Raw genomic sequence first — 71,252 nt, forward strand, 5'->3', positions numbered from 1 at the left:
CCATTTTGATAAGTTTTTGTGTGTGGTTTGTTTATTTCTCATACATTCCTGAGTAAGTATAAATAATAACAAAGTGGTTGGATCACAACATATAATTTAATAAAGTCCTAAATAATTAATTTTGGTTGACACTCATGGCAGAGACTATTAGTGATCACCACTATCCCTGTGTCTCTGTAAAACGATGAGTTTCCTTTGTGATTGAAACAACCAGGTAACTAGTTCTGGTCAATGTAACCTGATCATCTTGAGGTTTGTCACCTCTAGACCAAAGTAGTTAAAAATGCAATGTGCCTGACCCACCCAGTCTTCTCCCCATCTTCCCCCTCCTTCTCACTCGTGCCCCCAACGCTTTTCCCCTTGTGCCAATGGATGACACCAAGGCAGCTATGATATGAAGGACCCACAAGCCTCCTGGGTCCCTGAGTCACCATTTGGGGGAGAGCAGTTTGGAACAGGCAACCAACTGCATCAGACAGTGGCCTGAGACAGAAAGAGACTTTTATTTTATTAAGCCACTGGCAGCCCGGGCATGTTTGTTATGGCAGATAACCTTACTTATCCTGACATGAAATTTTCTCTCCTAAGAGCAGTACATGAAGGAAAGGATCAAAGGCCAATAGGGGTGTACTAAAATCTTCAGTGCTTCAATAATGGATCACTTTTCATAAATGAGGAAAATGTTCACTCTTCCACACTGGTAAAAATTATTCGAGTGACCAGCGTATTCTGTCTTTGGTCATCTTTTTCTGTGGTCAGTGCAGATAACTCTTTTGCTCTCATCTCATCCTCTTTCTCTACTTTTCATTTGCTCATTCTGCCATACAGTCTTCTTAGAGATGTCAGCATACCAACCCGGCACTACCACTAGGTATCAGCCTCAAAAGCTCCACAAAACCCACCTTGTGACCAGTGGCCACAGAAGGACTTTAGTACAACTCTAGTCATGTTACCATGTTAATGAGTCATACTGAACCATGTTATGAAGTTGTTCCCTCAAAGAAATAACAGCGGAAATATCACTGGCAAGAGTTTGCTTGTAAAAGACATTCAAGATTGTTTCCAAAGGCCAACTATATACCCAGCAACTGTTTTGACTGCATTTAATTAAATACAAATGAAATGATCAACGTAAGTTGCCATTAGGCAATTATTTTGCTGGTATTCTGTCTCTTTTGAGACATAATTGCCTACTGCATTGATCATCTAGAAAATTCTTTAACTCAATTGGTTGTAACAGATGAAGAGTTAATATCAGTTTAGAGCAATCAAGAACTTTTATGTGAATAACACATTTATATTAATACTACACACTTTAGATCACAGAATATTGCTATTTTTATCTTTCTCTATCCCTGGGCCATCACTGTAGAGATGTGAGATGTTAATTATATTTTTCTGATTAACCATTTTAAATAAATGAATAAATTAACAATAAAAATGATGTTTATCTGAAAGTTTACCAACTTAAAGGTTTTTTCTCATTTTCAGAATAATCGGAATTTTTATTCTCTTTCCCAAAATGTACATAAATGCAACAAGAGTGCATCTGGTTCGTTCGCAAAAGACATTAAGATGTTTTTCCATCCCTAAAGTAATCAGACAAGGTTATCATGGAACCTCACAAGTTTCTTCGTTTTTTTTCACAGGACAGAGTCAATATTGAATTTCCATCTTATATAAGCATTTAAAATATTAAGCTAACTTAGATCCACTGTTAAATATATCACAGTCACTATGCACATTTGTTGGCATTCAAATAATTTCTCAAGGTATACAGTAAATGTTCAAGATGAGAAGTCCATTTGGGTCTAAGGAGACCAGCTGTTCCGGACTCTTCCTTGGAGTGTAGCCAAAGGTCTTGCAAGTGTCCCACTGGCTTGTAGGAAGGGCCGACACATTGCTGTGTGCACCCTAAAACTGAGCCCTTCTCCCAGGGGGCCCAAGAGGGCTTGTCTGTATATATTTGTATAGAGATGTAACAGGAAAGTTTCTCTGACTTAGAGAAAAGTTTTGTGGTCATTAGCCAAAGTGAATTAAATTCTTATTCAGAAGCTCCAGGACTGCCAGTTACAAGGGCCAATGTGAGTGTAGTCTGAAATGACTAAGAAGGTATTGTGACAAGGGGACCCAGTACCCAAAGAGACAACTATCTACTAGTTCAACCATTGTAATAGTTGGTCTAATAATCAGATCAAAAGGCAGCTTTAAAAACTTCGTATTTCTAGCTTGATAAATTATCTTGATGAACTACCTGATTGGTCCAAGTTCAAATTACTTAGAAGAAAGAAATGGCTTAGGGTCCTGGCCCAAATATTCAGAACAAAACCAAACTGCTTGTCAGCTTCCCAAATTATTGCTATCAAAACCAGACAAAAGAGGGAGAAGATACCTCCTGGAACCTGCCCACGTTTTAACCAACGCAATTCTTTTGCGGAGCGCACACCCCAGCCAGAAGTCGGAATGCCGGTCCAAGTGCACACGCTCTGGCTTCGCCATCGTGCTGCCTCTTCAGATGACGGTCGTTTTTTCCTCTCCTGCTGCCAACTGCGCCCGAAGCTCACCAGCCTGTGTTCTGAAGCCAAGAGTTCATAGGAAACCTTGCAACATCTCATGCAATTGTAATGCAGTTAGTGAGGCGCCCTCCTGCTGGGCCCCTCCCCTCCACGCTCTGAGCCTCCAAAGAAGTCAATCACCACGCCAAGTTCAAGGGGCTCCAGGCCGGGGGCGGAGGCTCAGGCTGCCCCTGCACTTCGTCATTTCTGCTGCCTGCCCTGGGATCCTCCTTTCAGCAGCAGAGAGGGTGGGTCCAGTGTGATGCCTTTCCAAGCACCGCGGAGCGGAAGCTCCCTGGTCAAGCTCTCTCCGAGTCATCTCATGATAGAAACAGGGCACAACCAACTTTTCCAGATTGTGTGCACTTGCAAATGAAGCTCTGAAGGGAATGAATTTGCATTAGGCAATTCATCAAGCAAATTCAAGAGATAACTAACTTCCAGAATGCCTCCCCTCCCTCGTTCATCGAATCTTATATTTTCTTTCTGATGATTTATATTAGAGTCATCCCCAAGTTCTTGCTTGAGTATACTTTAAATTACCAGTTACCACACCAAACACCCAGATGGGGAGATTTAAACATTCTCCCCACTGAAAGAAACCAGGGCTCTTTGAAGAAGTGGATGATTCCAGGCCTGGAGCAAGGAAAGATGAGCTTAGAACACATTTTTTAAAACATTGTTTAGAAAACGATGGAGGTGTGTTGATATAATCCAGAGGCAGCTTGGTGGGGGCTGGGGGGGGCGAATCCCACTGGCCAAACCCAGGACGATTTGAGCCACAGAATAGTGACGGGAACAGATTAAAATCCATTGCATAAAATAAGAATTTTTAAGTCTGTACTGATATAAATGAATGAATAAATAAATGGAGAGAAAGAACAGCTTTTCCTCACTGCCAATTGCCCAGTAGAAGTGTCATAAAATCTCCGTTTTGCCACTGTCATTGTAACAGTGCCACTATCATTGTAACAGTGCCACTATCATTGTAATAGTTGGTTAAGGCATGAATCCTCAATGGAGGCAAAAACTAATGGATGCAATTTTGATAAGGAAGATAATAAAGACATCGTCTCCAAGTATCTTCCCCCAAATTATTTATTACCACCAGGAAAATAGTAAATTTAAAATGGAGAAATCTCGCAGACACCACCCTAACCAAGTGATGGAAGCCAACGTCTATATTGACACAAAGTGACCTCATGTGCCTCCTGATACGATATACCGAGAAGGACACTGCTTCACTTCTTCAGTGTTCCTGCCAAAAATGCAAACTCTGAATTTAAGCAAGAGAAAACATCAGACAGACTCAAATTGAGAGACTTTCTACAAAATAGCTGGTCTATACACTTCAAAAATGTCAAGGTCAAGAAGACAAAGAAAACGGAGGAAACAGCCAGGTGAAAGTCAAGACTTTGGACCATCTCTGGGAAGTGAGGTGTGACTCCAAAGTGTAGTAGGAGGACAGTGGATAGAGTTTCAGAACGGATTATGCACCGTGTTAAAGTTACTCATTTTAGTACTTAGATTGCGATTGTGTCACAGAATCTTCTTGTTCTTAAGGAATTTATGTTAAAATATTTAGGAGCAGAGGGAGCACGTGGCATGCCACTTAATATCAATTCATTTGGGAAACATAATTTTATACGTTATATACATGTATATATGTATGTATATGTATATGTGTGTGTGCATATGCTTGTGTGAAATGAAAGAGAAATCCAAAGGGGAAAAACCTTGGCTATTGGTAACTGGGTAAATGGGAGTTCATTGTATCTTTCCCACTCCTGTATAAATTGGAAATTATATCAAGTAAAACTCACAAAAAAATTATCACAAAGTGAAAGAAAATTAGTGACGCAGGTAAACACTGAGATTAGCCAAGAGTGTCAGAAAAGGTGCTGGACACAGTGAGAGCATACGCACCTCGGGCACTGTCTGGGCTCCTACGGGAGACAAGGTGGGCTCATGCACTTGTCTGTGAATGTAAATTCCACGGCAAACTCAACGAGTTAACCCAGTGGCTCTCAACCAGGGGTGACATCGTCCTGCTGGGGACATCTGGCAATGTCTGTTGACATTTTCGTTCTTGCACTTGGGTGAGGGCAATGGAGTGTTGCTACTGGCATCCAGTGGGTAGCAGCCAGGGATGCTGTTCAACAGCCCACGACACAGATCCCCAACCACAGTCATCTGGTCCAGAATGCTGATGGCGCTGAGGATGAGAAACCCGGGGCCACACATTGATTTTCAACAACGACGTGGTTAGAAGATTGAATTTAAGAGAAACTTAATCTCATAAATTAAAACAGTTTCATAAAGCCTCAGAATATATTAGAAATTCACAGTTCCCATCATTTTCAAGGCTGATGACAACAAAGATTCAGCAAACGGCAAAGGCAACACTTCTAGTTTAAGAACAAAAGAACCTTCCCAGCTTTCATTGAAGGGCCATATAGAATGCAAGATTTATGTGCCTTTCTTGTAGTTATGGATTTAATACACATCTATAGCCACCTTAAAAAGGAAAAGTCATTAGCCAGAAAGTAGGATTCAACATTTTTATCTTTGAATCTTAATATCTAAGATTAAAATGTTTTAAGGGCTTCCCTGGTGGCGCAGTGGTTGAGAGTCCGCCTGCCGATGCAGGGGACACGGGTTCGTGCCCCGGTCCGGGAGGATCCCACATGCCGCGGAGCGGCTGGGCCCGCGAGCCATGGCCGCTGAGCCTGCGCGACCAGAGCCTGTGCTCCGCAACAGGAGAGGCCACAACAGTGAGAGGCCCCCATACCACAAAACACAAACAAACAAAGAAAATAATAAAATGTTTTAAGCTTTCTAAATATTTTCTGTTACTTTGTGCTGTTATGTGAAGTGACAAGCACATCTATCCTACAGACAATTACAAGCTCTCTAAAAATAGTTCCTTTTAAGTATATTGGATTTTTAAAAACTGCTAATCCCCATTATAAAAAAAATGCTAATCTAATTCAAACTGGTGATAGCAACATGGAGGAAATGCATCTAGATGACAATAATGGGTTTTGAAGAGTTTAGTCCAATTTTGGTCATGCACTAAAATGCCCTCATCAGGATGTGATAACACACGGCGTGCAGCCAATGCCAGGAATCCATTCCTAAAATGAGTTCAGACATAATTGCAGCTTTTGACATCCTCCACGTTAGCATCCTTCTAAATCATCTTGAAAAATATGTTAGGCTTTCAGGTTCGGTTATTTGGTTGCTTAAATCTTATTATAACCATCAACAACAGTTTGTTAATATAATTTCTTTCCATCCCTCCTCTTACACTGTCATCTGGAGTCATCTGTTACACTGTCATCGGAAATCCCAAAGGGAACTGGTCTTGCTTCCATCCTTTACTTTATCTAACTGCTACCTTTAAGAACTACAACTCCGTATCTTTTAAAACATGGATTCTCTTATCGTATTTCAGCCGACAATTGGCCTACTTACTTTTCTATTCCCAGCACTTGGTACACAGATTGGTTATTTAGACTAAACTAACTCTGGGTTTTGTTGTCTTGAAATTTTTTGATGTTAAAACCTAGAACCTTGTAATTCAACTATACTTCAATAAAAAATCGATTTAAAAAACCCCTAGAATCCTTTGGTTTATTCTCTCCCTTTTACCTAAAGAAAAAGAAGATTATTGTTATTTTTCATGAAGATTTCAGATTTACTCATCTATTTAGTGTGGTCACATCAAGGGTTTTCTCCTATAGATGGAATCACCAGCTGTTCGAATCAGAACACATACCCTGGACACTCCACATTCTCCAGTGCTGATGTCTTCCCACAAAGCATTGCATTTCCTTCCACCTCTCTGGTTATGAGATTGCAAAAAGAATGCAGAGTCTGTCTTCCTCATATTAAGACAAAAAAAAAAAAAAAAAACTGGGGTAGGAGAGAAGAAAAGAATATTTTGTCCCTACCATACAATAGCAGCTCATGTTCTAAATATTTTAAATATACCACTATTTTATTCTTCTGATTTAAAATGGTGCCTACCTAGCAACCCCAATATAGCCTGTATCCATCGTTAACCCTGTCTTGGAAAGATATTATTCCTATAAGCTGGTACATGATGAGTTCTCAAAGAATATTTCTTAAATAAATGATTTATTCCTATGAAGATACTTACAAGGTGATTTAAAAATATGCTAGAATCATGACACTGTTACTGAAAGTTAAGATTCATTAAGAGCTTAATTGGGCCAAATCTCCACAAAGTGTGATGCTAATGGAGCACTGTTTAAAAAATAAACGATCAAAGCCAAGTCTTTCAGGTTCAGCCCCATGACCAACTCAGGCTGTGATTCAAGGGGGACCAGCTGCACAAAGGAGAGGAAGAGCCCACTCAGGACCCCAGCCAGAAGCCAGGCAGCTCTTCAATAGAAATTAAAAGACGGGAATTCCCAGAAAATGGCAGGACAGAGAGTGTGGGAGCTTGGGGTGCACATGTTACCCTGGTAGGTAAAACCCAGGGGGCGGAGCAGGAAGAGTGCGAGCAGCAATGCAAACTGGGAGCCGGGTCCCCATGCGCTGTGTCTGTTCTGCATTCCAGGCAAGGAGACGGTGACAGGGCAAGAGGGCAAAAGTACACTAGATGCCGTCTACAACAGAAAACAACCAAGCCGGACCCCGGGCTCAGACCCCTCCCCCCACCGGTGGAGAAAGTTATCTGTCTCTGCTCACTTCTCAAGGTAGCCAAAACATTGAGATCCAAAGCTCTTTTTTTCTTTTGTTTTATCTTTATTTCAAGAATGAATAAAAAGGAAAAAATACAGCATGAGGCAACTTCAAAAGGACAACACAATAAGACAACGTGAATGTTGTTCTCAACTCAGAGAAAGAACGCGCTGGGTGTAAACTGAAACCAACATCAGAAGTAAACTCCTGGAACTATTTAGCATACTCAAAGAGCTTAAACACCATCTTCAATGAGAAAGGACAGGCAATCAAAAGAAAAACAAATACCCTATGCTAACACGTATATATGGAATCTAAGAAAAAGAAAAAAAAAGGTCATGAAGAACCTAGGGGTAAGATGGGAATAAAGACACAGACCTACTAGAGCATGGACTTGAGGATATGGGGAGGGGGAAGGGTAAGCTGTGACAAAGCAAGAGAGAGGCATGGCCATATATACACTACCAAACGTAAGGTAGATAGCTAGTGGGAAGCAGCCGCATAGCACAGGGAGATCAGCTCGGTGCTTTGTGACCACCTAGAGGGGTGGGATAGGGAGGGTGGGAGGGAGGGAGACGCAGGAGGGAAGAGATATGGGAACATGTGTATATGTATAACTGATTCACTTTGTTATGAAGCAGAAACTAACACACCATTGTAAAGCAATTACACTCCAGTAAAGATGTTAAAAAAAAAAGAAGAGAAACTAGAAAACAAGAAGATGAAAGGAAGAGATGAACAGAGAGAGAGAAATCAGTAAAGAAACAGAGACTAAAAAGATTAAAAATACAACAACAGGATTCAAATCCATGCTACAGACTGTGAACAACAGAAGATGTAACCATTAATATGGCATACAAATTTGAGATTCTCTTTTCAACAGAGAGGAAAAGGACAAAGAAAGGAAAATAATAATTTTGAAAAAGAACATGAGAAATGAGAGCAGAAAACAGTCTAAACACACACACACACACACACACACACACACACACACACACACACACTGGTAGTCTAGAAGAGATCTCTTGTCCCCCACCCCTCCCAACCTACAAAGAACAGAAGCAATTATCAACTACGTTACTTTCTAAAACAACACAACCAAAAGGATATGGATTTGCTGATTGAGAAAGTTCACAGCTTTTCATGTAAAAACCACAGATGAAAGGCATATTTATATATTCTCTAGCAAGTGATGAAAAACTTCAAGGAAGAGGGAGAAAGAACATCCTGCTGACAGCGAGATAACCCAGAGTTAATCTGCACAGGAGAACAGTGAGAAATGGCCTCAGATCCACCCTTTGGAACGTGAAATGCCAGACCAGGAAGCATCTTACAGATGTCAGAGGGGGAGAGAGTTGTGACCTAAATATATGACCTAGCCAAGTTATTTTTCATTTGTGAAACAAGACCAAGAGCAATTCATAGCCTAATAGTTGAATTATTAAACAGAAATTACTAAAAACTAATGATTAAGCCTTTAACTTAGAAACCAGAAGAAATAGGAGCCAATACCCAGTGTACTAAATAAACCGGATACCAGTGAATTAGAACACATACAAATTTATATGGTAAGTCCAACATCTAGCTCACTATTAAAACTATGGTTTTTTTAATTGTAACTCATCTGAAATTTAATTAAAAATGATATGAGCTGGGTCAGTCAGGTTGGCCAGTTTCATTTGTTCAGGAATCAATGAATCAAAGTATCAAAGGTTACACTACATTTTAAGACAATATGTGTATAGCAGTGAGGTTGGAAAAACTTTCCCAAGTAAAACCACAAACCTAGATGCAATAAAGGAAAGGAGGGACAAATTTCACCTTGAAATGTTTTTTAAAACAGCATGCCCTATAATACCACCCACGAAATAAAAATACAGATGATTAACCTCTTCTACCACCCATGTGACAGACAGACAGACATGGTGACAGACATCAATATCCCCGAGATACTAAAATTTTCCACAAATTTGTAAGTAGAAGAGTGAAGAACAAATAGAGAAATGGACAAACATCTGGGTCAACAATGAACAGAAGAGAAAATTCAGATAAACAGTAAATGTGTGGTCAAGGTCATGTAAATTGAAGCAATGAGGCGATCCTATTCCTCACTCCCCACTCTGGCACAAATCATGACTATTGGTAACACTTGGTGCTGGCAAAGACGTTGGAAAGGGACATTCTCCTACAATGCTGATGGGGGAATGAATTATTGCAAACTTTCAGAAAATAATCTAGTATTATCTATCAAATACTAAATTCACATTTCCTTTTAACCAGGCAATTTTACTTCTGGAAATTTGCCCTGTAAAATAAACATTCCAGCATGTATATTCATCCATATAACTGTGGGGCTTTGTTTGAAAAAAATTTAAAACCTGGAAACAACCTGATGCTCCTCAGTAGAGACAGGCTTAAATAAACTTCCCTATAGGACAAAACACACGGAATATTAAATCATTCTTTTAAAGAATGTGTTTTGCATTATTTATTAGCCCAGGGGATATTCATGACACATCATTAGCTTACAAACATAAAGTTACAGCATAATCTCATCTCTATAAGAAAAAAAGTCAAAATCAAGATGTACGTAATGTGTATCATGGACAGGTGGAGAGGTATATTCAGAGTTAGACAAGGATGCAAACTGTACCACCATGAAATGATATTGATTATCTGATTACCTAAGGTGGGAGTAGAGGATGGAGTAGGAGTAGGGAAAACTACTAACTCTTTCTTCTGATAATTTTAGATTTCTTACTTGTTCTAATTTAATAACAAAAATTAAAAGTATAAAGCACCAATAAAATAGAGAAAATGCAAACACATTACTTTTGGAAGGAGAATGGAGACAACAGCAAACAGGGCTTTGCAAGATAGTAAGAGACCGTTCTGTGTAGAAACCTATGAAAATAGCTTTAAAAATCTAAATGAAATGAAAACAATAAACATATTGTAGAAGTGATCAAATAGTACTTATTCCAGGAGGGCAAGGATGTTTTAATTCCAGAAAACTGGTAACATAATTAATCATATCAGTAGATCAAAAGATAAAATGACTTTAAAAATGTATGGATAAAACAGAAATAAAAGGATATTTCCTTGGCATACTAAAAATACGCATTAACATACTTCGTGATTAAATCATAAAGATACATTTTTTAAAAATCAGAAACATTGATGCATTCTAGTCAATTCAGTAAGTTCATAAAAAAATAAATAAATTTTGGAAGAGTAAGACAAAAATATTATTCACAGATTGTCTGCATTAGAAGAGGACGTAATGAGCTGTATCACTATTACAACTAACTAGATAAGTCATAGACAGTGAGATAGAAATAGGTATAGAAAATTTATATTGTTTCCTGTACAGGAGCAATAAAAAGATAGAGAATATAGTAAAAAGGAGTGCATTCACAACAGAAACAAAAAATATAGAATACCAAAGAATGATTTTAATAAAAATGTTTAAAGTCAACAGCAAAATCGATTGAGCCCCAAACAAAAAGGCTTAAATCAAAAGTCTTATCATGTTGATTTAAATAGAAAAATTAATAACATAAATATGACAATATGTCCAGTCTTCCCAAACTAACTTATAAATTTAATTTAATTCCATTTGTACTCCAAATGGGATTTTTTCCCCTCATAAGATGATTCTAAAATTTATCTAGGAAATAAATAAAGAAGAACAATCAGAAAATGTTTGGGATAGAATGAAAGGGACTTGATAAAATGAACTCCAAAGCTACAATAGTTAAAACAGTGAGGCACTGGCAAGAGAATAGACTGATGAAAGGGCAAAAAATAAAACTTTACCCACACGTGTATAGGAATTTATCATGATGAAGGTGCACTTCAAAGCAGAGGTTAAAGTCTTAATAAATGACTTAAGTTTAAATGACTAATTAGAAAAAATTTTAAGTCAAATCCTCCATCTCAGAAAACATTAAAATTAATTCCTGATGGATTTTTTAAAGTAAAATACCAAAATAAACCACAAAAGAAGATGAAAATGTAGAAAATACTTCAACTTAGGGGAGGAACGATAGTGTAAATGAACACATAAGCAAAAGAATGCTATAAAACAGTGATAGTTTTAAACACACCAATTTTATATACAAGCAAAAAAATGAATGATAAACCACTTGAAACCACTCAAAAGATATATGATAAGAGTATACCATTAATCTATAAAAGACTTTTACAAATTAATAAGAAAAAAAATAAACACCCCATTAGGTAAATAGACCAAGGCCAGAATCAAACAATTCACAAGAGAAGAACACCAGAGAGCCAGTAGTGTGTGGTAATAAAAAGTTCTACCTCTTGTAATCAGAGAAATGAAAATTAAAAGAACAACAAAGCATCAGTTCTATGGCATCAAATCTACAAAAATTAAAGAACACAAATTGCCCAGTGTGGGTGAGAATTTGGGGAAATGGGCACTTTCATGCATGACCTATGAGTGTTATTTTATATGCAATCTTTCTGAAATGCAATTTTATAAAATGTTTTAAATTGGGCACAACCTTTGACCAGGGGATTCCACTTCTAAGAACTCTTCCTAAGGGAACATGCAAAGGCAACTGCAAGTAATTTTGTGCCTTGTCGTTCATCACAATGATATTTATAATGGTAAAAGTTTTAAACGACCTAAATGTCCAACTGGGACTGGTTAAATGAATTTTGTCTCTTCTCTCTGATAGACTAGCATCTATTCTGTCTTTTAGACTTATGTTAAGAAAATTTGTTCACATGGGAAACAGTCACAATCTATTGTCAACTGTGAATCATAGGTAACAAAACAAAACAAAGAACAGAATTCCAAGTTGGCAAAGTAATGACCACCCATGCATTGAAGACAGACTATAAACATAGGGGGCCATGTCTTCCCTTTGACTTGCAGAAGTTTTACAACGAACATGGTGTACTTTTATATATAGAAAACAAAAAATCTCATTTTTGTGACAATGTTTTGTTATCAAGTTTCCAAATATTCCTAACCTAAACAGAGTCCTGGGAAACATAAACAAGTTGGCAGCCTTTCAAAGAAAAGACAAGGGAGGACTCTGAGTTTTTGGCAAAGCAGTGTTTCGTCCCTGAGCTTCCCTGCAGGGCAGGGAAGCGCCCACTTAGCCAGGACTCAGATGATGGATATATTGCTCATGGATGGTGCACGTCTGTAATAAGTGGTGTCATAACTCTGACAAGTAAGCTTGGCACATTTGCATTGAGATAAAAGTAAACAGGGCTTCCCTGGTGGCGCAGTGGTTGAGAGTCTGCCTGCCGATGCAGGGGACACGGGTTCGTGCCCCGGTCCGGGAAGATCCCACATGCCCCGGAGCGGCTGGGCCCGTGAGCCATGGCCGCTGAGCCTGCGCGTCCGGAGCCTGTGCTCCGCAACGGGAGAGGCCACAGCAGTGAGAGGCTCGCGAACCGGGGGAAAAAAAAAAAAGTAAACATACAGGATCAAGGAAAAATGGTATTTATTCAACAGGTTTGGGGTGCCAGTCGCAAGACAGACTGCCAGTTGGCTGCCACTAGGATAGCAGTAGGGTGAGGTATCTGCCCTCAAGTTGCTTATAACCTACTTGGAGAAGGAAACAAAGAGGGAGAGAGAAAAAATGCAAACAGTTTTTCCAGTACAGACTGCATTATTGCAAAGCACTGGGGTGCGTTACTGGAAGAATGCTCTGAAGAGAAAATGAAGTGCTACAATTAGCTACCCAGCTGCCACTGTCTTCTCCTACTCCAATCTCCTGAACGGGGTCGCAGAGTTTTGCAAGACCTCACAGAATGCTACAAGTCTAAGAGTTGGCTGTTTGCGGAGCACACATTCGCCCCCTGCGTGGAGCTGCCCTCCGCTGCACCTCTGGATCCTTGCCCTTTGCACGCCTTCCCAGCTCTCCACCCCTCACTTTCCCAGCCCAGGTGTTGTGCCCCAGCCTGGACATCCCTCCCTCTTTTCCCTTGGTCAGTAACTATGTGACCAGAAGACCCTCCACCCTACCAAGCCCAGAAAACCAAAATAAAACCCTAACAGCCTTAGGAGATAAAATTGTGAGTAAGATACAAAAATTAGGGGACAATCACTTACAGAAATGAGGGAAGGGATATCCTGAGATGAGACTGGAATGAATGAATGAATGAGTGAATGAGTAAAAGGTTTAATCTAATCATCATAATTACTAATATTTAATAATTTATATAGCATAGAGTTTCAGAATATTGAAAGAAAACTGTAACATCAGACCCCAAATGAAATAGAACATTTAAATTAAATATTCAAAGTAGACGTCAGAAGCTTAGTGAGAGGGAAAGCCCCTTATACCCGGAAGGTGGAGTCAGAAGCTCCCTACCTGTCACAGACATCACTCTGCTCACAAACACTCCTGCTGGTTCCCCTTCCAGACGCGTGGTCTCCTCCCCTTGACATTATGTGTGGCCACGTGACTTGCTTTGCCAATGAAATAGTAGCAGAAGTGACGTGTCACTTCCAACAAAAGCTTTAAGAGTGAGTACCTGCTCCACCAAGCTCTCTCTTTCCCTCTCCCTCAAGCGGAGGGCCGGCCGTGTCCCAGATCAGAGCTGTGTGTCAGCGGCGGTCCCGGCCAGCCTTCCAGAGGCATATAACATGAGCAAGAAATACACCTTAGTTGCTTTAAGCCTCTGAGATTTGGGGGCTCTTTGTTACCTAGCTTACTGTCACTATCATGCTGTCATAGAGCAATAAATTTAACTCTAAGATTTCAGCCACCGAGGAGGAGAGTAGAATGGTACATGCCTGTCTGATCCTCCTCTTTCCTGAGAGAAGAAAATGCACAAGTGCATTACGAGCTGGGGCTAAATCTCAGAACTGCTTTGTCTGGATTTTTAAATAGGACACAATGGGGAACATATTAAATTAGTCACAGAAAGGGGACTTTTCTGCCCTTCGATATTCTAACTGAGAAGTAGCGACACTACCTCCCTTGCAGAATTGGGGTGAGAACTAGAAACGAGGTGGGGGACTTTTCCGGATCTCTGATTGGCCTTCGCTGACCCCCGATGACCTGTCTCTATGACCTACCTGAGGCCACAGTAGCCTGTTGTAGTGGATAAGGAGAGGGATTGCACATAAGTTGTCATCAATACAACAGCTGAAGTTTGCAAATGCTGTGATTATTTATATGAACAGAAGTGGATTAAAAGTTATCACTCTTATTACTCTCATTCAGAATTGAGGTTATCGAGAGAGAGAGAGAGAGAGAGAGAGAGAGAGAGAGAGAGAGGGATAATGTCCCAGCTCCAGAGTTGTGAACACACGACGTGACATCATGGACCAGGTGCGCCCCTGCAGAGGAAAGCGCCAAGGACCACAGCTCCTATGAGATGACTGAGTTGGATGTAGTAATGCCCAGAGTTTACTGTCAATCTCCCAGGTTCCCTGACCCAGAACCGGAGCCCACTTATTTGCCTGGGAGAATTTGGTTTGCTCATTTCCTGGTTATGAAGCGAGAACGACGCAGACAGCAGGAAAATCAAGAGAATCTCCATCAGATCCTCACTTTCACATGATAGAATTTCAGGGAAAAGAATCAAATTAAAACATTCATCCAATTAGTAAAATATATGGGTAGAAATGAACCGTTTTTGGATTTTGCTGACTTCCGCGATCCCTTCGGAATTCAATTCATCACCTTTGCCAACGTCAAATCTACCAACTCAGACCCCTGTGCCGAAGTTAATAATATTTCGACTGGAGAATTTGGGAGAGTTGTGAAACTCATAAAAGAGATATTTGAAACTCTTCATAATTATGCCAAGTATATCTAGATTTATCAGGACCACCTGTATTTGGGGGTGAGAAAATGTCATCTTTAACAGATAAGTTAATTAGTCCAGTAGCCTGAGCATTGACCAGGGAACCAGAAAGTTTAGCCTAGTTTCTCCTCCCAAAGTCTTAAGTTACTGAAATGTGACCACAGCCATCTCCCCCTCCCAGGCCCGCGACAGCGACTCGGTGACCAGGGGACGCCTTCCAAGAAAACGCCTTTTGAAGAATTATAGGTACTAGGCAGATTCTCTCTTCAAGGTAAAGCTGGCTGCTTCCAGGCTGATGGATTCTTCAAGTGGCAAAGGCAGGAGGCTCTTCTGACAGCAGGAAAGGGCAGATCTTAAAGCCTCCATCCAGAGCCTGGTACACTTCCAAGTGCTGAGCCCAGGGATTTATCCAGACAAAGGGCTCCCCTCTGCAGTGAACGTTTCATCTGCTTTATGAATGAATTACAGGCAGTAAGGAAGGGCAGATATCAAAGTGCATCTCCCTATAGAAAGCTATTAATAATAATCTTTATTAAGCTTCTATTTGATGTTGTATTTCCCTATCTTCAAAATTTTTATCAGACCCACTTTAAGAATTAAGATCCTTTCACATTGACTATTGTGGGATTTTATTTTAATTTTCCGTTTTTTCCTCTTTTCTTTATGTGGAATGCTGCGGAGAATCAGATATCATGCTTGAGAATTATAAGTTATTATTGAAATTTAAGGCGGTGTACTTTTGAGCTTGGGTATCATTGCTTTATTATTTATTTAGAAGTATTGAAACATTTGAGTTAAAATTAAAAATGTAAGATATAAATTCATCTTTCTTTGTTTATTCAGAATGTTTTATTGCACACCTGTTCTGAGACGGCCACTGCACTAATCTTCAGAAATACCAGAAAGAAATACATGTATTTTTTCAGAGTTTTTTTTTACCTCACAGTCCCAAACTCTTCATAATTTCTTACACTTGAAAAGTTCTATGCAACTCCAAAATCGGTTTCCTCTTCTCTCTTTTCTGTTGTACGTGTATCCCCAAGATCTCAGCTGACACCAGAGACTTCTGTGGTTAATATGCTTAATTAATATCTGTTAGCCAACCTCCTTAGACCATCGTCTGTAAAGTACATTTATAGGACTAATTTGTTTTTACTTTCATTTAGGTGCGCTAATGCAAATTAAAGACATTAACTAATCAGGCATGAGAATAATTTATAAAGAAAAAGAAAGGAGCATGTCTTTTCCAACATAAAGTATATGGAATTGCTACAGAAATGGCCCAAGTGAGCCCTACTGGTTTATTCAATAAGGGTCCTCTCAAATTCCATCTGTGAACATTTGGTCAGTCCTTTTATGGAAAAAAGACATTTCTCCAGGTTCATATTAATTTTTGTGCACATCTGCACATTCACCTAATCCCTGCCCACATACCACTTCAATTAAAATTAACGGAAGTCAAATCCTTGAGTGGTTTTAATTGCAATATGTAGATTATAAATGGCGCCCATCCTTAACCACACAAAAATGATTTCTTTCCTTGGCCTCTCTCTCAGGAATAATATTGAAGCAAAGGGTTAGTTATTGTGGAAGAATTTTCACTTATTGTGTTTCAGCTCCAAATGATACTGAGACCTAGCAGTGGGCAAAAGGCCAATGAAAATTAATGCAAAAGTACAATTAAGGAGTGTTTTAAAGAAATGCCTTTTCATTCTATTCAAGGGCAGACGGTGATGTGCGTTGCCAGAAAGAGGATAATGTTGGGCATGCTTTAATGAGGCAAGCATAATTATATGTCAGCTCTATAAATGATGCAGGAAATGGCTTCTTCTCTTAAGTAGGTTAAATATTGTCCTTACAGCTGGTTTACAATAGTCACAAAATACTCCTCTCACAGATTCCTCAGAGATACACTTTCAAATGGATTGTATCCAAATTATCTGTCCTTTAAACTAGCAGAGTAAGATTTAATGTTCTCTTATTTCATTTATGGGCATACCCTACGACTGCATTTCGGCTTGCTAAACATTTTCAGCCCCGTGCTGATCTACTGAACCTTATTTATATACTCAAACTAAAACAATAGAAGAGTTCTGCTTTGGTTTGTTTGTTTTGTTCAGAGCAAAAATTTCTATGTCTGCACCTCCTTAAAAGCAACAAGTAATTGACTCTCGGTCAATTGTAAGCAGAACCGCTACTACACACTATCAGCATTTTTATCTTAAAGAAGTCATTACCGTGTCTCAAATCATAAGCTAAGATAAATAGGATTGGCCATTGAAACAGAAAATATTAAGAAAGAAAAAGTCAAAGATGACACCCAGAAATGTCAATGAGGTTAATCACGCTTAGAAAAGACGACCCTAACCTTCAGAACGCATCAGAGCTGGAGTTGGAGCATGGGTTTTCATTTTACTACTTTATAGCCTGCTTCACAACTACTTGGACAAATACAAAACAAGAATTACAGTGCACCATAAGTTATTTTAATATCCCGTAGTGGTGCGTACTTCCAATGAAATCCCAAGACTATTATTATAGTTCTCTGTTTGTGTGAAAATGTCAAGTTGTTTCGAGTGACTACATACACTAAATTATATATAACTGTTACTTTATAGCTAATAGGCACTAAAATTACTTTAAAACAGAAATGTAAAGTTATATTTTCATCCTTTTTGACAGACAATAAAGCTTATTTATGAGATACAATTTTTCAAGCATTAAAACATCTCATGTTTACAAAAACATTAAAAAATATTATTACTTGATATTTAAAAGAATGAAAAAAGCAAAACCATTAGGAAAGTATTTGTCCTGCTCGGCGACTTCTCTCTTCTGTCAAACTGTCATAACTTCGTTTATGAACGTTACGAGTTTAAATACTTTTAAAATTAAAAAGATTTGCAGGTTCAAACAGAGGCCAGTGATTTAAGGTCTGTCTTGTTTCACCATGCGTTGGCACCAAATCCTTTCATACGTACTTTATGTGAAATGTTGACGTGATAGATCGTACCTGTGTGTTTTCATCTGGATCCCAAGACATGTCCTTTGATTGTCCTATGGCTGCGTCACTGGTTGGAGTTTGGTTTGGCTCGTAAACAAAGTCTCTCATTTCTTCTTCTGCAGGGGGACTAGGCTGCATGATAAGTCCTTAGGCTTCTGCTTCCTCCAATCCATCCATCCATCCACAGCGCTGGTGGGAAATGAGCAGGTAGAGCGCAGCACCTGCTCTTCCCCTGTGAGACTGTTCATGCTATTGAGGAAGAAACAGAGAGAGGCAAAAGCCCTCCCAAAGTCCCACAGCTCCTCGTGGCACGCTTTGCCCTTTGCACAATGCTAAATGATGATGCCAACTGGCCAGGGGTAGCAGTCGACCCCCAGAGACAGGTCCCGCCTGTAGGATTGATACTGGAAAGTCAGTCCACCCAGAGGCTGACACTGACCGCTCTGGCTTCTGGGGTCATGGCTACTGCCATGCACTGGTACCAGTGCACCAGAGCACTGTACCAGTGCTCTCTCAGCAGATCACGGGCTGCCCTGAGCCTCTAAGCAGCTCCTGGGAAACGCTGGAAGCATCATGCTCTGTATGGGGGATGGCTTTGTTCCGGGCAACACATGAGGAGTCGGGGCCTCTGGATCTAAGGGCGCCCGACTGTAAGTCCAAAGCCAAATGCAAGGGAAAAAATACAATAACAAAGGATTCCAAGAAAAGTACTCCTTCCAGAGGGACCTGCAGGAAAATCACTTCACAGGGGCGCTGGGTGGACACGGGGCTGGGGGCTGCCCACCATCCACGCCCTTCCCAGCAGCACCCAGATTTCCTTTAGAAGCATTGCTTCCTCCCTCCCAGAAATCTGAAAATAGGGGCTCTGGAGTTTTGTCCTGAGAACAGAGGTGTCTCCATCATGTCGGACGCCCCTGCTGGGAGAACGCCCTGGGCTTCTTGTTTTCTAGGTTTTGGAGGAGACTGGCTCATCTTCCAGCCTTCCCACCAGTTCCCTGGGGCCTCCAGATCCTGCCAGGAAATTCCCTTTTCGCTTTCAGGGACCAGAGCTGTTTTGCTCACTTTCAGCCAAAGAAGCCGTACCCTCTGTGTAGCCCTGGCATCTTTCTCCACTGTAAGCTTCGTGGCAGGATGGCAGCCTGGCATCCTTTGTGTCTGAGCTTCACACAGGGAATGGAGACCTCCTGCTTCTCCTGGCTCTGCTGCCTAAAACCTGACCCACGTCCTCTGCAGAGCCCATGTCTCAAGGCATCCACTAATGAGGGAGCACCAAGTCCCCAAACCTCCCTCCCAACAGCTGCTGGGAGCGCCCCCCAAGGCCTACAGCCACACTGAGTCTATTTCAGACTGCAGGTTCAAGGCCCCTTCCCACTGCTTCTGCCGCTATGCCCTTTGCTAGCAGGATATGGGGTTTCCTTGCCTGGAAGATCAATATTCTCCTCTAACCGCCAGTGGTCCCTCCGCCCAGGATCCTCCCGGGACTTTGCCACCAGGAAGTTGTTCTCATGGCTTTGCGTTCCGACCCGCCTCCTTCAGTGAGCCCAAGTCTTCCTTCTCATGGAAGGAGAGTGAAGCCCTGAGGATCAGAGCCCGGACCACCATCTGAGCAGCAGAGGGCTCCAGCTTGGGGAGGCGCCCCCTCCAGGCAGCAGCTCAGCTCTGCAGCCCAGGGTGGGAGTGGAGTCTGGGCTCTAACACCATGGTCTCTGCAGGAGGCCCAGCAGCAAGCCGGCGGGCAGCTAAGCCAGGACACATGTTTAGCTGTGTTTTAAAAGACTCATCTCTGATCACACCCCACAGACTCTGACCCTCCTCCCCAGGCTTCATTAACTATTAATCCAGCTCACGGGCAGGGGAAAGGGAACCCTTCTCTTCCGTAAAAAAGGAAGAAAAAGATCATAGCCTGGCAGAGTTTTGAAATAAAAAGTGTTAGGAAGACATAAATATTGTCAAACCTATTTAGCAGTTCACCAGGACATGGATGCGCAGGTACATGTGTTTATGTGTCCACACGTACAGGCGTGGGTCCTGGAAGGCAGTGGGTCCTGGGAATGGTCATGAACCCCAAATACTCACAAACGTTGCTAAGTAATCCTTTGATTTGGTATTGAGTTAATATTGGGTGAACCTGAGAAGGCAGAGAGATTTACCTGTTGGGTTTACTTGGGATTATGTTCAACCTATAATGGCTGATGTAACAATTTCATGCCCTAATATTTAATGAAAAAAACCCATGCTTTTCTCAGGAGTGATGTAACATATCTTATTATTCATTGACTAGATCAAATGAGGGGCTAATGAATAGATGGCATTAGCCAAGGTGAAAGGTGGTACGATGCAACCAGGTGTCTTCAGAATTTAGGTAAATAAAGGTGTTAACCCAAGTCCCAAGATACAGATGATATTCAAATAGAGGGCTATTAAGTACATCCACTTAATACAAGAAACAGGTAGACTTGAAATCCCTGTGTTGCTCACATCTCAACATCTTCAGAGGTAAAAGGCTGCATCTCTCCTAATCCTGGATGCCTGGAGAGTTGATTGCCCAGGGAGTTTCCCCATCACCCAGAAGGGATTCCTTCTTTTGAGAACAGAATTCCTCATTCTTGCAGGATCTATTCCATGGGGTGCCAGCAGAGCTAACCCTTTCCCCACCAGCACAGGCATGGACCCTGACAGCCCAGGACATCAGAGCACCATGTCCCCCACCCTTATAACTGTTCCTATGATTAGTCGTGGTACCCAAGCCACGCCGGTCAGAGCTGTCTCTAAGATGTTAGCTCTCTTCTCTCCAAAACTACTAGTCCTTGACCATGGTGTGAATGGCCATATTTTCTGTTAACTTGGGGGGTGGGGGGAATGAAGCCAAACAGAAGAACACAGAACCCAGAGATGAAAAAGACAGACAAGGTAGATCTCCAAGGACACAGGCTCAACTCTGATCCGGCCAAATTACTTGACCAATCCTGTTGAGTTCCTACTTTCCTGTAGGGAGTTGCAACACGGGATTCGGTCACTTGCAACCAAAAGGATCTTGGCCAAATGCTGTCCTTTGTGAGTGGTCTGTCTCTCACTTCAGCTTCTTTTGCAATTCCACAAACTTCAGTGACCCCAATAGTTAATGCACCTGCTTTTTTTAAAGGTTTTTTTAAAAACCCTTTGCTTCTTTCTTAAGCAAAGTAGGGGAGAGCTTCACTGTAAATAGCAAAGGGTGTTGGCTTTCATGACAGTTATCAAATTTATGTTCTTGAAAAATTGAAAAGTAAACTACATCTTAGCAGAACAAGCACTAACTATGAGTTGAGGCTGATTTAGGCCGAGAACTTGTGCAAAATTGAATTTCAAGAGGCTGTGTTAGGAGACCAGCATTTGCTCTCTGGTGATGGGGACACAGTTGAACCAGAGGGTCCAAATTTGGGGGAACTGGCAGGATATTGATGGCAGAACTTGTCCCAGGTCTTGGAGCACATTATATTCCCAGAACTATGCTCCAAACAGCACGGTAAGCAGCCGCAGTGAAGCGAAGAGTGCGACATGAGGGAGCTGTCAGAGGTCATTCCAACTGAAGACGGAAGACCCTGTGTTACGGTTTGTCCTTCTGCAGCTGCCGTAGGAGGGACATCGCAGAGAAGGAAAGATACAGGGGAGGGAAAGTGAAAAGAATCAGAGTTTGGGCGTCAGATGAAGAACACAGATCAGTGAGGTTTATCCTAAACCTTGCCCCAAACACACAGAGATTCCCCCAGAGCTGCTGGCTACTCAGCGCTCACCAGTCAAAGGTAGACAGAGAAGTGGATGCCTGCCAACCCAATGTTTGATTCAACAGCTAATTCAAAACCAGGAAACAGCTGGCCGAGGTTGCAGAAGCAAATAACACCTTATTGATCGAAGTGCTGGGCAAGAGACTGGAACCAGGCAAGAGCTTTACAATGAAACTCGTGTTAGTGACTAAATCACTTGTGCCGAACGGGACTTCTGACTGAGGCCGTTAGAGGTCCACGCGAGGTTCGTTTCCACCCGTTGGAACTGATTTTCCCTTCTGAGAAAATTAAAGTGGGGAACCACAGAGAAGCAGACCAGAAGGTGTGAGGGAAGTGTATGAGTGTGTGACACGTGTTATGAACACGGCTGTGCATCAGGAGCTTGGACCTGGGAGTCAGGGTCTGAGGAAGGAGAACGCGAGGCTGAGGGGGGGAAAACGCATGAGTTATTTTCAGTAGACATCTTTTGACTACACACTTATTTTAGAAGAACTTTATATCCTTCGTGGGTGTGAAGAAATTGTGAGAGCAGCATTTAACTTTTTAAAAATTTTTTTATTGAAGTATAGTTGATTTACAATGTTGTGTTAATTTCTGCTGTACAGCAAAGTGACTCAGTTATACGTATATATACATTCTTTTTAATATTCTTTTCCATTACGGTTTATCCCAAAATATTGAATATACTTCCCTGTGCTATACAGTAGGACCTTGTTGTTTATTTTTAACTTTTCTGAATAAATCTTTCCTATTTCTATGAAAAAAAATCCCTTAACACACACACACATGCATGCATGCTTATACAAGCACATACACACACACACACATGCACGCATACACACCTTCTGTTTGCACCCGGGCTGCTTCTTCATTTGCTTCCAGCTTTCTTTTCTTCCGGTTAAATAACCCCAGTGGCTTTCGCCTCCTCTGGGCCCCGCTGTCCAACTGCGTCCTCAGTGTCGTGGCAGCCCCTCCACCTGCTGCTCCGAGCCTGTCCCTCCTGCATTCCCTGATGCCCTGGTCTAAACGTGGTGCCACGTCAGGGCCTGCTGGGTGCTCTGCAGCTGCGTGGGGACAGTTCCTGCTTCCTTACCCCCAGGTTTACTGACAGTTGGCAGCTTGCGCTCAGATTCCAGCCACACCGTGGCCCCTCTAAAGCGTGGACAGCCACTGCAGTGACCAGGGGCTGGCATCCCTGACCTCACTCTCCACGCTAGAGACCCTAGATGGGGTAGAATCCTGCCCCTGAAATGAGAAAAGGTCCACATTTCCTGCTCTGGGTCTTTCTCTCTGTCCCTGACCTCCCTGAAAATGGTGCCTCAGAACTGGTCTCTCCTCCACGCATCACCCTGAGTCCAAGTGTGCACACCTCAGATGTTATTGAACACGCTTGTGCTTGGGAGGCAATGACATGCAGCCCACAGTCACTCCCACGGCCGTGACTCACCCCCCAGAAGAAACCTCCCAGGGGGCCCCAGAGACCCCTCCGACTTTTCTCCTGGACGTGTGACGTCTTCACGCACAGCCTGCATCTGCACTTGATTTTTTTGTGTCAGGTGATAGCTTCTGAGATTTAGTAAAAACCCCAAAATTGATGAGAAGGACTTCTGTTGGCTGATAAGAGAGGTTTCAAAGGAGTTTTAAAGGAGTCCTTTTCATCCAAGTTACTTCTGCAAACATCCTTGAGAAACAAACCAATGCCTTTGAACGGAGCCAGCCACAATTCCTTCCAAATTTCCTGGAAACCAATATGCACACAATTAAGTGGTAAACCCTATCCAAGAGGGTTTAGGTGTGGGGTCCTCAAGCAGACACAGCGACCTCTTAGGTGACTGTGACCATGGCCCGTTTGGGCGTGAAAATCTGTGCACGGCTCCCTCTGTGTGGCCCAGACACCAATCATAGAGGCCCCGGGCTGTCAACCTCGACGCCACCCAGCCGTAGCTCGGTACCTTTGCTCCACTGGTTGGGCCCAGGCTCCTCCACTCCACTTCATCTGGTCCTGATATGTCATGTCAGCCCCAGATGCAAGCTAAATAAAGACAGATTCCTGATGAAATAAAAAATGGTGTCAGCACTCGCACAGAGCTTAAATTCAGGCTTTTCAGGAAATGTTGAAGATGAATGCGTTAAGGTATTCCCAGCAATCCTGGGCACTTCATCGATCATATGGAAAGCTTTTAAAATGAAGTCACAAATATCTTAAGATGAGAGAATAAAAACCGTACTAGTTCGAGACATTGTTTTTGAAACTTTAAAAGCTTATCACATTAGCCAAAAATACAGCCCTTCACTTGACAGCCTTCACGGGTAGAATTGAGGGCATGGGCTGCTGCTTCTTACTTTTCTGTACTTTGAGAATTTTCTGGAAGAAGCCCGAGTTTTCTTTGTAAGCAGAAAAAAAATTAAACTGCAAATCTGTCATTAATTATAAAATACTAAGGAAGCTAAGACTCACACAACTTGGAAGAAAACTTCCAGCAATACTTAGGTGATGATACACACCCAGGATGTGATTTCTAGGTTAACAGTTATTTTATTTGCTTACAAACGGGTAAAGTCTAGGGAAAGAACATTTCTCTCTAAATATTGCACTTGCCACGGAGATGCAATAGCGATCACTCTAGAAAGCATGTTTCTCATGTCGTTTTAGTGTGTAATTGTTCCATATTTAAAATGTTGACTGCAATTGCTGAGGGTAGTGTTTAAAATGCATTCAACTGACACCTCGTCCTTGTGAAAACTAGGTATTTGTCTCTGTCCTCTGAGGAAGCTCATGATGAGGAAAACCCGAGGCGTAATGAAGAAGGATGACATCCCAAAATGAACCCAGCTTCATCCCATCAATTAAATAGACTGGATACTAGATATCTTGTTTGATACAGAAATAAAAGAGAATATGTAACTCGAAACGCATGCTGTCCTGTACACAACTGTGCCTTGCAGTGACATGCTTTCATCGGAAAAGTCGATGGAGTATTTCAGCAGTTAAAAGCATGTCTTTTCTCAGCCCTGGAGGTCTGTGGCTGGTCTAATGCTGCTGAGACAAGATTGCCGCCCTCCTGGCTGACGGGCCTCAGAGAGCTTTGATTGGTTGGCACAGGTGAAATATTATTTCAGATCCCCAATGACATTCTGGTGACATCGCCGGTAACACTCGTCTGATGCAGTGGTCTTAGCAATCCTCATAATATTCATGGGGTAAGTCAACAGACCCCATGAAGATATCTAGTCTGGAGAGTTCATCATGACAACCTCAGTATGCTCCAGTGGGGTTCACTATCATTCCCACAGAATAGTAAGGTCTGAAATGAAATGAACAAAACATTATAATTACGGCAACTTCCCAGTCTGAGGAAAATACTTAAGGTGGTACAACTGCTGACGAGGCGCCTGAACAGTCTCCCTCGGACACGGCCTCCAGCGGCAGCGGATAAGGCAGGGTCCCTCCAGAACCCCATCAGATGGGCTCCTGGACACCCTTCCGGCTCCTGCCCCAGCCTGGCGCGCCACATTCAGGGAGAGCCACGTTCCCGAGGATGCCAGGACCGGAGCCCCAGAGGAGCTGGGGGCACAGGTGGAGGCCGGGGACACCGGGAAGTAGAAATGAGAGAGAAGGAGGAAGCTGGGTGGTCTGGCCACACGTTGAGGATGAAGAGTCTAGAAGCTCCTGGATTCTTGAGAAAGCCTAGTGCTTACAGAAGAACTATTTGGGTTTTTTCCCTTTCTTTTTCATTTGTTTCTCCTTTAAATCTTTCATTGAAAAATAATATTCTAGGGAACCCATGGGTCAAATATGTCACATGCCCTTCTCTGTAGATTGGTAAGAATTTGCCTCAAAGAGGCAGAATTGAAATTCATTCATTTTAAACCTATCTTCTCCTGACAGAGGACAGTCAAGTACCAATGCCTAAAATCATCAGTACTGCGTAACCCTTAATGGCGTGGTGACACGTGATAATGGGCGCTTAACACTTGGCCTGAATCCCGTTAATATATGGTGATGGAGGTTATTTGGGGCCTGAGCCTGAGCAGGACAGGCTTACTGGCCAAGCACTGACATCAGAAGCAACTGTGTGAGGCCATTTCCTTGTGTGCAATTCACACTTGTCATCACCACGGCCGGCCACACTGGACATCCAGGCAAGGACTTCTCTTAAGGTCACCTCATTAGTCAAAAGTCCATTGGAGCTTCCAGAGGAAGGGAGCATGTAGGACGCAGCAAACTCCTGGGATGGATCAGCTATTTATTTGCAGATAAAAACTTTTTCAGTTCAGAAGCAAACTAGAGGCAGGGGAGAATCATTTAAAATAGCTCAGTCACACAAAGTCATCTGAAAGGGAAAAGTGGGCCAAACCACCCGGCACGGAAGCTGAACCCCAGTGAACGTGTACAATTTCCCAAGTTAGGGATTTCTAGCACGAAGGGGTAGGCGCGTTCCATCTCTGGAAGTTTAAATTCATGGGGCCCGATTTGTCAAAATTGAAAGGAAATCACGGGCCGTGCTCCCTGAGACAACCTCTTCCCGATGATGAACACGGTGCCCATATGAGGCTTAAAGGAAGGGTAGGCTCCCCTCCCTGGAAAATGCCAGAAGCAGAGGGGAACCCATTCCACGTCAACCAAGGAACAAGTCATGGGAGACCCATTTGATTGCACTTCCCTGATAGGATTTCAAGAACCGCCAATGCCGAGTGCAATACACATCTTCCGGTAAAAGTTTAACAAAGCGTTTGACAATACGATCTATTAGATTGCAGAACAGACTTCCAAAAGAAGTTGTGGGAGTGATCTCTCTGGGGACCTTTCAAATAAAACAGGACAAGCCATTCGACGAAGCATGTTGCAGAGAATAATTTTTTTTTTCACCATGTTCCTTGACTTAACTGGGCCACTTAATATTTTGGGGGTGAAAATACGATAAGCACCATTGAAACCAGTCCTCTTTCCAGAGGAAAACGTCATCAGAAACATGGGTTTGTTGATACACTTTTCGGTTTTTATCCCTTGCTTCCACGTAAGAAAAGCGGGCTCTTCTCAGATGACCCCACTTCCCTGAGATAATGAGAACCCGAGCCCACCAGCCATGCCCACAGAAGGCAGAGGAAGGAATTCACCAACGCTGGCCGAGGCCACAGGCTTCTCCACCAGCAACCAAGGGATCCAGCAGTGGGATCCCACACACCGTGCCTTCCACCTGCAGCTCCACAGCCACCCCAGCAAGAATGTTAGCAACCCGGGATGCTCTCTCCCAAAAAATAACACAGAATTGTCACTGTAGCTTGACAATTCACACAACAGGCACACAACGTGGTCTGAAACCCCTTAAACCCCCGTGTCCACTATGATAAAATATATAACAGGACATCATTTTCTATCATTCTTTCCCTTAACCAGCCGTACAAATATTTATAAGCAAGAAAACTCCAAAACCGCGTTTGTCTAAGATACAAATACTAATTGCTTCCCTAGTCGCACTCTACTACTTTTGAGGAGGAAAAAAAATGATTTTGTTTAAAACCTTGCTACAAAATATATGCAGAATTTGTTTTCCAGTGAACGCCTAATAAGGCTACCTCTTAAATCAAGATATGTAAAAAATTACCCTTTTCACAGCTGATAAAATACAAATTAATCCTTAGAGGGTTTAACATGTGCCTATGTACTACTTTCAAATCTGAACGTACCATGGCAATTAATATGGCTTCCGTTAGCCTGTGAGGAAATCAGTAACTTTACCTTTGAAACTAGAAATAAATGCAAAGCTGACCCTGTTTGAAACGCCTCCTACCTGTGTGTGTGCAGGAGCCCGCGTTTGCTTGCAAACGTGCTACTAGAAGTGTGATTGGATGCCCTTCAGAAGATCACAATTGCCACAGCCCCTCTGTAGTGGTAGCATTGCTTCCAGAATCAGTTTGAGTTCCAAAAGCTCTAAATTGTAGTGTCTTCAGGGTATGAAATAATGTTGTTTGTATGCAACTGCAAGTTCAGTTTATTATGAGAAATGCAAACATTTTAAAAATTAAAGAAACATTTTTCTTTGTGTTCCCAGTTCATTGTGTTAGTTTAACCCTGGCACTTAACCTCCACAGTTCAGTTTATAAACTCTCCTTTCATTTGTTTTTGCATGCATGCAGACTTAACCCTTGGTTACCCAGCTCTTTTTTCGAGTACCAGTAAATGAAGGCTTTTGAGAGCAAACGTGCATTTCTCCCATCTCCCGCAAGTGTGTAAGTTGTAGGCTACACCACTATGTAATTACGTTGGCAGAAATTTGATTATTCCTTACTTTTAACACACCATTCTTAGAAAGCCACTCAGGTCTATTTTTAACCTTCATTTATTTAGCGTACGTATTTCAGTTTTCTAAACTGGATTCAAGGCATCTGAGGCCATAACAGCTTATAACCTAAGCCAGACTGAAGTTGAACTCTGTGTCGTAATTTCATCCAATCACACTTCTCTTTGTTGATACCAAGCATTTTCCAAAATGAGCTTCCCATTTATTTTTTCATCTTGGACTCAAAATTTTAGTCTACAACTAAAAGGGTCATCTCATTGTCTTCTTCAAAAATAAACCCTTCTGATTATCACAGTGCCAATTCTTTAAGTGCCTGGTAATCGGGCAGGCTTGACTCACAGTTTTTAAGGCCGGGACGTCTGTTGATACCCTGCTTTTGTGTGTATTCATCAGCAAAAGTCTACAGAGTTTCCTGTAATGGTCTCGGTTCATTTACAGTTTCGCCGTCATATTTGTTTAGGCTAAAAGAACGCCTCTGCGGAGTTAAGGAGAGCAGCCCTCTTTGCTCTGAGAATTATGTCACCTCTTCTGTCCCATTTCAGCCCATGGAGCTCTTTTGACAGACAGCACGAACAAATCTGCATAAGGAAAAGTAAGTGACAGCTGGGGTCAGACTGTCTCTGTTTAATGACACTGCCAGTTACACATTTTGAATTGTTTAAATATGAGTCTACCGCTTCCACAATCATCATTTCACTGGTTCCACTTTTCATACCCAACAGCCAGGACACTGACACGTAATTACACACTTGCTGATGGTATCGCCGGTGCCGATAATTAAAACTGCCACCCGAGGATTGCGATTGCTAGTCTACAGCTGGGATGTTGTCAGGAGACAACAACTGCAGCAGCTTTTAACGCCGTCTCCTTACAGGTGGACCTCTGGTCCCGGCGCTGGAGGAACCGGCCGGCCTCCACACATCATTTGCAACGTCTCACACAAATGAAGAAAATCTATTAACAATCCAGTAAGTGGAATACAAACGCGATGACCCAAGGGTTAAACTGTCTGCTTGGACTCAGGGGTTGGATCTGTTGGGTATTGTTCTTTTCTTCCCCTCTTGTGGCTGTATTTACCGAAAAGATCACCAAATGGTCTCCCGCCTCTGAGTACAGCCTCACGTTTTCACCTGTGAAGTTGGAGAGGCGGCAAAGACAGTAGAGCTTGGCTAACTGCTTGAATCCACGGCTGGATCCAAATTTTAAAAATAGGGGCAACTCTGGGGGAAAAAAGAACTTTAACCCCTTCCAAGTTCTTAACTAAAACTAGGTTTAATTTCTTGGGAGGAAATGAGATGGAGACAGAAAGAGACTGAGGGTGGGGACATTCAAACCCCCTGGCGGGTTGAGTGTAGTCCCCACACTTCTGCCCAAGGATGTGGTCCTGCTGGTGGCATAACATCTGGTGACTTCTGACATCCAAGTTTCTCCTCCATCCGTGCAGGGACAGACAGAGGGGGCAGAAGTGTGAAGAGCTGCTAAAATAATCTAAATAGGGCGGCAGGGAATTCAAGAAAGACAGGAGCCGTGATGAGTAGACACGAGCTGTGGATTTACGAATGTTACACATTAAAATATTAGAAAGAAGTAACTGGAAGAGTTAAAGCTGCCACAGACAAGTGATAATCCAAATTTTAATAGGCCCCGACAGCATGAGAGAGAGAGGCAGCTTTGCCTGGAATGAACTATATTTATACAATTCAAAAATGAGCAATTTATTCATTGTATTAGGCCGAAACCTTATCATCACATGGGTCTGTGTGTCTTTCATGGACTGCCTGCCTTTCAAAATAACCTCCCGGCACATCTGCCCTGGGAAAATGAAGACAAGGCCACTACCTGCTCCCCGAGCTGAGCTCGGGAGGAAGCGTCACACGGCAGAATTAAAGCTACTTGTGCAGGAGAGGTTCTCCCCACACCCTCTGCTAGGCTCACCTGCCATCCTGGTTTTCTGGACTGAGGCGTCTCGAGGACTTCAGACATTCATGCTAAAACCAGAAAGTCCCAGGCCACCCAGATCGAGTTGGTCAGCTGCCTACACCACTCCATTACATCAATGAGAAAGTCGGATTGATTTCTTTTTTTTTTTTTTTTAACCTTTTCAAACCCTACTGCAGAATCACCGAATTACATATTCGGGGCTAATCGAGCTAGAGCTGGACACCTTTATCCCGGAAGTAACAGGCATGTACTGGGCGGGTCTGAGCACCAGGCATAGTCTAAAAGCTCCCATTTCAATCTATTGTAATTTAAAATATCTTAACATTAATACCAGGAGGATAAATTATGCACTAGAAAACAAAATTGCATGCACTTTTAAGAGGAAACACAGGTTTTCAGAGGGTGTTTGCTCTTTGGGCTGGATGGACAGCCACGGTTCAGCTCACACCTGGAGCGTATTTATGTTTGCATTTGAGCAGTGCGATCCAGCCTACTTTCCTGTCCCCCCTTCAGGCCACAGAGGAGGACGTGCCCAGGGACACCTCACAACTTCTCTCCTAAGATCCAACCTTCCTCCCTGTGTCTTCCCCTCCGGAGTCCGAAGTCTGCCAGCGTGCCCAGGGCAGGCGAGCCTCAGCTTTTCCCTGCTCTGTGGTCACCAGGAGGCCTGGTGGTTCTTATCTATAAACGGTGATAACGTCGGCTTTCGCAGCCTGCCATGAGGGTTAACGTGATCTAACAAATGTGAAGTACGTGGTCATGCTTCCCAGCTGTCAGGTGATCTGCTGACGGTTTCGTGGTTGAATAGGAAAAGTGATGAGACTGTTTCATACACACCACCTCACAAATTTACAATTTCTATTATGATTGACTCAGAAATCTCCTTAAGTCCCTACTAACTGGTGTTTTCTTAAAGTGCGTGCCCTGGAAGAATCTCGCTGGGCAGTTCTCAGGTAATATTCAGGAAACAGTGCCAACACCTCGCCTAGAACGTTCTCAAACTATTTGTGTGTCGGTTACATTCATCACATGGATGTTTATTGCTGCAATTATGCTGTGTTGTCTCCCCAATACCCAAAATGTATCCATGACCCCAAAGTTCAAATTTTTAAATAATTTTAATAGTTAATAATTGTGTTAATATTTACTAAATATAAAGTAAATTTATTACATTTTTAAAATAAAGAGTAGTTTTAATATTTATCACTGTTTAAACTTTTAAAACGAAACTAATAACCTAGCTATTCCAGCACAGTGAATGTAAATAATGAACAGACTTCAACACAAGCATACGTCATAAAAAGTGAATCTGCAACAGAGGATGTCTATCAAGCATCCAAAATTGTCAAGCGCTATTAGGAAGTAAGATGAGGATTAACTGAAAATTGACTCTTATTGACCTGCCAATCTGTGCATCACTAGATCCAGTGTCTTTGATAAAACAATCGCAATTAGTGGCATGAGGGCATCAGAGGGGGGAAAAGAGACCAAAACTGCAGAAACGGCGCTCAAGAGCAGAGCTTTCCCTGCAGAAATAGGTCAAGTCACACTTATTGAGAAGTGTGTAAATCTGGCCACTAGTTAGATCTTATGGTCAGGAAATGAGAAGAAGCAATGGGCGAAATTCCTCAGTGACGTCACTCTGGGAAGTCACTGATATTAATGGCGGTTATCCTCACCTGTGTGCTCTCACAGGCGTCTTGCTGCACGGTTGGGCAAAGCCCCCTCGTATGCAGAGCTCAAACCAACTCTGCATTCGTGTGAGAGGCACACTGGACAGCACGCTGCCCCCAGAACACACAATGGACAACTCAGAGTCAGCAGGGACATCTTGAGAACTCATGCTGCAAGAGAAGAGATTTTACATTTATTCCATAATTACCTGCTGAGCAGTGATACAGGCCAGAGGAGGAGTGTGGAAGCCCGCTCTGCTGGGGCAGACAAGAGGTCGCATCTGAAGCCTAATTTGTACACACTGTTCACTCTCGGGGAATTGAGGGCCTCTGGTCTTGACTCCAGCTTGAAGAATATAATAAAAATCGTGCATATTATCAAGTCACAGAGGCAAACTATGTGTGTTATGCAAAGAAAAGAACAACAGTGTTCTGTTTTCCCACACTATGAGACAGTACGTTCTTCATGTGAGTTTTTGAAATAAAAGATGAAATAAAAAAATTTTTCTTTGTGATACTAAAATGCCATTAAAAAACACTGTCTGCTTTTAAAAGGCTTACTGAAATGACCTAACAGAGGGATATACTGAGTATTTTGAATAGCTAGCTCAAGCTTATCACTTTAGGACTAAAATTCCACATGTTAATCCTGAAAATAAAAAAGGTTAAAATTTCTCAGTAAGACCAAACTGAAGAGTAAACAGCTTATTTGTCAGAAGTTTGAGTCTTTCCAAACACTTGATGCTTTTTTGCACTATGAACAAAAGAAATTAATGCTATATTTTAGGAGGCATATTTGAAAACCACATGTAAATATAGAAGCAGCATGACAAAATATTTTTCAGATCCAAAAGCAACCAAATTCTCGGTTTCACCACTATTTTCCCCAAACTGGAGCACTCAATCTTCTGCAAGAATAACTCGGAGGCCCTGCGGGTTTGGTTCCAGACCAGCACAAAAAAGCAAATATTGCCATAAGACAACACACACACATTTTTTGGTTTCCCACTACTGTACTGTAGTGTATTAAATATGCAATAGCCTTATGTCTAAAAAAACAGTGGACATACTTTCATTTTAAAATAATGCTGTTGGGAAAATGGTGTCAGCGGACTTGATCAATGCAGGGCTGCTACAATCTTCAATTTGTAAAAAAACACAGTATCTGCAAAGTGCAAAAACGTGAAGCGCAATAAAATGAGGTACGGCTGGACTTAAGAGAGCTGCAGGCTCAGGGACCCAGCGCCTAGGGAACCAGGAGTCCTCAGTGAGAAAAAAGTCACCTCTCTCCAAGGGTTGGTCGGATCCACACTCCACGGGATGAGCAGACCTGTGATCAAGGTCATGGAAGCCCTTGACATCATCGGTTCATGTTACACTTGGAATCCCAGCCAGGAGCAATGCACAACTCATTCCCAACAAAAGAAATTGTAGGTTAAGATTTTCTGACTCAGAATGTAAAAGGCTGAGAAAAGAAACCGTCTGAAGGTTCAACTACTGAAGGCTTAGCTCTCTTCGCTACATATCAGGTATCTTTGTTAATACCACTGCCCTCACTGATGTGTACATAGGAAGTGTCCTTGCTGAAAGAAAACATAACGTTTTATAAATTAAATTGGGATGCATTACTTTCTTTAACCCAAACTCCAGCCCCTTTGCTCTATACGTGGAATTGGGATGATTCTGTGCACTGGAAATCTGGGCACTTCTGAGCCTTAAACAGTCAAACAGCAAAGACGGGCCCCAGTGCCCACATTTAGGTCACTCAGAGACGCAGCTGAGCAAAAACTACACATGTGACTGTGCATTTGTGAATTTTATGGGCCTTTTCTTTTTGAATCTGGCAGTCAAAGTAGCCATCCAGCCAACTCGAAGATCTCCAGGGAAAAGAGATGCATGTGCCTAAGCGCACAGAGTCAGAATAAAGCCGTTAGCATCTGGGTCTGATGCGCTGTGGGCCCGCTCTCTGTTTTGCCGTGCCGAGCTCTCCCAGCTCTGGGTACCATCAAGCAGCAGGCATTCTGGCCTCTGAGACACATGGTGCCCCAAGGTTGGCTCTGGGACAGGTCGGCCCCAAATAGAGACCTCGCATGCAAACAGCTAAGAACAACAATAACAAACGGACAACAACAAACAGGCCATCCCCTGTAGGAAAGGGGAAGACACGAGGCCTTTACACTCACAGCCGCCCTGTGACCAAGCTGTGAATCCAGGGCGCTCCCTCCCGCCAGGACGCCAGGGGAAGAGCGAAGGGTCAAAAATGGACCACCAGCCCTGAGCTCCTAGAGGCTTCGTTTTTCTAAAATTGTGAGTGGGGGGGTCCCTGGCCAGGGGTGAGGTGGGCCCAGCTGTGTGACTCCTGGCCCAGGCCCTCTAAGGGACGCTCCCGTCGGCATTAACGTCTCTTTCCACGCTACCCTGGTGCCATCCAACCTTCCAGCGGGCAGGGGGTTCACACGGAGGCAGGGATGGGAACGTTGGGGGATGGAAAGAAGGAAGGCTCGCAGTCCAAATGCACACATATTCCAAGCAAGGGACTCAGGGCACAAGACAGCCGGGGCCCCGGGCCATGGAGCTGGTGTCGGGCCAAGGGCTCAGACTGGGACACGGAGGGGCAACGGGACAGGGGCAGCTGAAGGCCTGCGGGGGAGCCGGCCGTGTGCTGCCAGGGACCCCACTGCCCAGGGCCTGCCGTGCCTCGCAGCTCGGCGTCACGATGGGGAAGGAACAGCTCCTTGAGAGCTGCTTACCCCCCAGGACCCCAGTCCTCTCCAGATGCCCCGTGTTGGCCAGCCTGGCGACGAGCAGAAGCCGCGTTAGAAGCCCCCTAGCAGACTTCTCCCCAAATGGTACTTCCGAGCAGCATTTCTACACTGTCCAAAAAGCTTCCATATGAAATCAGGTGGTGCTGTCCAGAGCCCGACATTCCAGAACAGCAGGGATACTTCCTCAGACGGAATTTATTTTAATTATATTTAACACGATGACCGCAGTGGCCACTGTGTGGGGGAAAGACAGTCCTCCCCGTTTACCAACGGGAGACGCAAGTCAGAAGCTGACGGAGGATGGTACTTCCGAGGGTCTGTCTCTTAGGGCCAGGGTTTCTTCACTTGACTAATCTTTTCCTTCCCCTCAAATAAACTCCATAAAGATCCTCTTTAAAGTGCATGGTGGGCTTCCCTGGTGGCGCAGTGGTTGAGAGTCCGCCTGCCGATGCAGGGGACACGGGTTCGTGCCCCGGTCCGGGAAGATCCCACATGCCGTGGAGCGGCTGGGCCCGTGAGCCATGGCCGCTGAGCCTGCGCGTCCGGAGCCTGTGCTCCGCGACGGGAGAGGCCACAACAGTGAGAGGCCCGCGTAGAGCAAAAAAAAAAAGTGCATGTTTAAAAAAAAAATTAAAAAGTGCGTGGTGCACACGCAGTCCCAGCGTCCTGAGAACAGTGGTAGCACTGCCACCACCACGAATGACACACCTCACACTTGCAGACAGCTCAGGATGACGTGTCCTGCCTCTTACAGTTGGCCTGCCTCTCTCCACCATCACCCCTATTTTGCAGAAGGACAGAGGGAGCCAAGGGGCAAAGGTAGGCAGCTCTCAGGGAGGAGTTCAGAAGAGCAAGCCCTACGGAGACGTCCCTGTCGGAGATCTGGGCTTTATCCCGAAGCAACCTTGACTCCATGTGAGTAGATTACTGAGATTCCTAGAGCAGGAGATACAGAGGTGGAGAGACACAGAGATCTGTAGAGAGCAGGGTTTGTGAGGGATCTGTTCTCTGTGAAATAACAGTTCCTTGTGGTCCAAGCAACTTAGCAGCTGTTCAGAGCGAATGGGGCAGGCGGTGCGGGGAGAGGGCACTGAGTTCTTGAGAAAGAAACTCCATTTGGACCAGTTGGCTCCGAAGTGGCTGGTCGGCCTGCCCAGCCCAGAGTGAAATAGAGATCAGGACTGAAGCAGTCAACACTTTCCCTCCGTCACATGAACAGACAGACCCGCTGTCCACAAACACTGGGGCCCCTGCAGGTTCAGGCTTGGGCTGGAGAGAAAGTTGCTGTCTACAGACTCTGTTTCCCCCTGTGGCCTGTGCCCCACGCCCTGACCCACTGGGAGAAGGCCACCTGACCCCACCTTCCCGATCTCAGGGCCCAGGAACCAGGCCGGGTTGGGGGCTGATTCGGTGATATGTAGGCCTTGCCTGACCCACCTCCTGGCACATGGAAAAGTTCCAGAGCTCATTCATACTATGATGTAAATAGCTTATATCTTCCCAAATGCATTACCTTTCGGAGGGCAGCAAAGTTTTAAGCTAAAGACGTATGTCCCTAAAAATCAGGGGAAGAGTCAGACTTTCCTTCATTTCACCTATAATCAGCCCAAAGGTTCCCAATACTCCCTGAAGAAGTGATACACAGAAGAGACACGGAGGAGGCCGGAATGACCCTGGCGGAGAGAGAAGAAGGAAAAAGGCACTGGACAGGGCCTCGTGCTCTGCCCCAGGGCCCCCTCTGAAAGTCTCGCTCTCCCACCAGCCCTCCCGCTGGTGGCCTAGCAGCCTTCGATCTTGCGGACCTGCACTGACACCGCAAGTCCCTGCAACTGAAAGATGCCATTTCAAATGCAAAAAGGCAGTCACTTCAGCAATATTGATTGCCAGCTGCCAGCGGCCGCTTCCCTCGGCCAAACACTGAGTGACTGCTGTCACAGGCGGCCACAGCCCAGTGGACAAAGGTGACAGGGCATCTGGCTACACACAGGACGCCTGTCTGGACAGCAGCAAGGGCCCAGCACCCACGAGGAGCAGGGTGATTGCAGCCACGCCACAGCCCTGCTGACACTGCTGCCTCCCTTCCACAGTCACCGGGCTCGGGGCTCCCTGCGGGCCCCTCCCCAGGATCCGCTCCCCTCCTGGGCTGGACAAAGCTGAGCTCACCCTGGGCTCTCAGGCAGATGCTGTAGCGACGGCACAGAAGCAAGATCAGGTGAGGGACCTCACCCCCACCTGCGTGGGCTCGGGGAAGACAAGACACTCCGCTCCTGCAGCCCACCTGCCAAGCTGCTCAGAAGGGAAGGCCAGCCCAGGGGTGCAGTGTGCTGGGCCGGTGGGACGACCCACAGGGAGCTCTCACGGCTCCCCCAAGGCCAGCAGCAGATGCTCTGGCCGCTGACGTACTGATGGGCTGGTCTCCCTCCTCCCCGAAGCCCTCTGGGTCCTGCCACTCTCAAGCAGTCCCAAATACTCCCCGGAGAAGGCAGGTTCAGCGCGGCCCAGCCAACCGCCTCCTGCAGTGGTTCTCGGACCAGCTCCCTGGCTCTTACCGGCCCAGGCGTAGCCTGCTTATTCAAGGCCCAGCCACAGAATATATATTGGTTGCCATAAATAAAGTGAGAGACTGAACATACAAACAGACCATGGCCAGACGACAGATGACAGTGGAATTCTGACCCACGACCCCAGCAGTGACCAGCCCAGGAAGCCAAACCACAGCCTCTGCCCTAATCAGCCCAGAAAGGCCAAGACGGGTCAGTAACTGCCAGCTTCTCTCATCGTTGCTCCCGCTTCCAGTGCAGGACCAACCAGAGAAAGTCAAATACTCTCCGCAGACACATCCCATGCGATGCTCAGCTTCTGGTGCAGGACCAGCCAGAGAAAGTCAAATACGCTCTGCAGACACATCCCACGCGATGCTCAGCTTCCAGGGAGCGGCCTCTGGCTTCCCCGGGCCGACAGCCTCCAGTCGGGGCTCACGTGGAGCCCCCCGCCTTTCTCCACCATAAAGCTCGCCCACTCCTCTGCCTCCTTTGAGGCTCTGCCAAACACGAGGGATGGTGGCCGAGCCCCTTGCTAGAGCCACCGCTGAACAAAGAGCGTCTATTTGTTCTCTTTTGGGTGGTCTTCATTTACTTCCAAAAAGTACATGCAAGGACCTCAAATAATGCACTTTAACTACTCTCTATCTTAAGAGGGTGAGAGGACAACTCACCGACTCAGAGAAAATATTTGTAAATTACATTATCCGATGAAGTCCTTATATCCAGAATACACAAAGAACTCTCAAAACTCAAATGTAAGTAAACAAACAACTCAATAAAAAATGGACAAAAAACGTGAACAGACGCTTCACCAAAGACGATATAAAAACGGCAGCAAACACACGAATAGACATTCAACATCATTAGCCACCAGGGAAAGACAAATTAAAACTACCGTATAGCGCTTAGAATGGCCGGGAAAAAAATACTGGTAATACCACGGATGGGCAGGCATGTGGATGAGCTGCAAGTCTGATACGTTGTTGGTAGGGATGCAAACTGGCAGCCACTTTGGAGACTAGGTTCACGGTTCCTCGTAAACCTAAACACGCCCTTACCGTGTGACCCAACAGCCCCAGTTCTAGGGTTTTGCCCAAGAAAAGTGAAAACTATGTTCACACAAAAAATCTGTACCCTGATTGCTTAGAGCCATTTATAATTGCCCAACTGGAAAACAAACTGCAATCCGTCCATATTAAAACAAACTAACAAAACAGTCATGGATGCATCTCAAATGCCAGTGAAAGAAACTGGACCCAAAGGCCGTATCCTGTAAGATTCCATTTATACGACATTCTGGAAAAGGCAGAGCTATGGAGACAGAGAACAGAACAGTGGTTGTCAGGGGATGGAATAGAAGAAGCGATTTACTCCAGAGATGCAGCACAAGGGATTTTGGGGGCCGATGGAACAGACCTGTGTCTTAATCGCGGTAGTCACATGACTCCAGGAAACGTCAGAACTGTCCACCACAAGAAAGAAGTTTACTGTATGTAAGTTTAAAGGGAAATAAGTGACATGTTTAAAAATCCTCTCTATGGGCAGAACTTTCCGGACGCTCATTTCCAGCAAGGTTTTGAAGGGCAATCACGGAACTCTGTAGTCACACATTTGCACGTTTTATGTTAAAACGCCGTTAGTAAGTCAGTCAAAAGCTAATTGCAAAAATGGAAAAAAACAATAAGTACATCCACTTCCCATCAGCATCCTACCCCATCTTTACCACCCGCGCCCCCCGCCCCCCGCGACAGCACATTTTAAAACCTACTGATTTACTTGTATTTAGAACACGTATTGTTTTCTGATGACAAAGGTAATACACACTCACTATAGAAATACTAAAAGAAGATACAAATAATACCAACTGTACCATTGCTAACTAACCTAACCTATGATTTTCTTTTTCAAAATACTCATTGTTTTCTTGAATGAAGTTCTTATTATTACCATTAATGAAACACTAAATATCGCTCATCACAAATAGAAGGTATCCGTAAAATGAACATGACTTAAGTAAAACAGTTTAGCTATATTTTAAAAGATTAGATTTTTTAAAAGAAATACAGGTCATGATAAGTCTAAATAATTCCCCTAAAACACGTACTGGCAAGTTACCTCCTCAGTGAGAAGGATGGACTTCTCCACCATCAGTCGTGAGTGATGGGCTATTCAGCTTCCAGTCGGTTCTCAAAGTGGAGGGTTCAGCAGCACCCCCAGAGGACCTGTGAAAACAGACGCAGGGCTGGTGCCACCCCTGCCAGCGTTTCTGATCCTGCAGGCCTGAGGCAAGGTTTGCGAAGCTGCCCTTTCAGAAGATTCTCGGGGGGGGGGGGGGGGGTGGCGGCCGCTGGCCTGGGGGCCCCACGTTGAGAATCTCTGCTTCAGGCACTTCTGTCTTCTAGATGATTCCAGTTTTCAGACCGAATATAAGTTAGTACCAAGAAAACCAATTCCCATTTTTACATTCTCAGAAATAGTCAACCATCTCACCTTGGTCATGTTGGACACCGAGAATTAATCCTTAACCCAAATGGCATAAGGAACTTTGGGTTTAGGCAGTCTCCGGAGTCTGCTCTTCCGAATAAATAATTCGCCACATCCTGGAGGTGATGAGAATTTGTTCTCTGTCCACTCGCCACTCCCGTCGAGATGGGGAAAACACCCCTGAATACCTTTCAGCAAGTCTTTCAAGTGTGTCTTCATCATGTTCGAAATATTTTTAGTGGGTTCTTCAGAGGAGCTCCCCGCCAGGTCATCTGAACCAGGAAGCGACTCTCCTGCCAGCCACGGTCGCCACCTTCTCCTGTCCCGCGCGTGGAGTACTGACGGCGGCTTAAGCTGCCTTCTAGGGATGAGTGTACGTTGTTCAAATGAGCTAATACGTCTGCAAGATATGCTAATTTGCAAAGCCAGCTGCAATCGTGCATACGATCTCGCAATTGGGAGGTTTCATCCAGAAAGCTCTTGAAACACAAATAGAGTGAAGACTTTTCCAAGCTAAGGCCAAGAAGCCTCGGTGCTAAAGAGGAGTTGTCTGTAGTCAGTGCCGTCTCGCCGGTGGCCTCCTCCTACCATGACTGACAGTTCAATTGCTTTGCTGCACTCTCCTCTCCAGTCCCGGCTCCTGTCGGGGGTTTCCCCGTGGGCTTCAGGGAGGAGGTGTCACACCCAGAGCATCCGTTCTGCATCTGTGTGTCAGGGAGAGGGCTGAGACCTGCACACGGCATCTAAGGGGGGTCCCTACAGGAGCCTCATCCCAAGTGAAAATCACCAAAACACCATCCCTGAAATATGCTCATTACACGTTTTTTTTCTAAATTCATTACAATACATAGGACTATTAACATATCTTTTGAGTTCTTCACATGCTAAAGTCCATTTCATACCATCAGTGGTGAGCATCAAGTCCTCACAGTATCTCATTAAAATATTCATGCTTCCCGAATAAGCGCAAGAAAAATATTTAGGAGTAGCCAGGTCACAGACAGAGATAAAGATGACCCCAGGAGAAGAAAACCTCATGAAGCCATTACAGTCTTATTAGAGAGAATCCACTGAGCCAAGGTTCAAGAAATATGTCCACTTCCACATTTATCTGTAATGGGTTTGGTCACTGCATTCCTCGGCACACTCTGAGTAATAAATGATAGATGGATGGATAGAAGGAAGGAAAGAAGGATGGATGGGTCAATGGATGGATCGACGGTTAGGTGGATGATGAGTGAATGGAAGGACGGAAGAAAGGAAGGGAGGGAGGGAGATGATGCAGAATCATCACTACATCTGGAAGCAGATCGGCCTCTCCTGTTTGATCGTCGTATAACATTGGTCAAGTCGTTTTTGCTCTCTGGGCTTCAGTTTCCCCAATTTTAACAAAAAAAAAATACAATAATTACTGCCCCACTGAACATTTGAGGTTATTATAAGAATGATATTAATAAAAAGAAAGGGATTATTAAGATATACATTTATCCATTGGTTTAATTTCCTTTCTTGTTTTGTTTTATTTAAACTTTGGCTGATGTGAACTATAGGCTCTGTCCATCGTTCACAAACGATTCACTGGCACACTTAATCCAAGCCACTGGCGACATGACAATTTACAGAAAAAAATCAGCCCTAAGGTGACAACAATAGCTATCATTATATGAGGACATCCTAGGTGTCGTGCAATGTTCAAAGTGCTTAACTACTACTGACCCATTTAGTCCACAAACAACCCTTTGAGGTAGGTATTATTATTGCATCTATTTTCCATGAAGGATTAAGACACAACAATATTAATGCCCTCAGTCACAAAGTTGGTGAACACAGAGCCAGGGCGCAAACTCAGCGACCTGGCCGTCAGGAGCATGTAAGCACCACGAGCTCATATCTGGAGTCACACAGACCAGGGTGGAGGGCCAGGTCTGCTGCACGACCTCATTTAGACTATAACCTCCTTTCTCATCTATAAAATGGGCATAGGAACGTTATCTATTTTACACAATTTTATGGATTACATAAGATACACATGTAACCTGATTAGCACTTCACCTAGCATATAAGAACTAAAAAACGTTTGAATTTTGTTTTAATATTTATAACAGGCCACTCTCAGTCCCCTAAAATACTGAGCATAGGCAAACCTACATATATGGACACCCATCCAATTCATTTTCTGCTGAACAGAACGTTGGGAGCTGTTAGAACTCTGTGTATGCACGTGTGTGTGTGTGTGTGTGTGTGCATGTGTGCATGTATGCATGTGTATGCACATGTGTATGAGGGTGTGCATGTGTGTGTGTGTGTATGCACATGTGATTGAGTGTGTGCATGTGTGTGCATGTGTGCATTTTTCTCCAGCTGAGCTGCTACCATTATCAATCCAGAAGAAACTTTGAAACCAAAACAAAAATGCTAATACACTTCTGCAGCTGGGCCAGGAATTTGAATAAAATGTGTTCCCCTTTCAGAGGGGACTTTAAAATGCCTGAAATCTCTCAAACGGAGGACCAAGGGAGGTGTTTTCTGAATCCTTATCCCACTGCCACTTTGTCAAACTCACCCAAACAGTTCTTGGGTGATTTCATTGGAGACTAAATCGGCAGAAATGAGCTGAACCGTGTTTTCTTCCCCATCTTCTCAAGGAGGCCTGGTGACTCTCCCACCAAGTCTCCAGCAGATGGGGTCACCAAGGAGACCACTAGGAAGCCTCCTAAACCCAGACGCAGGTCCAAATAATTCACTCACAGTTCAGGCCAATCTTTGTTCCAGATGGTAAGTGGAGGTGGGCGATTCAACTGCGATCCCAGCTTTTTCAAACTGTGTTCTCTTACATATTGGTCTCCCGCTGCTGCTGTAATAAATTACACAAACATAATGGCTTAAAACAACACAAATGTATTATTTTATAGTTCTGCAGCTCAGAAGCCTCACACGGGTCTTGCTGAGCTACAATCAGGATGTCTGCAGGGCTGAGCTCCTTCTGGAGGCTCTGGGGGAAGAAACCATTGCCTTTGTCTTTTCCAGCTTCTAGAAGCCGCTCGCATTCCTTAGCTCATGGCCCCTCCCTCCGTCTTCAGGGCCGGCAAATATGGATGGAGTCCTTGTCCTGCTGCATCACTCTGACCATCTCTTCTGCCTCTCTCTTCCAATTTTAAAGACCCTGTGATTATTTGGGTCCACCTGGATAAGCCAAGATAACATCCCTATCTTAAGGTCAGCTGACTAGCAACCTTAATTCCATCTGCAACTTTAATTCCCCTCCACCATGTGACATGGCGTATTTCCGGGGTCCATCTTTGGGGCCATGACACCACCTCCTAGAATTTACCCACCTCCTTCAATTCTTCCTCCCCCCATAATGCCTCCTCAAGTAAGAGCTCTTCTCAGGGAGAAAGTCTGACACCTAAGAAACACCTGGCAAAGCAGGTTTGAGTCCCTCCTCGGAGTATCTGTTCTTCACAGAGAGACATAGCAACACATTTACGATGGACACCTGGAACCAAGTGTTAAGCAGAAAGAATGAATCTCCAACTGTAGGGTTAAGGGTGGGAGAGTCTTGGGAGTGTAAGTGGGCCTTCAGGGGTGAGTGCTATGAGTTCGGAGCCTGCACCGACTTCCCCAACATCCATCCATCCATCCAACGTTTACTGAGCACCCACAGCCTGGCGCAGACACTACGTGTGCCAAGGAGGTGAGAGAGTCAGGTAAGAGGATAGTCATTCACGAAGCAGCCTGTGGGGAGACATGAATGTGGACTAGGGGCTCCAAGAGACAAAAGCCGCCTGTGTTCCTCCTCAGCGCCCTTGTAGCCCAGCAGCTGTAACTACTATGTAACAGGCAGCTGGGGACACACTACCTGTTTTTAACTGCTGTCTTCATCCTTTCGACTTCACAGCCTTAACCCACGGGTAAGATCACTGGGTACCCTCTGCGTTGACATTCATAAAGACGAACACGATGACAAAACTTTTATTCACTTAGGCCCTGATAAGGCCAAATGTTGTCAAGAAGGACAAGAAACAGTAATGGAGACATCTCCACACAGAGGATCTCAGGGCTCAAGAGAACGCGCACCTGCTTCAGAATCAGATCCCAGTAGGAAGGCGACCTCCAGCAAGTCTCCCGGCGCACAAAATGGAGGTAATAATACCAGCCGGTAGGGCTGTTGTGCGGATTAAGTCGAAGGACAACAGATGTAAAGCATCATCACCTAGTAGGCAGCCATTAAATGTTAGCTTTCTCTGCTCCAGCAGCTACTCACAAATTATCAGCATTTGCTGAATCCTGAAATACCAACGAGTTACTCAAAACCAATCGTTATAAACACTATACTCGCGCTGGCTGTAACTTCTTTCCAGTTTTAGCAAAACCATATAAGAACCACACGGGGACATTTGGATCAAGCAATAGGGACAGCTGAGCTGGGAGCCGTTGCGTCACAGGACCCCACCCAAAGCCAGCTGGACTTCACTCCACTTTTTCAAAGTTGCTCCAGTAAAAAGTGGGTAAAGTCAGGCTTTCTTTTCTAAAACCCACCAGTGAAAGCAAAAATGATGGAAAATGAGCTCCCGCTTCAGTGAAGGTAGTAAATGATGGCAACCTCAAATAACACGTGATGGTGGACACCCACACAGAACCACATCTAGGGTGGACCCTGCATCTCTCTGCAGAGCCAGGACAGCAAACTGATGTCACTGAAAATGAGAGGGTCTTGAAGAAACTGGGAGGAAGCAGAATGGGAAGGAAGGCATTGCTGAAGATGGGTCCTCTGTGGAAACACTCTCGGCTTTTGAATTCCAACCTGGAGAAAAACAGGAGAGAAGGAAAAATGACAGGCAGTTTTGTGACTATTTACCATTTAACCCTAATTAAACAACAACAACAACAAAATACCCACTAAAAATATGAGTTTACTGGGATGCATTCCAAGGGCATGCCAAAGTGAAAAACAGGAAAATGAGGAAAACCTGCTCCTAAGTTAGACGATGATGCAGAACGGATGAGAAACCAAGGTGACTATTTCACTAGCTCACCCCCTCGCCGTGCTGTGGCTCAGACTACCCTTGAGTAACTAGCAGGGCCCATTAAGATCGTTCCCACTGGAAGATGAGCGCTGCTCCTCAGGAAAGGTCTGACAAAGACATGACCCAAGTGAAAATAGAACAGTCAGGAAAAAGGCTGACAAAGGACACGCTTTCAAAGAATTGTTCCAAAGACAGGGGAAAATATCTTCCAGGCAAATGTTTCTTTATAGTCTCAGATAAATTTAAGAGAAAACGGAATATGGAAGAAATACCTGAGAGAAGAACTATAAGAGACAAAACAGAGAACATCACAAAATAGAGATAAAAATGAAGAATAGCAGAAGGGGATAAAATTTAAGATAACAAAACTGTTACACAAACGAAAACCTCAATTAAAGCAGCAGGAATCTGAACAGACAATGCCAAGCCTATGGAAGCTTCACAGAATGATACGGAAAGATGAAGGGTTACACATGAGAGAAAGACATCAGGTTCCAACTTAGACTCAGTCAGTTCTAACACAGATGCAGCTACTTCATTCATTCTCCACGCAGTCATTCATTTGTTCCTTCTAAAATTCTTGAATAATTGAGTTCTGACTACGTGCAGGTGCTGTTCCAGGACCCCAGACATAAGCAGTGAGGAAGCCGCCAGCTCCCTAAAACTGACTTTATCATGAAGACGGGGAAGAAGCAAGGAAATGAACCAAGTTCAGATACTGCCAACTGCTATGAAGAAAACTAATCAGAGTAAGGATAGAGAGAGGGGCTGGGAGGAGGGGTCCCCAAAGGGAGTGGACATGGTGCAGAACATAAAATCCTTCCCAGATATCATGGAAGGAACTTTCCTAAACTAAGGAAAGACCTGATCCCCAAATCCAGTGGGAAAAAATGATACAAGACTATAAACACTAAGATGTATCCGGAGGAAGTGACTGAATTTCAAATATTTTTTTTAGAAAACCTTTAAGGACAGGAACCAGAACAAGGAAATCAACCAACAAAGGTAAATTCCTGGATGACCCGAGATTTTGTGCACACGGTTCAGAGCCAGGGGCCCACGGAACAATTCAGGCTGCACTGATGCTTGAACCTCAGCTGCGGATGGGGGGGCCTCTGGTGCCTCTTTAAAGAGCAGTATTCCCAAACCCACATTCAGAACCTCTGACTCACTAGAATGGAATTGCTGGTCCGTATGATAATCTCCGCTAATTCTGAGGTTGCTGGGGTCCCAGAAAACCACACTTTGAGAAACACTATTCTCCAAAGACTGGGGGGAAGAAGTATGACTCCAGGGTTTCACACCCAGCCAATTTGTTTGTGTCCACGCTGAATAGAAAACTTTTTCTCAGTTATAGCATCCATGAGCCCTTCGTGGAAAAAAGGCTAGATGCAATCTAGGAAAACAAATAAGGAAATTAGGAATGAGAATATGAACTGGTGGTGAGCATTGCATGTATTTAAATATGGAATCAAGATAAAGAGATTGTAAGAATTATGGGGATAAAGCAGAAAGTCAATACTGTTTTATTTTAATCAAAAATACTAAAATTGTAACAAACTAACAATAATCCAGAGATGGGGAGGAAAAAAGAGGATATAAAGCCACATATTTCCCCATCTTTCATGGGTTGGGACAAATCGCTAGTATTTGAAGTTGGTCAATCAAGAAATAGACGTATAAGCAATTTTTTAACATTATAAAAGTAACCCCTAAAAAAACTAAAATGAAACCTAATCTTCCCAAATATTTACTAGACAGACTCACTCTCCGGTCCAATTTTCTCTCTGTGGCTCTCTCACACACTCAGATTGTGTGAGCGAAAAAAAGAATACAAAGGAAGCATAAAAAATGGAAACAATAACATAAAATCATGCATAACACCTTCTAAAAATACATCTGTCACAATAGATGTAAACTGGATAAATTCACCACCTAAAAAGTATATTAAATTAAAATTCAAATATATGCTGTTAAGAAACAGAAAGATTGGAAGTAAAAGTGTGCAAACCAAAAGAATATTCATGATGAGTAAAGCAGCTTTCAAAGCAAGACGCCTGAAAGCCTTCACCTCGTGCTGAACACTCACAGCCTCAAGATGCTCTCAGCAACGCCTGAGTCTCCGTCACGTTCCCCTCTTCACTTCCTTCAAAGTGCTATTGACCTCGGTGAATTGTCAAACGTCTTGCTTAGTTGTGGCTTCTTGTCTGTGACATGTACAAAAGCAAGCTGGGAGAGGGTGATGGTCTTCCTTCCTCATCCTTGTTGCCTAGAACAGCACATGAGTGATGGCCAGGAAGTATGTTTTGCAAAAATGAATAAAGAATAGATGTGATTTCAATTACCATTTAGATGATTTGACACAAGAAAATCTGTTCATCTTTGATCAGTAGATCAAAGACAAGAATGTGAGAAACAGATTCATGAAGAAAGTTTATAAAATTGAAAGTTCTTTTCTGATTTAAAAAAAGACTTAATAGGTTAGATTCATCCTTAAATGGTGCAAATGTGCACACACACACACATGCACATGTCCACACACACACACACACACCCAAAAGGCAACATAATACTTAACGGTGACATTTTGGAGGCCAGTGTTACTCATTCAACATAAGAAATGACTAACGTCTTCTTAAGTCCTTGTATTTTTCTAGAGGAGGACAGAAATAGACAGGTTAAAAAGTGAAGCAGCCACATTGAAAGAACAAGAGAGCGGAGGAAAAACCTTAAAAAACCAAACAGAAGGCAAAGAATGAGAAAGAAAAAGTCAAAAGAAATTGTAATTATAAATGTTTACTTACTTATTACTACTTAGTATATTGTTTATTATAAACTATAAAAATAAAAATATTTAAAACTCACCAATAAGAAACAACACATGAAATCATTGGGGATATAGCTACAGCAGTATTGGGAGGAAAAAAGAAAGCCTTGACCGCGTATTAAAAAGCTGAAGAAAAATAATCTAAATCTCCAACTCAAGAACTTGGATAAGAAGAGAATGAACCAAACACAGGTGGGAGGAAGAGCGTGCAAAGATAATGCAAATTAGGACAGCAGAGAATATAGTGTATCTCCAGGAAAAAAAAGTCAAGATACCAAAAAGCTACCAGAAATAATAAAATATTACTCATATTGTTGGTCATGAAATTGTTATTGAAAAATCAATAACTTTTCTTTATAATAAATAGATTTCAAAATGTACTGGAAGGGGATTTCTCATTCACAAGAGCAAGAAATCAGACGAGAGTCTTAGGTATAAACGTAAGAAGCAAACAGAAGCACATTGGAAACACATTTAACTAAATGAAGGGACATAAAAAAAGCCTTAAGTAAGTAGAAGGACATACCTCCAGAGTGAAAAGACATCAATTCTCCCAAAATTCACAGATTTTAAAAATCAGGAATTTTTTTTTAATTGGCCAAAATCTAAAATGGTCATATGGAAAGAGCCAACAACTTTCGTACGAGAAGAGTAATTGCATTAACAAACATATGATAAAGCTACGTTAGTTAAAGCAGCTTAATACACACACCGTGTGCTAAAATTCATAGAACTGTAGAACTAAAAGAAAATAAATAGAACTAAAAAGAAAAATGAAAAAGAAGCTACTAGAACTAAAAGAAAAAAATCAATTTCCCTGCATGATTAATTTTAAAAAAAAAAGGCAATATGACACAGAAATAAAAATGGTTATGTAAATCCAGGCAACAGAATAGAGTCTCCAAAAATGAATAAAACATATGGAAATGTTCATGTTCTAATGCTACCATTCAAACAGTGGAGAAGGATGGACAGGTCAACAAATTGTGTCAGGACGACTGACTAGCAATTTCAGGAAAGGGAAAATGAATCCCTACTTCAACACTTTACACCAAAATTAACTTCACTTGGGCCAAATACTCATGTGTGTGCGGGCTTTATTGAGATATAATTGCTATACACAAAAACTTGGACATACTTAATGTATTCAATTTGATGAGCTTGAACATACGCGTACACCTGTGAAACCATCACCACGATTAGAGCACTAAACATATCCACCACCTGCAAAAGCTTCCTCTTGCCCCTTTGGGTTTTGTTATTGTTGGTTTGGTTTGGTTTGACTACAGGGGCTATATGTAGTAAGAACACAACATGAGATTCACCCTCTTAACCAATTTATAGGTGGACAATACTGATTTGTTAACTAGAGAGTAGAATGGTGGTTGTCAGGAGGAGAGTGGAAACGGGGAGATATTCAGTGGGGGTAAAGTTTCAGTTGGGATGAACATGAATAGAATGAATATGTTCCAGAGACCTACAATACTTAACTTTCTCAATGGAAGCATGATAGTTCTAAAAGAAGCATGGATTTTCCTAATAAGCTAGAAATAGCTAAGTGGTTATAACTGTGCCCCCAAACCCAGATAAAATAAAGAAGACTGATGGTGATGCCTAAATAAAATTTGTCAAATTCACTGAAGCAAAATTTCCATATACTGAGTAAATTTCCATATACTAAGTAAAGAAATGAAAATCTGGGGGAAATGCACACAACACCTATGACGGGTGAAAGGGGGTTTTCCAGAATGTAAGAAGAACAAACACATCTTGTTTGTTTGTTTAAATTTCATCAACCCAAAAGGAAAATGTCCACAAATATGGATGGGCTGTCGAGAGAAGAAATACCACAAAAGTATGAAACAACTGTAAGTCAAGAAATGCACATCATAGCAAAAAGTACCATTTTTACTTACAGATTTGCAAAGGCTTACCAGCCTGTGAATCATCCAGTTCTGGCAGTAGTATGGGAAGGAGGCACTGGTACTTCCTAGTAATAGCTGGACTTGGTGCTCCTTTGAGAAGGGCGATGTGGCAACAGTCCCCCAAATTTAAAACGCACCTGGGCTTTGACCCAACAATTCCACAAGGGAGACTGAATCTTACCATGCACTCACTTCATTGACTCTCACAAAGATTCTCTCTGCCTCTCTCTCTCTCTCTCTCTCTCTCTCTCTCTCTCTCTCTCTCTCTCTCTCTTACACACACACACACACACACACAGAGGCGTGTTTATTCCAGATGAGATACAGAGAAAGCTTTCTGTACTCAATGCCCTGGTCTTTGCTCTCTACGTGAGTTATTTTAATTCTCGCAACAACTACGTGACATGGGTGTCTTTTACTCCAATTTTACAGATGAGGAGACTGGCTTACAGGAGATGGGTGGCATGGCCGGAGGGTGATAAAGTTAGGATTTGAACTGAGTCTTTTTTAATACCAAACTTGGTCTAAAGCACTATCCTTTTTCTTGCTTTCCTTTTGTCTGTAAAGGAGGAAGACTGGAAACAGCTTCAACATCTATGAGTAGAGGACAAATTAAAGTTGTTTCTGGAATACTAAGCAGGATTCATTTCCATCAGCTTGAAGGTACGTGTAGATATGAAAAAAAAATTGTCCGGGATATATCAGGTGAGAACAAGAAGGCACAGGGTACGTAAAATGCGGTTCCTCTTGTGTACGTGCCCTGCACACGCTTGTGACAGGATAGAAGAAAGTCCTTGTCACACACCCTCGGGGGAGAGGACCCAGACACATGGGAAGTGGGCTGGTGGCAGGGGGCAGGGGGCGCACTTTTAATTTAGCCTATTTTGTACTCTTCGCTTCCTTTTATAGTGAACGTGTCTTTCTTTTATAATTTTTTTTCAAAAACTAATTTTGAAATAAAGAATAAACATTTCCTGGATACTTCCCCAGGATATGAGTCTGTTCCAAGAGGTCCACACCCAAATCAGGTCTGGTAACATTCTGACAATAGGATTTCTAGAAAGAGAGGAAAAAATGACTTCAAGATGTGATGTTTCCTCATCAACAAGGGGCAACGAGAGCTGTGCTCCTGCCTTGCTATTGGCCCAGGCCCACAGCATTGGTTCTGGCTGTGATACAGCGGTGCATAGGAAGCAGACTGCTCCCAGGGCTTCAGCTGGGAGCACAGGTCCTATTTTTACAGGGTGTGTGCCAGACCTCTCCCACTCCCATCACTCATTTCAGCAAGAACATGCCCCCCAGCTCAAGAAACAAGAGGCAGGGTCACAGGGCACAAGTATCCTGTGTTTTCCCAATTGGCGCACTCTCCACTCCCCGGGAGGAATTCTACAACTAAAGACAAAACAGTTTATCCCCTTTAGATGAGGGGAGCCTCACAGAGCTTCAAAGGAAAAGGTGCAAAATTTTAAGGGATGGTCCCACCTACACAGCCACCCCTCCCTGGGGAGGAAGATTTTCAAAGAATTAGCCCAGAAACTTCTTGGAGGTGAAAGGGTAACGCACTGGGGACAGCCATCCAACCCGATCTGCTGTGGCATTTTTACAAAAGAAATTAGAATTTCATCACACGGGGCTTGTGAGAACATCAGCTGTGTTTCAACACCGTGTTCGTAACATAAACATCAGCCATGCGGTCATTTGCCTGTTTGTGAATTTCCATCGCAGATAATTGAAGAACAAACCCCAGTTCAGTTAGGGGAGATATACAGCTCCTTATCGGAGGACTGTAGATGTTCCTCCTAACAGTGTACAGACACGGAGATTAAATTTCAGAGAGAGATTTATTTTGCGCTATTGTCCTGTTATTCACCAGAGGATTGTGCAATGCAAGTAATCTGATCAGAATAATGCATAGGGACATATTTCAGAAAACCAATGATTGTGGTAACACTGAGCTCTGCGAGGTACCAAAATAAAGTCCAGAATAACACTCACTCTCTTCCCCCAATTCCTTAATCATAACTTCGTGGGATGGTGCAATGTTGTCCATTATAGCACAAGCTGGCATAAATCACTATCGGACTTTTAGAGATTTATTGTAATTTGAGATGTAGAGCCCTTCTCTAGACCCAAAATCAAAACGATATTTTAGAGACGAGCCCTCAGAAGGTTTTACAGCTTTTTTATCTTAAGGATTCTTTGTCCTTGGTCAGGTACCGCAGGTTGTTTTTGTATCACGTTAGGAAGCAGTTAAGTCAAACAATGGAAAAATTACTAAAACTGGCTGTATTTAAACTGTTTACTTCTTTAAACTTTTGACTTACCTACGTAAAAGGTCATCTTTCAAGAACAAGACCCAAACAGAATCATTGCCTCTTTGCTTTCCTCAAGCCCTTATGGAATAAACAGAAGCTGTAACAAGATCCCTTTAACCATTTTTTATTCTGCTCATATCGGCAATGATTTTATAACAGCCGGTTGGCCTCTCTCACATTAGCACAATCAGTGCATCCTGGGATTAAAAACCATTTAGGGCCCAAGTCTTAAGCAGACTCCCACACAGCAGTATCATGAACATTATGCGTTGTTTCTTTTTACTGTCACCAGCTTTACTGGCTCCACTAAGAAGCAGGGGAGCCAGGTCGTCATTTTTAAGCAGAGAGCAACCCACTTACCAATGTGGAAAGTGGCATCCGACGAGATTGCAATGGTGGCAGGGAAGCAAATGCATGAGCTCTTGATGGCCACCATCCCCACTTTATCATGAAATGGTCGCACACTACATGCCTCTCCAGAGACTTTTCCTGGAAATAGTCTTTACAAACACCGACTGGTGTCTAAATTGCTTAAGAACAAATATGTTGAGTTGCTGAAAAACCACATTAAGAAGAGCACAGCAATCTAACTAGTGGCTTAGAAGCCTAATCACAGGGGAAGTTGCAGGCAATTCCGGCGAACAGTTCAGTTGCCCATGGATGGATTCTAGGTGTGAGTGGGTCCCAGGAGGACGCACTGCCCACCCACCTCCACTGTGATGGTTCACTTGGTAGAGCAGGGTAGCCTCCACCCTGGGCGTGGTGCCTGTGCAGATGAAATAAACAGGGAAGGTCAGTTACAGCCACACAGCATCTCCTTCCAGGATCTCCCCCCGCATGAAATAGGGTGGAGACAGCGGATTCACTCCTGTGCAACCCCAATTTCCCAACTGTCAATTTCAAAGACAGAAACCGCTCTGCAGAAACTGAACACGGGATAAGATCCGAAGTCACTCCTTTTGTTGTTACCACCAAGTAGAACAGGCATCCCAAAGATGATTGGGCTTGGAATCTAAGGTGAACTTGAATTTGGACAAGACCAGTGGATGTTTTAATAAGCTCTCATGCTGGTTTTCTGTGCCCACCTAAGAAGGACTCCACCACTTGTAAACAGTTAACAGGGAAGGAAAGAACTCTATCTGGGAAGTCGGTGTTAGTCTTTAGTTTATCTGTGAAAACAGGAAATGGGTGGTTTCTAGAGAAACGAATGCCTTCTGAGTCTCACACTGTTAAGACTATTAATCTAGTCTATCTTAGAAATAAATCACATTACCACCTTATATTTATAAATTGTTTGACAGTCATTTCCTTATTTCTGCTTCTTAACCATGTGAACAAAGGTAGACATTATCATCGTCATTTTAGATGATAAAACTGAAGCTATGCAAAAATATTGATGTTATTCCTGTTAAAACTGGAAATAGAGCAAAGATGTCTATTATCACTATGGTTTTTTAACATTGTTCTGATAGATTTTCCCAATGCAGTGACATGTGAAATATTAAAAAAATGAACTATTATAAATGAAATGACAAAATTCTTTGCAAGAAATATACCACATACATAGAAACCCTTAGAATTAATTCAAGTTTTAAGTAAAGTAGCCAGAAACAAGTTAAATATAGAAGAATTAATCCCTAAGTTATTAGAAAACAGAATGGAAGAAAATTAATTTCCTAATAGCAAACAAAAATATAAAATTCAAGGACAAATCCCAACAAGAATTGTACAGAATTTGCAACAGGAAAACCACAAGTATTTCCTGAGAGACATTAAAACATTTTATAGAAATAGATCATGGTCATTGATGGGAAGACTGAAAACAGTAAAGATGGATATTTTCCCCAATTAATTTAAAAGAGGACAAATGCAGTCGTAATCCCAGTGAATATTGTTACGGCTCCCGACAGAATCATTCTAAAATTTATATCAAAAATAAATAAGAAGCGGTAAGAAATTACGGGGGGAGAAGAAGAACAATGTGGGGAAATTCTCCCTGTCAGAAAGACTCATTTAACTAATGACTTTTTCATTTAAAAGGGAAAATTAAAAACCATGGGAAAGGGACATTTAATAAATAGGGTCAGAAAAAATGCCCACATGTGTAAAAAAAATTGACGTAAGTTATAGGCACACCTCATATGATACAACAAAATAAATTCCAGATGGGTTTAAATTAACTCACTAAGAAAATACTAAAAAAATGCAAAAAAATTTAAGTAACACTATAAAAAAATATATATATATGCTGTAAATTCCATGAAGGGAGAATCATGTCTGCCTTTCCAAATAAATGAATAAATGAGAAAACACGAAAACAGTGGGGGAAAAACACAAAGAAAATATGGATTGCTGTGATAATTTAAAACACCTTTTTAAAATAGAAGGCAAATAAATCTGGGAAAAGATTGCAAATAACATGATCAAGTTCTTAATATAGAGAGATTTTATTAGTCAATAAGAAAAAGACAAGTTGAGAAAAGTGGAGAACATTTCAAATTGTGGTTTGGGAGCATCAGGAGAGACCCACACTGTGACTGTCCTGCGGCTCTGAGGGCCTGCTGTGGTTGGTGACATAAATTTACACTAGCCTTCATTTGGGCAGCCCAGACACAGAAGCATCGATCTAAATACACTTTCAATACTTTGACATCATCATTATCTAGGGATGGTGTTGCTTTACCAAGATTCCTAGATAGAGATACACTTCCAGTCACTTTTTGCTAGGCTGAGGTTTGATAAAATCGTTACCAAAAAGAAAAGTTAGAATTTCATGCTAACTTGGCTCACAAAAATAAAACAGAAAAGTTTCATTTTTCTGTGAGAATTAGTCAATTTATCTTACACGTACATAAAACATTACTCTGCAAGGATGATAAAAATCTATTCAATCATCCATTTTTGTGGTTTAGGAAAATTAAGAAAAACTCTTCCGTTGCAAAAGCTTCCAAACACACATGCGCACACACACATTATACAGGAAGCCAAACACGCAATCTGACTTCTCAAAACCGGATACTCTGTTCATGGGTGTTCATAACCTTTGTCTCCAAGCATCTAGAAGGAAGATAAAGCCACTCAAGAGTTAATGAAAATTCATGATGGAAGGGAGACAGGCGACAATAAAAAATTAAATTGACTAATTTACAGGCAAATTTTAGGGAAAAATATACAAAGAAATGGATTAAAAGGCAAAAACTCAATTGTTCTCCTTTAAAAAGATAAAATAATGTAATGGCACAAAGTATAAGGGGGAAAATATGTCTTAGAACTTGTTCTGTATTTCTGATTTACTAGCAGAATAGATGCTCTTAATTTAAAAGTTAGAAAACAGGATTCCGATTACTATGGCTGACTGAAGACATATTATTCTCTCATCCCTATCCAAACCCAGTTTAAATCACTAAAAGAATATTTTTTAATCCATTATAGTACTAGAACTGTACCCCTCAATAGATCAAAACAGAGAAGAAATTCTGGAGGTTACAGAGCACATGGAAATTGATCAATGGCAAATTCCAATAAGTTAGAGCGCCAACAATTCCAAACAGACAAAAAAGAGGGCCTTCATGAAAGTAAGCTTTCCAGGAGAACCCCCATAACACCCCAAGATCAGAGGAGTAAAAAGATCAGGCCATGGACGGTTCAGCCTAGAAATTATTTAAAGGCTAGTCCCCAAAGTACTGCGATGAGCCACACCTCCCAGTGTTCACGTCCTTGTGTGGGCACCTCCCTCATCCAATCTGGGTGGCCTGTGACTTGCATTAAATGGTAGGATGGGGGTTGGGGAGGACAGGGCACAAGATCTGAGTCTAGCCTTTAAGAGAACTGGCTGCGTCTGTTTCTTCCCTTTTGAAATGTGCACCTTTTGGACTTCCTAAGCTGCCCAGAGCCAGGGCTTCTAAGATCAGAATTTGCATTCACTGCCAAGGTGACACGGGTAACACAGCACAGCCATCAATACCCTTTGGCTTACAACCTCATATAGGAAATGAATAATTAAGTACCATCACACATTGGGGGAAGCAGCATGAAAGAACAGTTCCACTCACAGAGGAGTGAGAAAAGAATAAGAGTGAAAGCAGAAGAAAAAGTTAAAATATGTCAAATGAATGAGCTTAAAAGAATATGAAAGAATACCTATTAATACAAAATAGGATCTAATAAAATTTGTGGATATTAAAAATATGATTTCCAGGATGAAAAACTCAAAAAAAAGAATAATTAGGCAAAGCTGAATATCAGATTAGGAAAGTGGAAGGTTAAGAGGGTATCTCAAAACTCAGTCCAAAAGGACAGAGGGGAAACATACGAGAGGAAATTTAAAAGAGGGCCAGGACTGACTCAGAAGCTCCAATGTCTGTCTAACAGGGTTTTCAAGGGAAAACAAAGATGTTGGAAGGGAAAAAATAAGCAAAATGTTAATAAAGTAATTCCCCCTGTGTTGAAAAGTGTCTTGAGTTTGGGGGATTTTTTCTTTTGTTTTGCCTTATTGAGAGCATTTACCAAGAGCTGTACAAAAAGAATGAAAAATGACCCATTCCTAGATTTACCCTAAAAGTGTCCAGAAAGAAAAGAGCAGGTTATCCACAAGAAGCAAAAAATCAAGATGGCATCCGCTGTCACATTTTCAATAAAGGCCTGAGAAGGTAACAAAGCAATGTTTCAAGGACAAGGAATAAGAATTTTGTACCTAGCATTTCATACCTAGCCTAAATGTCAGTCATGTGTAAGGCAAAATAGAGATACTTACGTTAGGCAACTGGGACACTTTCCCAACTTTTTAGAAGAGTTACTTGAACATTTACGCTGCAAACTTTGAAAAATGAATCTAATAAAGATGAAGATACTGGATATAAGATATAACAGTGAGAAAAATAACCAAAATGTTACAACTTTAGAAAAGAATTAGTTTTATAATATAGCCATAGATGGTATGGTTTTGAAAAAGTAAAAGCAAAACGCTAATAACAATTAATATGAACCTAAAATTCTAAATTACAGCAACAAAGTATAGGAGGTGGAGGAATCGAGATCATAAAAGAGTGTCTGGTCATATTTGAGGAAGCTGAAATTTAATGTTAGACCCAAACGATCAAGACAGAAAGGACATTTAAGACAAGAAAGTATATTTTATATAAAATCACAGTCCTTTTGGTTAATAGTATAAACTCCCACACATTGAACGTAACATCAGAATACACAGAAGAGTATATATGTATATAACATATACGTGTGTGGGTACACACACATTTATATAACACAGAATGTAGAAAACAGTATATATGTATATAATATACACGTGTGTATGTGTATACACACACATATAACACAGAATGTAGAAAACAGTATATATATCTATAACAGAATATATGAAATATATTAAAAAAAACAAAAAACTGGCTTGTTCACAGAAACAGAGGGAGATTTTAAGGTACCTCTTAAAAATTACAAAGTGAAAAATGAATAGACAGGAGATTAAAATATCAACTTAAAAGCATGCTCGAAAAGGCATAAAGAGAGCTTTGCCCACAACAAATAGAGAATCCATACATTTTTCAAACACTTGTGGAATATTTATTTTAAAATTTTGCCCTAGTTTTAGTGCTTAAAGAAAATTCAGTAGATTCCACAAAAGTAGAAATCACAGGGACCACATTCTCTGCATCCAAAGCAATAAAACTAGAAAGCAATAACCAAAGAAAGGCCCTAAAACATCACTACACAAAAACGTGGACCAGAACCTCTGAGTAACTTGTGAATGCAAGGGAAAATAAAAACTGAAATTAAAACTGTTTAATGAGAGTATTCCATGTTGAAACCCAAGAGCACAGGCAAAGCAGTCCTCAGAGGAAAATATAGAGCTTTAATGGATTTTCAGAAAATAAGAAAGACTAAAAGTAAATTAGCTAAGCATTCAATTCAAGGAGTTAGAAAAATAATTTTAAAAAAACCACAACACTCAAGTAAATATGAGGAAATAATTACTGACAAAAAACAGAACTGCCCATTTCTAGTGTCACATACTTCCATTGAAAACAGCTAAAAACAGTGAGTAATTTTAGTACTCCTTAAATGCCTGAAAAACTTGTCGGTATTGTAAGACAGATGGTCAATGGGCACGTGAAAAGATGCTCTACAACACTAAGCATCAGAGAAACGTAAATCAAAACCACAATGCGATATTACCTCAAACCTGTCACAATGGCTAATATCAAAAAGACGACAAATAGAAAGTGTTGGCAAGGATGTGGAGGAAAGGGAACCCTGCACACTGTTGGTGGGATTTAAATTGGTGCAGCCACTGAGGAAAACAATATGGAGGGTCCTCAAATAACTAAAAATAGAACTACCATATGACCCAGCAATCCCACTCCTGGGTATATATCTGAAGAAAACAAAAACACTAATTTTAAAAGATACATGCACCCCAATGGTCATGGTGGCATCATTTACAATTGTGAAAATATGGAAGCAATCTAAGTGTCCATTAACAGAAGAATGGATAAAGAAGATGTGGTATATATATATATATATATATATTTTTTTTTTATATAATGGAATATTACTCAGCCATAAAAGATAATGAAATTCTGCCTTTTGTAATGGCATGGATGAACTTAGAGGGTATTATGCTTAGTGAAATAGGTCAGACTGAGAGAGACAAATACTGTATGATATCACTTATATGTGGAATCCAAAAGAAATAAAACAAACTAGCGAGTACAACAAAAAAGAAACTGATTCACAGATACAGAGAACAAATTAGTGGTTAGCAGTGGGGAGGGGCAAAATAGGAATGGGGATTAAAAGTTACAAAGTGCTATGTATAAAAGAAGTTACAAGGATATATTGTACAGCACAGGGAATATAACCAATATTTTACAATAATATAAATGGAATATAAACTGTAAAAACTGTGAATCACTATGTTGTACACCTTAAACTTATATAATATTGTAAATCAACTATACCTCAATTTATTTTAAGTAAAATTTAAAAATTTAACCTTAGTGCAAAAAATAACTAAAAATAAAATATGTAGATGCACATGCAGTTATAAAAAATAAAACAAAGAGATCTTTTGCATCCTTTAATGGACAAACAAAAAAACCCACATCAATATTGTAAGGAAACACCAGCCCAAAATCTATGGAAAGAGATCTCAGAGAGGTAACCCAAGCTCAGGAGATAGAGAATCTTAGAATCATAAATGTACACACCTACATTCATGGTACCAATTCTTAATATACTACAATGCATAACTTTGGACCAATAAATTTTAAATGTTGATTAAATGGACAGTGTTTTACAAAATTCTGAGCGCTCCACAATTGACTAAAGAAATGTAGAAAACCAGAATACACCAATATCTACAAAAGAAATAAAAAAGTAACCACACATGTACCCCACCTCCCCCCCAGGACCTAATCTCCCAGGTACAGAGATTTCCTGCACTATTTAAGTTGCCCCTTGGACAGAGGAGGTATATGTCTGATACATGTATTTTTACAAATTCCTCTTGGAATTGTTTGTTCTTTTCCAGCCTTTTGAGTTCTAATATAACTCGTTTGTTTCCATTTTTGGTGGTAGATTTTCCTGTGAGTTTTGTTTAGCTGTGTCCCATAGATCCTGATACACTAAGTTTTCCTTAGAACAGTTTTAGAAATTCTGCAAGTTTGTTTATTTCCCCTTTGACCCAAGAGTTGTTAATAGACGTTTTTGTTTTTCCAGGTGAAAGTGACTTTTGCTTTTTATTTTCTTATTAATTCCTGGTTTTATTGCATTTAGTCAGTGAGGGTGGTGTGTATTATTTATATTTTTTGGAATTTACTGAGGTTTTCTTTATGGCCTAATATATGGTAATTTTTTTGGTGAATGTGTACTTGGAAAGCAGGTATGCTCTCTATGATGGGGGTACAAAATTTGAAGTATATCCACAAAGTCTACCTTATTTTCTGTGTTGTTTGGTCTTCTACATAATGAATAAGGTAGGTGAGTATTATCCACACTGATTTTTTTGCCATCTTGATCTGTCTAGGACCGAAAGGGTAAATTGCTCTACTGTATATGCCTGTCTATAGCTCCTACGCCAGTGAACCCCTGTTCATTTCTTCTTTCCTTTCCTGTGGTTTCTGTTATATGAGGGTCGCATCTGTGTAATCTAATGCATACATACGAATAATATTTATATCTTCATTGTGAAGTGTGGCTTTTAGCATTATAATATATCCTTTTTTTTACATTTAAGTCTTATGGGGCTGAATTCTACCTTGTCTATTATCAAATTGCAACACCTGCTTTCTTTCAATTAGCGTTTGCATCCTTACCAGCATTTTATTTATTTTGCTCAATTCCTTTGTATTAGGCACATCTCCTGGATACAGCTTTGAGCTGCTGCTTTGTGAGCCAATCTGACATAATTCTTTAAATGCGTGAGTTACGTTTACTGATATAACAATATGTTGAGTTTGGTTCTTTCATGTAGTCTCATGTAATATATACACGTTTATATGTATGTATGTATGTATATGTATATTACATATATCATGATTCACACAGATGCATATTCAAAGCCTGTCACTATACGGTCCTGTTCTCTACTATTCTGGTATTATTTACCAGACTTGGTATTTATGAAGGCTTATATTTTTCTTCTAGTGTTTCTCTTGTTACTAACAACTTTGCATGATAGCCCCCGTCTCCTCTCTAGATTAATCAGACAATCTCAATATAGCCAGGTATAAACAAAGCTGAATATCCGATTTTGCAAGAGAATTAGACTCTAAGGCATCTATTTTAGATTTTTTAAAAAAGACATCTCTTAAGCACCTAAAATGATGCATAGTTAGTTCCATCATGGGAGAAGGGAGAAAATCAAGTCATTTTCCACATGGCTGAATTTCTCCCAGAATCCTGATTAAAAATCGTTCTCAATTATGGCAACAGACTTTAACTGGTAACTAGTAATTCTGTCCCTTTTCTGTTCCTCTTCCCCCAACCACCAAATTGTTAGAAGCTAGCAGCAGTGTTAATCTTCATACTCCTAATATACGTAAGATGTTACTACGTGATTTATCAGTTGCAACTGACATTTTACTCTCAGCTAATACCTACCGGGTAACCGAGCAGCGAGTCTGTCTACTCTCCTCTTTCTCCTCGTGTTTTTTCTTACATCGTTTCAGCATCGTCAGAGCACACAGCACAGGACTAACTTGTCATCCTTATTTGCATCTTTCAGCCTTAGTCCTGCAGTTAAGTACCTTCAACACCTTCTGAAACGCTTTATGCCGAGTCTTTCCTAATTACTTTGTGGTTGCCTGACACCCTCTCTCGCATAGACTCTTCCCAGGAAGGACGCACAGGAACGCTGTCCTTGAGTTCTTGAATGTCCGCTGCAGTTTCTCTGTGGCCTTTGCACTTGAAGGAAAGCCGCGTGGCTTGTGAAATCCTCCCATCACACTTTCTTTTCTTGACAATCTTTAAAACGTTGCTTTCTTGCATAAAGTGTTTCTGTTGAGAAGGTTGACACCACTCTCATTTTCTTTCTCTTACAAGTTATTTTGACATGTTGCCTGGATTCTCAAAGAACGTTTTCCTTATTTTTCAAAGCCCAATAGCTTTCCTGGGACACATCTAGGGCTCTTCCATCCTGGGTCAATTTGCTCACGTATGCAGCACCCTTTTCAGTATGTAGACTAAAGTCGAACTCTATCTCAGGAAGCCATGAATGGCTGAAAACGTGGACTCTGTGTGGCCACTGCTCTGTCTCCAGGTCGAGTCTGGTACTGGAATGTGTCTCAGTCTGGTTCTGGGTTTCCTACGGCAGGTCTTACCCTCAGGACAGTCTTGTCACCTGTTGGTTTTGGGTTTGGTTGTTGGAACGTTCACCGAGAGGCTCCCTCTAGGCCTCCCTGCTCGCTGCCTGCGCCTCTCTGCCCTCTGGACCCCACTGTGCCTGCCCTGCTCAGCTTGGCTTCTGATCCCGCGTTCTCCCTCAGAGTGAGGCTCTGTTCCTCTCAGCGCATCTCCTGCTCACCGAGAGGCCCAAGGGCTAGGCTATTGAAGCAGCTTTGTGGCCCAGAGCCTACCTGTACAACCATTTCTGCTCTCCCAGCAACATGATCTGAGAACGTCTCCCAGCCTGGCCAACTGTGACTACGTTTGCACATTTAGTGTGAGATGCTTGACTGACGACAGAGGCACGCCCTCAGCCCATCGGCAGCACACAATTGATCCCTCGCTGCCTTGGCTGGGGGTGGTTTGGCCAGCCCCTTCCGTATTCTGGGGTTCAGCTGGAGTTTCTTTGTCACCTAGTTTTTGTAGTCTGCAATCTTACGTCCTTCACTACCCTATTTTGTTTCCTTGGGTTGCAGAAAGCATCTTGGGGAGATTCAAAACCACACTGAGGCTATGACTCCAATGCCACAGTCTAATAGATTTTTTTTAATGTTGATAGAATGAATTATGGTCTAAAAAATCTTTTAAAATTTCATAGTTTACCTAAGAAAATACCGAAAACTTACATATCGTAATAACCGTATTGAGTCTTTACATCCAGAACCTAGTATGTCCTTTTATTCATTCAAACCTTATTTTTATATTTCTTGGCAAAATCTTGTAGTTTTCTTCTTTTGTTTCAATATTCATCTTCTTAATATTTTTTCCTAGGTCAGTATTTTATTCTAGGATGCTTTTGTGAATAGGAACACTAATTATGTTTTCCACTAATGTGCTAACTGCTTACAGATCATATGTAAGATTGCTATTGATTTCTATATATTTTTAGGAAAAACATACATTTATATTTCCTTTTATATTTCCTAGATAAAAGATAAACTAGATTTTTAGCACAAATATAAAGATCAAACATGTTTATTTGTTGAAATGAAATATCAACGGGGAATTTAGAGAATATTATTTTAACGACCAATTTTCAAATCAAAAGATCTTTTTCATTTTATGGTTTATGGTCATAATCATCAGATAAATCACAACTGATTTAATCAGTAGAATTTAATCAGGAGAGATATGCGAGAATTTGATCCACTGGTCTGAAATATCTTTGAAAATGACATAATTCTTTGTAATAATGCATTGTTCTTTGAGCAAGCTCTTGTAAATGGCCCCTTTGGAGATGTTCTGAGAAATTGTATCTGTTTATAATCTGGTTTTGGAATTTGAACAGAAGTTTGCATATTAGAAAAAGAAATTCTTTGGAAAACTCACTCTGCATAGTTTTGATTATAAAAATTCTGTGAATCAAATAATGAAAACAGGGGGCTTCCCTGGTGGCGCAGTGGTTGAGAGTCTGCCTGCCGATGCAGGGGACGCGGGTTCGTGCCCCGGTCCGGGAAGATCCCACATGCCGCGAAACGGCTGGGCCCGTGAGCCATGGCTGCTGAGCCTGCGCGTCCGGAGCCTGTGCTCCGCGACGGGAGAGGCTACAACAGTGAGAGGACCGCATACAGCAAAAAAAAAAGAAAAAAACACACTTTGGACCATCTGAGCAACCTCCATCTGCTTAAATAGAAAAGACCCAGAGAAGATGCACGTACCTCTCTTCCTCCTATTTTCCGAGAACAGTCCAGGGATCACGGATGCTGCTTACAGTGCAGGCTTGTCGTCGGGGAAGTACGGGAGGCCTGAGAAGGGCCAGTTCCCAGGCAAAGAGACAGCTGATTCTGGGGTGGAAGGAAAAAACAAGGGGTTTTCAAGAGAAAAGAGAGAGGACCGGGGAGGAGACAAAAACAAAGCAACAGTGGGTCCCAACTTTGTATATAAAGTCAGCTGGAGACCAGCCAGGCAGGGACACCTCAACCAGCCACAGCCCCCCTCTGCCTCCGTGGGGACATTAGGCCATACGGAGTGATTAAGGCCGTACGGACAATACAGTAAACCACCGGCGGGGTCTGGCTCTCACAGATCATCTTGACTCCAGAGCAGCTCGAAAGCTCTCTGCTGGCACGTGTGCCTCCTCTTAGGCTAAGACCACAGTCACCTAACCTTGAATCCCAGACCCTCACTGACCCTCATTAACCATGGAGTGGACAGTTAGCTAGCTTCCTCGACTATAAAATGAAAAGTTTAGACTACATGAGCTTTCCTACCTCATTTCAAATGTCATAGATTAACGCATATATGTGGAATCTAGAAAAATGGTACAGATGAACCTATTTCCGGGGCAGGAATAGAGACAGACGTAGAGAACGGACATGTGGACACAGGCGGGGAAGGGGAGGGTGGGATGAATGGGAGATTAGGACTGATATACATACACTACCGTGTGTAAAACAGATAGCTAGTGGGAACCTGCTGTGTGACACAGGGAGCTCAGCTCGGTGCTCTGTGGTGACCTAGATGGGTGGGATGGGGGTGGGGTGGGAGGAAGGTCCGAGAGGAAGGGGATATAGGTATACACAGAGCTGGTTCACTTCGCTGTATAGCAGAGACTAATACAGCATCGTAAAGCAATTATACTCCAATAAAAAAGTTACCAGTAACTATATATTTTGAGGTACACTGCCTGATTTACAAAAATTAGCTCATTTCCACTCAGACATTCCATAAGGCTCTGAAACCCATAACGCGAGTCCACGTCGTCAAAAGCATTCACCCGACAATTACATACTGAGTGCAAACAACAACCTAGGTGGTATGCGAGCCAATGGGGGTAGAGTAAACAGAAATCTGGGAGGGGCTGCAAATGGGCACAAGGTTTCTTTCTGGGGAGACGGAAATGTTCTAAACTTAGACGATGGTGATGGCGGCACCACTAACAAATAATTGAATTGGGTGCTTCAAATGAGTCAGTTTTATAGCATGTAAGTTATGTCTCAAGAAATCCCTTTTAAAAAGAAAAAACAGAGCAGCTAGGCCTAACTCTACAATGCTTCCAGAACGGTAAACAAGAAAGGCAGGTTGGGGAGCTGGGTGTGACAGCAGAGGATTCCACTGGGGATGGTCCTGGACCCGTCCCAACCCGAGTAGTACCAGCAGGTCCCCTGATTCAGTGGTGGCTTGGCATCTCCCAAACATTTCTTAAGCCACACTCTCTTCCTCTATGTCAAGGCCTATGGAGACACTGGCTGGTGAGATAGAAGCTGACTTCTGTCTGTGAGCCAGGCCTCTACCCAGGCTGGCAAGCATCCAACAAACTGTCCACATTGAGAGGCAATTTCTCTCCTCTGCTTCCTTTTCCCATCCCCCAGGAAAACGACACCAGGAAGGTAACCCTCTGAGGGTAAGAGGGGGCAAGTATCCTAAGATGGCTACTCATTACAATGTTTGCAATTATTTCAAATTTTGATTTTCATAATAACTCTTCATGGTTGTGTTGACCAGAGGGAAATTTTATTCCCAAATGTGTCCATGTCAAATTTGCCATTATCTTCCAGGGGGAAAAAAAATCAAATGGAAAGACTTTTAAAATGAGATAAAGTTTACTCATCGGAAATTAGAAATGAATATTTATTCTCAGATCTCTATCTGGATGAAAACCTTTTATTTAACACTGGTTGAAAGTGTAAATTATTCACATGTTTACACTTCAATGGTTTCTGTTCTCTAATGATTCCATTTTCTAGAGTGTATTAGTGGTAAGATAATGAAATGCCCCATCAGCTTGGAGTATTAAGTGAACAACTAACTTCAACTTTTTCAACAATGAATAAAATATAGAGAGGCCCCAACAATTTATTTTGTCAGTTTAATGCAATATACAACTAACTTCCCAAAACATAACAATTAAAGAAAGGGCTGCCAACAGCGATGGAAACGCATTCCAGTCTCCCATAGACATGCAACGGGGCCGTGATAACTAATTCACTGCTCTCACACAAATCATGATTTTTGGCAAGATTCACCTTTGCCAGAAGGGAGGAGAATTAGGAAGAAAAGAGAGATCACAGTATTCTCCAGCCAGGAGAGATGAGCTCTTGCTGTTTGAATGACATTATAAAAGTGTTCACTCTATCCTTCTTTCCTAGGTTATTACTTAAGGAAATTTTGTCATTAATAAAAATAAACCTACATCTCTTTATAGTGCTTTAAGATTTCAAAACACTCGCACATGTTATCCCATCCAAGTGATGTGTTCTTTCTGGAACATGGAAAGCTTTATATGCCTGGAGATAAATGAACATACATATTGAAAGTCAAGAATTTTATAAAACAAATCTGTTTTCCAGAACTTTCCATGAGAATGTTTTACAAATCCTTCAATAGCCCCATGTTATCCATACATTTAAGTGCTAATAACCTATGACCTACAACCATTTTATACAGCCCTCTATTTTATAAATCTCTACGTCCATGGAAATGACAATGCATTTTTTGTTGTTATCCCAAGCACAACTGCTGGCCTTGAAGGAGTCAGAGAAATGCTTTCCTTAGAATTACAATAGGCATTGTGGTTAAAGAATTAAGACAGAACGCCTATCTGCAAAATATTTACAATCTAATAGGGAAAACAAAATGCTCTTAAAATGGAAACTAACAAAACACCACAATGAATGGGACTAAGTGATGAAGGGAAAGCCTAAAAGCGTTCCTCCGAAGGAGAAATCCCTATGGCCTGGATGAGCGGAGAAGCCCTTGCTGGCTGACCCGAACTCTGATGACTGTTGTTCAGAGAAAGCAAGCGGAGAAGGTGCCCGCAGGGAAGGTGCCCGCGCTGCAGGTAACGGGAGCTGCAGGGGGAACCTCCAGGCAAGAAGGTGCTGGGCCTCTGCAGGTAAGAGCACAGCCTCGTCCAAGTGGAGCAAAATGGGTCATAAAGAATGTAAGTGCCCATAGATTGGGCCACATTGTGAAAAGCCATGAATTGTAGGCTCGAGTTTTTATTTGATCTTGTAGTTAATCAGGAATTGTTTTAAAAAGGGAAATTTAACATTTTTAAGCAACATTTTAGCACTATGAATCTGACAATGATGTGTGAGATGAACTGAACGAGAAGGAAGTTTGGGGAGAGGGAACCGACTGTGACAACCTTCTAAGAATTTCAGCAACAGGTGATTGAGACCTAATCGGCCGCGGCAGTCACTGGACAGGAAGGAGAGGCAGGTGTGCAAGGTGTGCACGCAGAACGCAGCACCACGAGGCCAGGCTGACGGGGGATGGAGGAGGCCAGCAGGGGAAGTGGCCCAAGATTCCAACACAGGTGACTTGGAAATAAACGATGGCGCCTCTGAGGGGACCCAGGGGGCTGGCTTGCCTGGAAGGAGATGAGGGGTTGGGTGCGATGTGCTGAATCTGAAGTGACAGCCTGACACCTGGGTGGAAATGCGCAGAGCAGAGCTCCAGAGGACTCAGGAGAGGAGGGGATGTCACTGACGTCACCTGCACAGAAAAGTCCGCGGGCAGTGTCCCAGCCCTCCCCAGAGGCCCCAGACACTGGACTCCCTGAGCCTCTTCCGGGTTTGTTGTCCACACACAAAGCACAGCCCTCTATCGTATTTGCTGTTTGTGTTGTTACTTCGTGTCTTTGCCATATTTCCCCAAGTAGCCTATGGTCTCTTGGCTTGCAAAGATGGGGTCTCACACTTAGCATCAGAACCCAGTCATGTCAGAGCTCGGAGGAGGGACCATGCCAATTTTTTGCATTAAGCCCATTTTATAAAGGAAGCAGAGCTAAACCAAAGATACTCAATTAGTTAGTGGCAGCAAGGATACCAACCCCTGCTCCAGGGCTCTTTCTCCTTGTACCATTCGATCTCTTGTTTGGGGCGACCAGGATGTGTTATTTGAGAATTATTGTAAGGCGATTTGGAAATTTTTCTGAGGAAGTCGAGAAGGCAGAACCTCTTGGTGGTATGTAATTCACAAAGAAGGAAATCGTTATTTTTGGACAAGAGCAATCTCTAAAGATATAACTGGGTCCATAGGGAACTGCCTTCCATTTCCTTACAGCGACCCTTTAAATTAATATCGCGGTCGCCCACAATGGTTGGCTTGGGAAAAGGAGCCTGGGTCCCTTTCCATGGACCTCTTCCCTCTTCTCATCGTAGTCATGACCCCTTGTTCCTTTCAGGTCATAATCCAGCCCTGCTGCTCCTCCCTGGACAGAAATCCCCCTCTCTGTCTTCCTCCCAGCTAGGGTGACCCTATGCCCTGATTTGCGAAAGGCACTCTTGCTTTTTACCCAGTATTCCAGTATTGTTACAAATAGAGCCTCTCTCACTCTCCAAATGTCTGGTGTGGATAATAAATTAAAAGGCTACCATAGATAGGGCATGCCACCAAGAGTTAAATGTCTATTAGATTGCCTAACCGAGAAACTCATAGTAGATATTTTTTCTTCCGTCAGGTCAGCAGCCCACCCCTGCCCCACTTCTCATGGACGGTCTGATGGTTCTAGTGGGGACCTGCACCCACCCGCACGGGCATCCACATGACGAGTGGGACCGCCTCATTCAAGCCAACAAATGCCCTTTCTAATGACTCTCAGTCAAGTTGCCTTACCCATAAAAGAGAATCCTAGTAACACAAAATGCCGTTATCCACCAACTCTGATTCTCCGCTGCATTTTGCACTTACACAGATTTGCAATTTTATAACGTGACTTTTGTTAGGCTGCTCTTTATACACCAGACTTGAATTTTTGTTCTTAACTTTGCTGATTCTTCATTTCAAATTGTTTCCTATGCTTTCTCACGGCCCACCTTCAATTAAAACATGGTTTGCTTAACGAATGGGTTTGTCCATTCATTCAACAAGTATTTACTATATTATAGCAGAATTCTCTGTCATCTTGGAGATGGACAGGGTCCCTTTTTTCCTAAAGGAAAAAAGTAAGTCTAAAAGGTAAATCTGATTTAAATAAATTATTAAGTGATACATGTGATCGGCTCTACAAGGAAAAACACCGGAAGTTGTGTGATGGGAAGCGTCACCTCCTTTTTTGTGGGGAGGAGGGTCAGATATATAAAGAGTGGGTAGAAATGAACCTGGAACTAAGGGCAAGTGAGAAAGGCATTCAAGATAAAAGGAGCTACCGGTACAGTTACCAGTACAGATGGGAACCATGTCAGGGCATAAGAGGCATTTTGAGAAGACAGGAGTGTGGCCAAGCTGTCACAAGGACAGCTCACGTGGGCGGCAGTCAGGAGGTGACAGGTGCTGGTGGCCCGGGTGAGCGTGACGGCAACGGGGCAGGCAAAATGCAGACGCCTGGAAACATGCTGGGGGTGGAGGCGTTCAGCCTTTCAGCCTCTCACTGCCTGGGGAGGCAGCAGAATGTGGCAAGTGTGATTCCCAGGAAGAGGGTGAACCTGAGCTGAGACGAGGGAATCAGGAGAAACCAAGTTGGCTGGGGAAGGTCATGAGTTCTGTCCTGACATCTTCAAGCATCTGTGAGGCATCGCCAGGCAAGGCGGGTGGGATGCTGACATGCCAGTCTGAGTCTCGGACGCTGAAGTGGGGGCCAAGGCTTGTAGACAACTGAAGCCCTGGGCTTGGGTGAGGTTACTTGGGAACATTTGTAGAGAGAAAAGAGGAAACAGGCCTGAGCACCTTCAGTGATCTAGTAAAGAGACTGAGAGAGTTAGGGAAGGTCCAGGAAAGAGGCTCGGAGGCAGAGTGTTGGAGAAGAGTGGAGCTGAGGATGTCCACTAGCTGTCCACTTGAGTCAGCGAGACTGAGGACTCCCCGGGAGGGACAGCCGGGGAGGGGTGGAGGTGGGAATCAGATTGGAATGTGTGAAGACCTGGAAGCAACCTATGTGTCCTTCAACAGACAAGTAGATAAATAAAGAAGACGTGCTACGTACATACACGTACCAGCCATGGAATACTACTCAGCCATAAAAAAGAACAAAATAATGCCATGTGCAGCAACATGGATGGACCTAGAGATGATCAAACTAAGTGAAGTAAGTCAGATAGAGAAAGACAAATACCATATGATATCACTTATATGTGGCATCTAAAAAATGATATAAATGAACTTATTTACAAAACTGACTCACAGACATAGGAAACAAACTTATGGTTACCAAAAGGGATGGGGGGAGGCGGGAGGTGGAGGGGGAGAGTTATATTAGGAGTTTGGGATTAACATATACACACTACTATATATAAAATAGATAAACCACAAGGACCTACTGTACAGCACAGGGAACTCTACTCAATATGTTGTAATAACCTATCATGGAAAAGAATCTGAAAAGAATAGATAGCTGATAGATTAGATAGAGAGAGAGATAGATACATAGATAGATAGATAGGTGGATGATACATAGATAACTAAATCACTTTGCTGTACTCTGAAACTAACACAACATTGTAAAGCAAATATACTTCAATTTTTAAAAATGGTTTAAAGAAAAGGGAAAAAAAGATTGGAATGTGTGAGAGGTCCCAAGACTGGCTGCAAAGAGGGCAGGAAAAGGATGCAGGGTTCAAGGAGGGTTATTTTGTTTTGTTTTAATACGTGGATGTATGGATGGGAGAGGCAGTCTTTTAAATGGGAGGAAATAGAGTGTGTTTGAGTATTGATGGGAAGGCTCTAGTAGACAGGGTTGAAGAAACAAAAAGGAGGGATTAAGTATGTGCTTTCACTGAGAAAGTAGAAAAGATTTGACCCAGAGCCTTGGATGGGAAGGATGCTTATTAATGCTCTTATTATGGGGTCAGGGATATGTAACAGCCGCAGAGAAGGTTTTTCAGAGAGTCATTTTCACCTGTTCTCAACTCTTTGGCCACTTTAAATATTCGGAGTCATTTTACCACCGAGCCAGCCTGTTCTGGTTTACTACGTTGTTTGCATCACACTTTGTAAGAAGCTTTTAAATGCACTACCTCAGTTGATACAGTAACTCAAGGAAAACATCCCATGCTTCTGGCACTGCCTCTGGTCCTGCCACTGATCCTTAGCCCACGGGCTCCTATTCGCCTGCCACAGGGCAAAGATCAAAACAAAGAAGGAAAACAAGCAGTTGTTGGTTTCTCCACACTCTGAAAACTTCTTTTTCTTCCACCCATTTCATTCAGCTGTGATATATATTCATAAGCACATGTAAATAAATAAATAAAGTGCTGTGATGAGGCGAGTGGTTATATCGGATAAACACGAGGGAAATTTTGTTACCAAAGGGACTTATATGAGTCATGGTGGTGGGGCATCAGCTCAGGGCTCTGGGGAGGGTACGAGGGATTTCAACTTTGCTGGAAGCAAATGTGGATGCAAAACAGTCCAAGGATCTGTCGCTGGGATTACAATGAAACTAAACAAAAGTTATTATTTTTTTCTTTTTGTCCGCACTTTAGAAAATTATTTATACAAGTTTTTTCTAGACCCAAATGCAGTATAGGTATTTAATGCTAATCTGCATCACAGTATAAATAGTATTTCAATCCATAAACAATGCATAAAGGTGTATATATTGTGTTGTATGTCTGTGTAAATTTTATTTTAATGAACATGTTTCTTCTGAAAAAAAAAAAAACAGCACTTAAGGCTTTTAGTGTGTTTTTTAATGTTTCTGAGCAAACATTCACTCTTTTGATCCTGAGTATTCAGCTGCACTGCAAAATATCTGGAAGTTCCTTCATGAATAAGACGTCTCGTGTGTGTGTGTGTGTGTGTGTGTGTGTGTGTGTGTGTGTGTGTGTG

General features: G+C 42.4%; 1 long non-coding RNA gene across 11 annotated transcripts; it reads right to left on the reverse strand.

Annotated features, from left to right (window-relative positions):
• Positions 1-22,584: 22,584 nt before the first annotated feature.
• On the reverse strand, positions 22,585-49,520 carry LOC113623537 (uncharacterized). Of its 11 annotated transcripts, none has more exons than XR_003433970.1 (7): positions 49,318-49,520; positions 46,664-46,843; positions 43,407-44,351; positions 39,179-43,282; positions 31,965-32,101; positions 28,481-29,686; positions 22,585-25,144 (listed from the first exon to the last, which is right to left on the reverse strand). It is a non-coding gene; the product is annotated as an uncharacterized LOC113623537 (long non-coding RNA). The 11 variants fall into 11 exon arrangements; XR_003433973.1 differs by having other exon boundaries at positions 39,179-42,401; positions 43,035-44,351; XR_003433971.1 differs by having other exon boundaries at positions 28,481-28,719; positions 29,476-29,686; positions 39,179-44,351.
• Between the last annotated feature and the right edge of the window lie 21,732 nt (positions 49,521-71,252).

This window comes from Aethalodelphis obliquidens, unplaced genomic scaffold (genome assembly GCF_003676395.1).
Source record: "Aethalodelphis obliquidens isolate GAN/ISIS:26980383/991018 unplaced genomic scaffold, ASM367639v1 scaffold11, whole genome shotgun sequence".
Lineage (NCBI taxonomy): Eukaryota > Metazoa > Chordata > Mammalia > Artiodactyla > Delphinidae > Aethalodelphis > Aethalodelphis obliquidens.